The 72,089-nt window shown below is 42.3% G+C and overlaps 1 protein-coding gene across 2 annotated transcripts; it reads left to right on the forward strand.

Annotated features, from left to right (window-relative positions):
* Positions 1 to 24,143: 24,143 nt before the first annotated feature.
* On the forward strand, positions 24,144 to 35,738 carry SC5D (sterol-C5-desaturase). 2 transcript variants are annotated; one of them, XM_047070434.1, is made up of 5 exons: positions 24,144 to 24,217; positions 30,468 to 30,685; positions 31,473 to 31,605; positions 33,727 to 33,827; positions 34,177 to 35,738. In XM_047070434.1, the coding sequence occupies exons 2-5, from the start codon at positions 30,476 to 30,478 to the stop codon at positions 34,630 to 34,632; spliced, it is 900 nt and encodes a 299-aa protein (XP_046926390.1). In that variant the 5' UTR covers positions 24,144 to 24,217; positions 30,468 to 30,475; the 3' UTR covers positions 34,633 to 35,738. The 2 variants fall into 2 exon arrangements, with proteins under 2 accessions (XP_046926390.1, XP_046926391.1); XM_047070435.1 differs by lacking the exon at positions 24,144 to 24,217 and adding an exon at positions 27,741 to 27,756.
* The last annotated feature ends 36,351 nt before the right edge of the window (positions 35,739 to 72,089 follow it).

Genomic DNA, 72,089 nt, shown 5'->3' on the forward strand with positions numbered 1-72,089 from the left:
TCCCACAGTAGACTGGCACACCACACCCCAGCATTCTTTTACAGACACACCAGCTCCAACACATCCTTGGCAGGAGTCCACCCAAAGTGCTGCAACAAGTCTGCCAGCTTTGCCAACAGCCCCACCAGCGAACAGCACCATCCCAAAGTGACTCCTGCTCCAGAGAGGGCAAGATAACCACACACATCAGTCTGACTGTGGTGCTAGCAATGGGCTAGGGGCAAATATCTGGTCCGACTGCAGCCCTCCCCCCCTCCCGCCAACAAAAGCTTCTCAGGAGACAACATAGGGAAAGCGTCCTGTGGTTCAGTGCTACCATAGCTCTGGCAAATGCCTGGTCTGACTCAACTCAAGCCCAGGGTGGTCCCATGCTGGCCCACTAACAACACAGGGACCAGACCCTCCCCACAACAAAGAGAGCCACTGCAGCTGACTAGACTATAGGTAAAAGCAGCTCAGCCACAAGAGTAGTGCCCATGCAACACACATAGGAAATGCCCCTGAAGTGGCAGATTTGGGGGAAGGGGGTACTGCACTACAGGGCACTAGAGGACCTCTTCTTCGTAGACCACCACTTTCAATGTTTTATTTATTTTTGAGACAGAGAGAGACACAGCATGAGCAGGGGAGGGGCAGAGAGAGAGGGAGACACAGAATCCGAAGCAGGCTCCGGGCTCTGAGATTCAGCACAGAGCCCGATGCAGGGCTCGAACTCACGGACCGTGAGATCATGACCTGAGCCGAAGTCGGACGCTCAACCGACTGAGCCACCCAGGCGCCCCATAAGACCACCACTTTCAAGAGCAGAAGACGTTCGTGAGTTTCATAACCCATAGAAACAGACACAGAGAGTTAGACAAAATGAGGAGACAAAAGAATATATCTCAAATGAAAGAACAGGTCAAAATCACAGCAAGAGATAAGCAAATGGAGATAAGCAATATGCCTAATAGAGAATTTAAAGTAATGGTCAAGGGAGCCTGGGTGGCTCAGTCGGATAAGGTCCAACTCTTGATTTCAGCCCAGGTCATGATCTCACAGTGGGAATTCCCATGATCTCACATGGGAATCAAGCCCCATGCTATTAGCACAGAGCCTACTTGGGATTCTCTTCTCTCTCTCTGCCCCTCCCCCTGCTCACACTCTCCCTCTCTCTCTCTAAATAAATAAACATTAAAAAAAATTAAGTAATGGTCATAAAGATACTCGTTGTGCTTGACAAAAGAATGGAGGACCTCAGTGAGACCCTCAACAAAGATACAGAAAGTAAAGAAAAAAAAAACAATCACAGATGAAGAACTCAATAACTGAAATTAAAAATACACTAGATGGACAGATGCCTGGGTGGCTGAATCTGTTAAGCGTCTGACTTCAGCTCAGGTCATGATCTTGCAGTCCGTGAGTTTGAGCCCCGTGTCAGGCTCTGTGCTGACAGTTCAGAGCCTGGAGCCTGCTTCAGATTCTGTGTTGCTCTCTCTCTCTCTCTGCCCCTTTCCCACTCACATTCTGTCTCTGTCTCCCTCTCTCAAAAATAGATAAACATTAAAAAATATATACTAGATGGAATAAATAATAGACTAGAAGAAGCAGGAAAATGGGTCAGCAACCTCAAGGACACAGCAGTGGAAAGCAATCAAGCTGAATGCGAGAGAGAAACAAGAACAACAACAACAAATAGACTTAGGGAACTCAGTGACACAATCAAGCATAGTAACATTTGCAATATATTGCAAATCCTAGAAAGAGGAGAGAGAGAGAGAGAGAGAGAGAGAGAGAGAGAAAATGGGGGGTAGAAAATTTATTTGAACAAAAAATAGCTGAAAACTACCCAAACCTGGGAAAGGAAACAGAAATCAAGACCCAAGAGGCACAAAGAACTCCCAACAAAATCAAACCAAGGAGATATACACCAATATACACAGCAAAAAGTAGTAGTAAAAAGAGAATTTTTAAGCAGCAAAGAGAAAACAGTTACATACAAGAGAAACCCCTTAGGGCTATCAGCTGATTTTTCATCAGAAACTATGCAAGCCGGAAGGGAGTTGCAAGATACATTCAAAGTGATGAATGAAAAGAAAAAAAAAAAAAAAACTCCAACCAAGAGTACTCTATCTGGCAAGGCTACCATTCAGAATGGAAGGAGAGAGAAAGTTTCCCAGACAAAAAGGTTGAAGGACTTCATCACCACTAAACCAGACTTCAGGATATGTTAAAGGGAACTCTTGGAGCTGAAAGGAAAGACTGTAAGTAAGGGTAAGTAAGGAAAACACAAAAGCAGTAAAATTAAGTATATCTATAAAAAATCAGTCAAGGGATTAACAAAATAAAAGGATGTAAAGTATGACACCACATACCTAAAATGTGGGCAGGAGGGGGGAGGAGGAGTAAAAATGTAGTGCTTTTAGAATAGGTTCAAACTTAAGTGACCATCAACTTAATATAGACTGCTATATGCAGAGGTATTAAATATAAACCTAACGGTAAGCACTTATCAAAAACTGCTAACAGATACGCAAAAAAATAAAGAGAAAGGAATCCAAGTATTTCAAGAAAGCCAACTAACTGTGAGACAAAAGAGCAAGAAAGGAAAAGAGAACTACAAAAACAACCATAAAATGAGTAGCAACATGGCAATAAATACATACCTATCGATAATTACTTTGAATGTATTCTGAATGAGTATTCAGAATATTCCAACCTAAAAGAGTAAAATTCACATTGTTTTCCAGGCATCCATGGAATATTCTCCAGAACAGATCACAAAACAAATCTCAACAAATTCAAAAAAACTGAACTCATACTATGCATCTATATATTTATTCTTGGTCAATTCTTATATATATATATATATATGTGTGTGTGTGTGTATATATATATATTTCTTTCTTTTCCTCCTCTTATTTCTTCCCTTCTCTATTCTGGTTGTTGATTTGTTTAGGCAGACATTTTTAATCTATTCTTTTCACACCTCTTCTATATCTCCTTTATTTTCCTCTCTCTCTCTCTCTCTCTCTCTCTCTCTCTCTCTCTCTCTGGATTAAGCCATATAGTTTCTCTGATTCTCTGCCTGATCAATTTTTTTTTCTTTTCTTTTTTCTCCACCCCTGTCATTTCTCTCTTTGTATGAGAGATAAGGCTTCTTCCACCACCACCCCTTTTTAAATTTTTTTCAGGGTTACTTCAATGAACAAATCAAAGCACGTCTGGTAGAAGGTCCAAACCACCACTACGAGCAGGGAGATAAAAGCAACCAGAGCCACAACAACAGACAGCATGCAACACACTCCAAAAACACCTCCTGAAGGGCGAGGCCCTGGACAGTGTATGACCCCTTTTTAATATAGTAGTGCTCACAGGTGCAGGACACATAACAAGCTATTAAAACACATAAAGGGGGCGCCTGGGTGGCGCAGTCGGTTAAGCGTCCGACTTCAGCCAGGTCACGATCTCGCGGTCCGGGAGTTCGAGCCCCGCGTCGGGCTCTGGGCTGATGGCTCGGAGCCTGGAGCCTGTTTCCGATTCTGTGTCTCCCTCTCTCTCTGCCCCTCCCCCTTTCATGCTCTGTCTCTCTCTGTCCCAAAAAAATAAATAAAAACAGTTGAAAAAAAATTTAAAAAAAAAAAAAAAAAAAACCACATAAAGGACAGAAAAGTAGACAAAATGACAAAACGGAAGAATTTTCCTCAAAAGAAATTACAGGAAGAAATGAGAGCTAGAGAACTGCTCAAAACAGATATAAACAATGTATCTGATCAAGAATTTAGAATAATAATCATAAGATTAATGGCTGGGATTGAAAAAAGCATAGAAGACACCAGAGAATCTATTGCTGCAGAGATCAAGGAACTAATAGCCATGACGAATTAAGAAATGCTGTAAATGGGGTGCCAAATAAAGCAGATATAGTGACAGCAAGGAGCAGTCAGGAGATTAAGTGAAATAGAAGATAAAATTATGGAAAATGATGAAGCTGAGAAAAAGAGAAAAAAGAAAATACTAGACATGAGGGAAGAATTAGAGAACTAGGTGATTCAATGAAACATAATAATATCCATATCATGGGCGTTCCAGAAGAAGAGAGACAGAAGGGGGCAGAAGGTTTACTTGAACAATTTATAGCTGAGGACTTCCCTAATCTGGGGAAGGAAGCCGACATCCAAATCCAAGAGGCACACAGAAATCCCTTCAGATTCAACAAGAATAGGCCTTCTACACAGCATATCATAGTGAAACTGGCAAAATACAAAGATAAAGAGAGAATTCTGAAAGCAGCTAGGGACAAATGGTCCTAAGCCTACAAGGGGAGACACATGAGGGCAGTAACAGACCTGTCCACTGAAACTTGGCAGGCCAGAAGGGCCTTTAGTTTAAAATCTCGTTTGTCTGATATAAGTATTCAATGTGCTAAATAGGAAAAATATGCAGCCAAGAATCCAGCAAGGCTGTCATTCAGAATAGAAGGAGACATAAAGGCTTTCTCAGACGAACAAAAACTGAAGGAGTTCATGACCACCAAACCAGGCCTGCAAGAGATCCTAAGGGGGACTCTGTGAGTGGAATGCTGCAAAGACTACAAAGGACCAGAAACATCACCACAAGCATGAAACTTACAGATAACACAATGACACTAAATCCTTATCTTTCAATAATAACTCTGAATGTAAATGGACTAAGTGCCCCAATCAAAAAACATGGAGAACCATCTATCATGCTACTGGAAGTCAAAAGAAAGCTAGGGTAGCCATGCTTATATCAGACAAACTAGATTTTAAACTAAAGGCTGTAGGGGCGCCTCAGTGGCTCAGTTGGTTAAGCTTCCAACTTCAGCTCAGGTCATGATCTCACAGCTCATGGGTTCAAGCCCCGCATCAGGCTCTGTGCTGACAGCTCAGAGCCTGAGGCCTGCTTCAGATTCTGTCTGTCTGTCTGACTCTCTCTCTCTGTCCCTCCCCCACTCACGCTCTGTCTCTCTCAAAAATAAACATTAAAAAAGATGTTAAACTAAAGGCTGTAACAAGATGAAGAAGGACATTATATCATAATTATGGGGTCTATCCATCAAGAAGAGCTAACAATTGTAAATGTATATGCCCCCAACTTGAAGCACCCAAATAAATAAATCAATAAATCACAAACATAAGCAATCTTGCAGGGGACTTTAATACTCCACTAACAACAATGGACAGATCATCTAGACAGAAAATCAATAAAGAAACAATGGCCTTGAATGATATACACTGCACCAGATGGACTTGACAGATATATTCAGAACTTTTCATCCAAAAGCAGAACACACATTCTTCTCGAGTGTACATGGAACATTCTCCGAGATAGATAACATACTGAGTCACAAAACAGCCCCCAATAAATATAAAAGAATTGAAATCATAACATGCATACTTTCAGATCACAATGCTATGAAACTTGAAATCAACCATAAGGAAAAATTTGGAAAGCCTCCAAATGCATGGAGGTTAAAGAACATCCTACTAAAGAATAAGTTAACCAGACGATGAAAAAAGAAATTAAAAATATATGGAAACAAATGAAAACATGCCAGTCCAAACCCTTTGGGATGCAACAAAGTAGTCATAAGAGGAAAATCCACTGCAATCCAGGCCTAGATCAAGAAACAAGAAAAATCCCAGATACAAAACCTAGCCACACACCTAAAGGAAGAACTGGACGCAGAACAGCAAAGAAACCTCAAGTCCAGCAGAAGAAAAATAATAAAGATTAGATCAGAAATAAACAATACAGAATTTTTAAAAAAGTAGAAAAGATCAATGAATCTAACAGCAGGTATTTTGAAAAAATAAACAAAATTGATAAACCCCTAGCCAGACTTCTCAAAAAGAAACGAGAGAGGACCCAACGATAAAATCACAAACGAAAGAGGAGAGATCACAACCAACACCACAGAAATACAATTATTAGAGAATACTATGAAAAATTATATGTCAACAAACTGGACAATCTGGAAGAAATGGACAAATTTCTACACATCCACACACTACCAAAACTCAAATGAGAAGAAATAGAAAATTTGAACAGACCCATAACCAGCAAAGAAACTGAATCAGTTATCAAAAATCTCCCAACAAGCAAGAGTCCTGGGCCACATGGCTTCCCAGGGGAATTCTACCAAACATTTTAAGCACAGTCAATACCTATGCTTCTCAAGATGTTCCAAAAAATAGAAACAGAAGGAAAGCTTCCAGACTCATTCTATGAAGCTAGCATTACCTTGATTCCCAAACCATACAGAGACCTCACTAAAAGAGAGTTACAGGCCAATATCCCTGATGAACATGGATACAAAAATTCTCAAAAGATACTTGCAAATAGAATTCAACAGTGTATTAAAAGAATTATTCATCATGATCAAGTGAGATTCATTCCTGGACTGCAGGGCTGGTTTAACATTTGCAAATCAGTCAAAGTGATACACCACATTAATAGAAGAAAGGGTAAGAACAATATAATCCTGTCAATAGATGTGTGGGGAAATAGGTACTGCTTACATAAATGGGTTAGAAAAAAGCTTAGGGCGGAAAGCCACCACCATGGAGAGAAAGCATCCGATATTAGCTAGTGAGATATTGTAAGGGGATCATTAGTAACTTGTTATATCACCTGTAGGAAATTACTTTCCATCTAACACCAATATACTATTGTACTTTGATCACAAACTCCACTTGCCCCCCAGACCCTTTGCTTCATACACACATAAGTTAATGATTACTATCTAATTGCTTTCTTCATGTTCAACCTGTGTATAAGATCTTGTTTTCTTCATGTTCACACACGTATAAGATCTTGAGTGCTCAATAAATATGGAGACAAAACCCCTGCTCGGGGCTCTTGTCTCCTTCCAGACATTAACCTCTCTTGCATTCAATTCTGGGTCTGCTCTCTTGCTGGACAAGAGACTCCTAGTCTGGGACATAGATGCAGAAAAAGCATTTGACAAACTACAGCACCCATTCTTAATAAAAACCCTCAAGAAAGTTGGGATGGAAGGAACACACCTTACCATCATAAAAACCACATATGAAAAGCCCACAGCTAATATCATCCTCAATGGGGAAAAACTGAGAGCTTTCCCCCTGAGATCAGGAACACGACAGGGATGTCCACTCTCACCACTGTTGTTTAACATAATATTGGAAGTCCTAGTCTCAGCAATCAGACAACAAAAGGAAATCAAAGGCATCAAAATTGGCAAAGAAGTCAAACCTTCACTTCTCACAGATGACATGGTACTCTATATGGAAAACCATAAAGACTCCACCAAAAAGCTACGAGAACTGATACATGAATTCAGCAAAGTTGCAGGATACAAAATCAATGTACAGAAATTGGTTGCATTTCTATACACCAATAATGAAACAACAGAAAGAGAAATCAAGAAATCGATCCCATTTACAATCGCACCAAGAACCATAAAATACATAGGAATAAACCTAACCAAAGATGTAAAATATCTGTATGCTGAAATCCATAGAAAACTTATGAAAGAAATTGAAGAAGACACAAAGAAATGTTAAAACATTCCATGCTCATGGACTGGAAGAATAAATATTGTTAAAATGTTAATACTACCCAAAGCAATCTACACATTCAATGCAATCTCAATCAAAATTGCACTGGCATTCTTCTCAGAGCTAGAACAAACAATCCTAAAATTTGTATGGAACCACAAAAAACTCCGAATAGCCAATGTAATGTTGAAAAAGAGAACCAAAGCGGGAGGCACCACAATCCCAGACTTTAGCCTCCACTACAAAGGTGTAACCATCAAGACAGTGTGGTATTGGCACAAAAACAGACACTCAGATCAAAGGAATAGAGAACCCAGAATTGGACCCACAAATGTACGGCCAACTAATCTTTGACAAATCAGGAAAGAGTATCCAATGGAAAAAAGACAGTCTCTTTAGCAAATGGGGCTGGGAAAACTGGACAGCAAAATGCAGAAGAATGAAACTGGACCACTTTCTTACATCGAATACAAAAATAAACTCAAAATGGATGAAAGACCCAAATGTGAGACAGGAAACCATCAAAACTCTAGAGGAGAAAACAAGCAACAACCTCTTTGACTTGGGCCACAGCAACTTCTTACTTGACACATCTCTGAAGGCAAGGGAAACAAAAGCAAAAATGAACTATTGAGACCTCAACAAGATAAAAAGCTTCTGCACTGTAAAGGATAACATCAACAAAACTAAAAGACAACCGACGGGATGGGAGAAGATATTTGCAAATGATATACTAGATAAAGAGTTAGTATCCAAAATCTATAAAGAACTTACCAAACTCAGCACCCCAAAAACAAATAATCCAGTGAAGAAATGGGCAGAAAACGTGAATAGACACTTTTCCTAAGAAGACATCCAGATGGCCAAAAGACACATCAAAAGATGCTCAACATCACTTATCATCAGGGGAACAGAAATCAAAACCACATTGAGATACCACTTCACACCTGGTAGGATGGCTAGTATAAAAAAGACAAGAAATAACAAGTGTCAGCAAGAATGTGAAGAAAAGAGAATACACCAATAATAAAGCAACAGAAAGAGAAATCAAGGAATCAATTCCATTTACAATTGCACCAAAATCCATAAAATACCTAGGAATAAACCTCACGAGAGAGATGAAAAATGTATACAATGAAAACTATAGAGAGTTTATGAAAGAAATTGAAGAAGACACACAAAAAAATAGAAAAATATTCCATGCTCATGGATTGGAAGAACAAATATTGTTAAAATGTCAATACTACCCAAAGCAATCTACATATTCAACGCAATCCATGTCAAATAACACCAGCATTCTTCACAGAACTAGAACAAACATTCCTAAAATTTGCATGGAACCAGAAAAGACCCCAAATAGCCAAAGCAATCCTGAAAAAGAAAATCAAAGCAGGAGGCATCACAATCCCAGACTTCAAGATGTATGACAAAGCTGTAACCATCAGGACCGTATGGTATTGGCACAAAAACAGACACTCAGATCAATGGAACAGAATAGAGAACCCAGAAATGAACCAACAAACATATGGCCAACTAATCTTTGACAAAGCAGGAAAGAATATCCAATGGAATAAAAACAGTCTCTTCAGCAAACGGTGCTGGGAAAACTGGACAGCAACATGCAGAAGAATGAACCTGGACCACTTTCTTACACCATACACAAAAAATAAACTCAAAATGGATGAAAGACCCAAACATAAGACAGGAAGCCATCAAAAATCCTAGAGGAGAAAGCAGGCAAAAACCTCTCTGACCTTGGCCACAGCAACTTCTTACTTGACACGTCTCCGAAGGCAAGGAAACAAAAAAGCAAAAATGAACTATTGAGACCTCAACAAGATAAAAAGCTTCTGCACAGCGAAGGAAACAATCAGCAAAACTAAAAGGCAACCAATGGGATGGGAGAAGATATTTGCAAATGACATACCAGGTAAAGGGTTAGTATCCAAAATCTATAAAGAACTTACCAAACTTACCCCAAAAACAAATAATCCAGTGAAGAAATGGGCAGAAGACATGAATAGACACTTCTCCAAAGAAGACATCCAGATGGACAACAGACACCTGAAAAGATACTCAATGTCATGCATCATCAGGGAAACACACATCAAAACCATATTGAGATACCACCTCACACCAATCAGAGTGGCTAAAATTAACAACTAAGGAAACAACAGACATTGGTGAGGATGTGGAAAAACAGAACCCTGTTGCACTGTTGGAAGGGAATGCAAACTGGTGCAGCCATTCTAGAAAACAGTGTGGAGGCTCCTTAAAAAATTAAAAATAGAATTACCCTATGACCCAGCAATAACACTATTACGAATTTATCCAAAGGATACAGGAGTGCTGATTCATAGGGGCACATGTACCCCAAAGTTTATAGCAGCTCTTTCAACAATAGCCAAATTATGGAAAGAGTCCAAATGTCCATCAACTGATGAATGAATAAAGAAGATGTGGTTTATACATACAATGGACTACTACTTGACAATGAGAAAGAATGAAATCTTGTCACTTCCAACAACTGGAGGGCATTATGCTAAGTGAAATAAGTCAGTCAGAGAAAGAAAGGTGTCATATGTTTTCACTCATGAGTGGAATTTGAGAAACTTAACAGAAGACCATGGGGGAAGGGAAGGGGGAAAATAGTTTCAAACATAGAGGGAGGCAAACCACAAGAGACTCTTAAACACAGAGAACAAACTGAGGGTTGATGGAGGGGGCAGGAAGAAAGGAGAAAATGGGTGATGGGCACTGAGGAGGGCATCTGTTGGGATGAGCACTGAGTGCTGTATGTAAGCGATGAATCATGGGAATCTACTCCCGAAGCCAAGAGCACACTGTACACACTGTATGTTAGCTAACTGGACAACAAATTATATTTAAAACAATAATAATACACGGAGATAAATGAAAATGAAAACATAATGGCCCCAAATCTTTGGTATGCAGCAAAAGCTATTCTAAGAGGGAAATTTTAGCAATACAGGCCTACTTCAAGAAGCAAAAAAAAAAAAAAAAAAAAAAAAAAAAAAAAAGACAAAAACAAAACCAAACCTCAAACAACCAAACTTACACCTAAAGGAGTTAGAAAAAGAAGAATAAACAAGCCCCAAACCAGTAGAAGGAAATATTGAGATTAGAGCAGAAATAAACAAAATATAAACTAAAAAAATATAGAATAAATCAATGAAGCCATAAGATGGTTCTTTGAAAAGGTCAACAAAATTGATAAACCTCCAGTCAGTCTCATCAAAAAAAGAAAAAGAAAGAGGACCTACATAAACAAAATCAGAAATGAAAGAAGAAAAATCACAACATCACAGAAATACAAAGAAACATAAGAGAGTACTGTATTATGAACAATCACATGCCAACAAATTGAACAACCTAAAAGAAATGGATTTCCCGACACACATAACCTCCCAAACTGAATCAGTAAGAAAGAGAAAATTTGAACAGATCAATTACTAGCAATGAAATTGATTCAGTAATCAAAAAACTCCTAACAAAGTCCAGGACCAGATGGCTTCATAGGTGAATTCTATCAAACATTTAAAGAAGAGTTAATACCTATTCTCCTCTAATTACTCCAAAAAATAGAAAAGGAAGGAAACCTTCCAAATTCATCTTATGAGGCCAGTATTACCCTGATACCAAAGCCAGATAAAGACACTACAAAAAAAAAAAAAAAGAGAACTACAGGCCAATATCTCTGATGAACATAGATGCAAAATCCACAGCCAAATATTAACAAACCAAATCCAACAACACATTAAAAAAATCACTCACCATAATCAAGTGGGATTTATTCCAGGGATGCAAGGATGGATCAATATTTACATATCAATCAACATGATACATCACATCAACAAGAAAAAGGATAAAAACCATATGATCATTTCAGTAGATGCAGAAATGCATCAGAAGTACAGCATCCATTCCTGGTTAAAAAAAAAAAAAACTTAACAAAGTAGGTTTAGAGGGAACATACTTCAACATCATAAAGGCCATATATGAAAAACTCACAGCTAACATCATACTCAATTGGGGAAAACTGAGAGCTTTCCCCTCAAGGTCAGGAACAAGACAAGGATGTCCACTTCTTACTACTTCTAGTCGACATAGTACTGGAAGTCCAAGTCACAGCAATTAAACAACATAAAGAAAGAAAAGTCATCCAAATTTGTAAGGAAAAAGTAAACATTTCACTCTTTGCAGATGACATGATACCGTATGTAGAAAATTCTGAAGACTCCACCAAAAAAACTACTAACACTGATCAATGAATTCAGTATGTTTGCAGGATACAAATCAATATACAGAAATATGTTGCATTTCTATACATTAATGATGACATGAAGAAGGAAACAACCCCATTCACAACTGCACCAAAAATAATAAAATAGCTAGAATTAAACTTAAACATGAAGGTGAAAGACCTGTACTATGAAAACTATAAAACACTGATCAAAGAAATTGAACATGACACAAATAAATGGTAAGATATTACATGGTCATGGATTGGGAGAATATTGTTAAAATGTCCATACTACCCAAAGCAATCTATAGGCTTAATGCAATCCTTATCAAAATACTTAACATCATTTTTTACAGAATTACAATAAATAATCCTAAAATTTGTACAGAAGCACACAAGACCCCCAAATAGCCAAAGCAATCTTGAAAAAGAAGAACAAAACTGAAGTTATCACAATCCCAGATTTCAAGACATAATCCAAAACTGTAGTAACCAAAACAGTATGGTACTGACACAAAAACAGACATATAAATTAAAAGAATAGAGAACCCATAACTATATAGTCAATTAATCTTTGACAAAGGAGGCAAGAATACACAATGGGGAAAACATGATCTCTTCAACATTGCTGGCAAAACTGGACAGCTACATGTAAAGAATGAAACCAGACCACTTTCTCACACCAAACACAAAAATAAACTCAAGATGGGGCGCCTGGGTGGCTCAGTCGGTTAAGCGTCCGACTTTGGCTCAGGTCATGATCTCGCGGTTTGTGAGTTCGAGCCCCGCGTCGGGCTCTGTGCTGACAGCTGAGAGCCTGGACCCTGCTTCAGATTGTGTGTGTGTGTGTGTGTGTGTGTGTGTGTGTGTGTGTGTCTCTGCCCCTCCCCTGCTCACGCTCTGTCTCTATCTTTCAATAATAAATAAATGTTATAAAATTAAAAAAAAATAAAGATGGATTAAAGACCTAAACATAAGGTCTGAAACCATAAAAAGCCTGGAAGAGAACACAGAGAGTAATTTCTCTGACAGTGGCCGCAGCAACTTCTTTCTAGATATATCTCTTGAGGCAAGGGAAATAAAAGCAGAAATAAAGTAGTGGGGCTACATCAAAACAAAAAGCTTCTGAGCAGCAAAGGAAACAATGAAAAAACCAAAAAGACAACCTACTAATGGCAGAAGATATTTGCCAATGACATAGCTAGCTGATAAATGGTCAGTATTCAAGATATACAAAGAACTGATACAACCCAACACTAAAAAATGATCTAGTTAAAAAACAAGAAGAGGGGCGCCTGGGTGGCGCAGTCGGTTAAGCGTCCGACTTCAGCCAGGTCACGATCTTGCGGTCCGTGAGTTCGAGCCCCGCGTCGGGCTCTGGGCTGATGGCTCGGAGCCTGGAGCCTGTTTCCGATTCTGTGTCTCCCTCTCTCTGCCCCTCCCCCGTTCATGCTCTGTCTCTCTCTGTCCCAAAAATAAATAAACGTTGAAAAAAAAAATTTAAAAAAAAAAAAAAAAACAAGAGGATATGAACAGACACTTCTCCAAAGAAGACATCCAGATGGCCAACAGACACATGAGAAGATGCTCAACATCCCTCATCATCAGGGAAATACAAATCAGAAATACAACGAGGTGTCGCCTCACACCTGTCAGAATGGTTAAAATCAAAAACATAAGAAACAACAAGGATTGGCAAGGATGTAGAAAAAAGGGAACCCCCGTGTATTATTGGTGGGAATGCAAAATGGTGCAGCCACTGTTGGGAGACCGTATGGAGGAGGTTCCTCATAAAAATGAAAAATAGAATTACCATACGATCCAGTAATTCCACTACTGGGTATTTACCCAAAGAATATGAATACACCAAATCAAAAAGATATAGGCATACCTATGTTTACTGCATTATTTACTATAGGCAAACTATAGAAGCAGCCCAAGTATCCACTGATAGAGGAGTGGATACAGAAGATGCGGTACACACAGACACCCAGACACACACACACACACACACACACGACTATTATTCAGCCATAAAACAAAGAATGAAATCTTGTCACTTGCAACAACATGGATGGATGTAGAGGGCATAATGCTAAGTGGAGTAAGTCAGAGAGAGACAAATGCCATATAATTTCACTCATGTGAAATTTAACAAAACAACAAAAAAATTAAAAAAGAGACAAACCAAAAAACAGTGTCTTAACTATAGAGAACAAACAGACGGTTACCAGAAGGAAGGTGCATGGGGGAATGGGTGAAATAGGAAAAGTGGATTAGGAGTACACTTACATTGATGAGCACGGAGTAATGTTTAGAATTGTTTTTTGTTTTCTTTTAAAATTTTTAAGTGTTTATTTTTGAGAGAGACAGAGTGTGAGCAGGGGAGGGGCAGAGAGAGGAAGACACAGAATCTGAAGCAGGCTCCAGTGCTGTCGGGCTCAGTGCTGACAGATGTGGGGCCTGAACCCACAAACCGGGAGATCATGACCTGAGCAGAAGTTGGACACTTAACCAAATGAGTCACCCAGGTGCCCCTACATTTAGAATTGTTGAATCACTGTACTGTACACATGAAACCAGCATAACACTGTATGTTAATTATACCGGTATTTTTTTTAAAAAAGGTCAGCAGCCTTAAAAAAAAAACGAGAAGTGTTAAACTAAGGTATATACAATACCTATGATGTGTTGTGAGGAACAGAGGAAGGAGTGACCTAGAAGATAGTTGTTATGAGTTGGGTTGAATTCCACAAAAAGGAACGTTGGAGTCCTAGCTCCCAGTGTTTCCGGAGGTGATCTTATTTGGAAATAGAATTGTTATAGAAATAATCAGTTAATGAAAATGATGTCCTACCGGAGTAGTGCGAACCCTTAATAACTGATGTCCTTACTAAGAACAGAAATTTGCATATACATACAGGGAGAACACCATGTAACTGACAGAGGCAGAGGTTGAGGTGAGGTCACTGCAAGCCAAGGCACTGAGGAAGGAACCTCAAATCAGGAAGAGGCAAGGAAGGATTCTTTCGTAAATTTTTCAGAGACAGCATGTCCCTGCTGGCACCTTGACTTTGGACTTTCAGCCTCCAGAGCCGTCAGACAATAAATTTCTGTTGTTTTAAGCCACCCAGATTGTGGCATTTTGTTATGGTAGCCCTAGAATGTAATAGGTACAGTATGCATTCGTGTCCTGTGTTTCACAGGGGAGGAATGAATCCCCAAAGTCACAAACTTTATGTGTAACAACGCTGGCATTGGACGCAAGCCTTCAAATTTATTGTTCTTGTCACTAACCTAGAGACCAGACTAAATTTGCTCTGGCATTCAAGGCCCATTGGTGATAAGTAGATTGAAAATATTTGCAAAAGTCCAGCTCTCTGTCATTGGATTAGCCATTTCCACGTTCTTTCCTTTACCCAAATTTTATAAAGCAAAGAAATCTGGAAATAGTTTTCTCAGCATATAAGGTGACAGTAAATAAAACGCTAGCCTTTTCAAAAGACGGTTTTCATTCTGTTTCTGATTATTTGGTGACCTAGGTATCTGGATAAACTTCTTCACTAAAAAATTTCCACCCCTGGCTCCAGGGGACTACAGAAGCAAATAAATAAATTCAAATGTTGGTCCTGAGCAAAGGGAGGAAATCACAGACAAGAACTTAGAACTGAGGGGCACCTGGCTGGTTCAGCTGGTGGAGCATGGGACTCCTAAATTTTTTTTTTTTCAACGTTTTTATTTATTTTTGGGACAGAGAGAGACAGAGCATGAACGGGGGAGGGGCAGAGAGAGAGGGAGACACAGAATCGGAAGCAGGCTCCAGGCTCTGAGCCATCAGCCCGGAGCCCGACGCGGGGCTCGAACTCACGGACCGCGAGATCGTGACCTGGCTGAAGTCGGACGCTCAACCGACTGCGCCACCCAGGCGCCCCAAGGAGCATGGGACTCTTGATCTCAAGGTTGTAGGTTTGAGCCCCACGTTGGATGTACACATTACTTAAAAATAAAATCTTAACAAAAACAACAAAACTTTAGAACTGAAAGCCAGCCCACAGGCCAAATTCTTATTGTCTTGGTAGTATTAAAAACCTCAAAGTGAGAATTTTAGAGTGATCTTGGATTAGTGGACTCCCAGGAAACCCAGCAGATTCTCTCATGGAGAAATTCATCCCAAGCTTCAAAGGATGCCAACAAATAGAACCCAATCATCGGTCCATCCTTCTACGTCTCCTTTATGTAGAGGCCACTTTGAGGCAAGCAGGCTTGAGGGAAAGAATGTAGAAAGGGCCCGCAGCAACCACCAGGCTGGGTACAGACAGGCCCATCAGGCGACTCACCTCAAAATGTCCATAGGCCCTAAGGGACCAATGGGATACTTACAACCAAGCATAGTTACCAAAAAGGGAGAATTCCATACTTCGCCACACCTCCTCACCTTCCTTCCTTAAAAACAACCTCCTCCCACTACCTTGTTTCAGATAGCCTCTCTGCTGTCCTGCCCCCCAGGACATATTCAATAAACTTTTCAATAAACTTTTATTGCCTTTGTTCTGACCCAGGCGAATCCTTTCACCTCTTGCACCACCTGCTTCCACCTGATCATTGCCCCACATCTGGGGCCCCATCTGATTGAGAGACACTCCATTTAGACAACACAGTTTATAAGACAATTCTCAACTTGGGTGTTTTTTAAATGTTTATTTATTTATTTATTTAGAGAGACAGACAGAGCGGGAGAGAGGGAATCCCAAGCAGGCTCTGTGCTGACAGCCCAGAGGGCTCAATCCCAAGAACCGTGAAATCATGACCTGAGCCAAAATCAAGGGCCAGAGGCTCAAATGACTGAGCCACCCAGGCACCCCTCAACTTGAGCTTTATAGGGCCATGTTCACATTCCAGAACATGCTGTGGTCTTTTATGCTGTCACCCACAGCACAGACAATTCCCTCCCCCTTCTCGTCCTACCTCTCACCTGACACTGGTGAACTCCCATCTCTCCTTCCAGTCTTAGCTCGACCTGTGAAGCTGCATGGAGTTCCTTAGAGAAAGTCAATACCATCTCTGTGCACTCTTCTATTCCAGAACATACTTTTTATTTATAACTCAAACTTCCTCAGGCACCACGAGCCCACGGTTAGGAATGACAACACCTCAATATTAACAGTTCAAATGTCACAGGACTGCTCCTTTACCCACTGTCTCTTCCTTTGTTATTTTCGGAAACTTACGGGTGTGCGTCATGGGTGCCTGTGAATGATCCTATGTTCTTCTCTGCTATGGAGTCCATCTAAGGGAGTGCTAAAAAGAAACAACAGGCCCAAAGTGGAGTGTCACTTTTATGAAGCCCCACCAACACTTCATACCGAACTGAACTGCAGTCTCGGCCTCCCCCAGGAGTGGAATTTTAAACCAATCAGCCTGGGACTTCCTGGTCAGCATTAGTGAGGTCATCTGTGAGGAAGTCAAGCAATGGAGGATAGTACTGCCTGAGAAACAGGAAACAAATGAATGAGCCCAGTGACCAACCCAGTTTTCTGACCTAAGAGAGTTTCTAGGCTGTGGGACAGGGACAGAACCATGGTGGGGTCCAGTGGACTGCCTGAGTGAAGAGACAGAGTGAGGAGTGTGGAGAGGTTGTGTGCCCTTGGCCAAGTTATTTAAATTCTCTGTGCTTTCAGGGCACCTGGGTGGCTCAGCCGGTTAAGCCGTCGGCTTGGATCAGGTCATCTCACAGTTCATGGGTTTGAGCCCCAGGTCAGGCTCTGTGCTGATAGCTCAGAGCCTGGAGCCTGCTTCAGATTCTGTCTCTCTCTCTCTCTGCCCCTCCCCTGGTCATGCTCTGTCTCTCTCTCTCTCTCTAAAAAATAAATGAAAGTTTAAAAAAAATGTTTTTTTAATTCTCTGTGCTTTCAATTTCTTGGTCTATAAATTGTTCAAAAAAAAATGCATTTACCTCAAAGGGTTGGTTTCAGCATTTTAACAAGATAATACAAATAAAGGACTAAAATTGGTGCTTGACACTTGTTAAAGTGTTAGTTTTTATTATTATCCAACATATTTGGAATTGGTTGGTTAATTGAAAAAGCTTACTGAAGTGTGGAATCATAAAAAAGAAAAATAAATACACTGGAATAGGTTGCTTGTTTCTCAGTCATCTGCTTTCCCTTCTCTCAGAGTAATTAATGACAGCATCTAAAATACAACCTATGAGTCCCTGCCTCCCGGTATTCGTGTTGTGAAATCCACTCCCTTGAATGTGGACTGGGCCTATGACTTGCTTCTAACAAAAGAACATGGCAAAAGTGATAGAATATCACTTCTGAGATTAAGTTACAAAAAGATTCTGGCTTTCATCTCGCTCATTCTCTTGCTTTCTCCCCTTCCTCCTCTGTTCCAGCTTGCATGTTATGAGCTGCCCTCTGAAGAAGCCCACAGGACAAGCAATCAATTCCTCTGGCAATAGCCAACAAGGACTTGATGGCTGCCAATGGCCTCGTGAGTGAGCTTGGAAGTGGATCTTCTGAGGCTGCCGACAGCCAACAGAGTGAGCCCAGAAGCACTCCTCTCCAAATAGAGCCTTGGCCAACACCTAGACTAAGCTGCCTCCAGATTCTTGCTCCACAGAAACTGTGAAGTAAATGTTTCTTGCTTTAAGCCGTTACATTGTGGGGCGATTTGTTACAAAGCAATGGTTAACTGTTACAGTTACAGAAACTCTGATTTTAGCTGAACAAACAGACTTCCAGCCGATTTCTACCAGGCTGTTTCTCAGCCTCCCTAACAGTTAGATGTGGCCAGGTAACAGAGTTATAGCCAACAGAATGTGAGAGATGATGTGTGGAGTTTTCAGACCAAGGCTTCTAAAATGTGGCTATGCAGGTTCCAGTGCCTTGCCCATTCCTCTAGATAAGACACAGAAAGTTATGAAAATAGCAGAACTACAAGATGGAAAAACCTGGATCCCTGAATCACTCTGTAGAGGAGGGCTACCCAGTGACCAGGATCATCCATTTGAACTATCTGTGAGTGATAAATAAATTTCTATTGTGTCGGAGTCATTATAATTTGGAGGTTTGTGGCCGCAGACAGCCATGCTAATTAACACTTTTATGTGAAAGAAAAGAAAAACTTTTCTCTGGAGTAAATCACTATTATTTTGGGTATCTGTCACATGAAGCCTAACCTGTATCCTTATCAATATATATGCCTTAAGAATATTATTTTTGGGGAATGCAAGCTGGTGCGGCCACTCTGGAACACAGTATGGAGGTTCCTCAAAAAACTAAAAATAGAACTACGACCCAGCAATTGCACTAGTAGGCATTCATCCACGGGACACAGGTGTGCTGTTTCGAAGGGACACATGCACCCCCACGTTTATAGAAACACTATCAACAAAAGCCAAAGAATGGAAAGAACCCAAATGTCCATTGATTGATGAATGGATAAAGAAAATGTGGTGTATACACACACACACACACACACACACACACACACACACACACACACACACACAATGGAGTATTACTCGGCAATCAAAAAGAAGGAAATCTTGCCATTTGCAACTACGTGGATGGAACTGGAGGGTATTATGCTAAGTGAAAGTATCAGTCAGAGAAAGACAAAAATCATATGACTTCACTCATATGAGGACTTTAAGAGACAAAACAGATGAACATAAGGGAAGGGAAACAAAAATATAAAAACAGGGAGGGGGACAAAACAGAAGAGACTCTTAAATATGGAGAACAAACTGAGGGTTATGGGAGGGATTGTGGGAGGGGAGATGGGCTAAATGGGTAAGGGGCACTAAGGAATCTACTCCTGAAATCATTGCTGCACTATATGCTAACTAATTTGGATGTAAATATAAAAAATAAAATTAAAGGAAAAAAAACAAAACCTTGGAATTCTAACTTAGGGAAAAAAAGAATATTATTTTTACCTAGATATGTACTCCCTTGTCATTCTCCAAGGCCTTTCTCTTGAGTATGGTCCGTCTGATTGGAGTTCTTGCACAAACTATATGCCTAGTGCTTTACATTTGACTTTGTTTCATTTTGTTCAAAGTAGAGACAAGTCAAAGACTCTTGCAAATCAAATCGAATGCAGAATCCTACCAGACCTGGGGCTTTAAAAAGTCTTTCTAGGGGGCTTGTTGGTGGCTCAGTCAGTTGAGTGTCTGACTCTTGGTTTCGGCTCGGGTCATGATCTCACAGTTTGTGAGTTTGAGCCACGCATTGGGGCCTACTTGGAATTCTCTCTCTCTCCTTCCCTCTCTGCCTCTCCCCTACCATGGTTTCACTCTCTCTCAAAATAAGTGAAAAAACTTAGAAAAAAAAAGTCTTTCTAGTTGCTCATAACCACTTTGCCTACACCCAATTCAATAGTTTTTTTTTTTTTTTAAGTTTTAAGCAATTTATTTAAACATTTGTTAATGATGAGAGGGAGAAGAAATGATCGTTGTGGACAAGATATAAAAACAGACATTTATACAATTAGTGTCTTTACATCTTAATTGCACAGTATTAAATTTTGAACATCTTTGCCTTTTGATGGAACTATCTTTGCAGTTAAAATGACCCACGTTGAAAAAATACAATCTAAAGCCTTACACAACACAAAAGGTAGAAAATAACATGAATAGCTATTTTTTATTAGCATTCATCTTTATCCCGTCTTTCCAAAGCATTCTTGGTTTTCTTTTTTACATTTTATTTCTTTTTGATAGACAGAGACAGAGCACAAGTGGGGGAGGGGCAGAGAGAGCCGGAGACACAGAATCCGAAGCAGGCTCCAGGCTCCCGACACGGGGCTCAAACTCACAAACCGCGACATCATGACCTGAGCTGAAGTCGGACGCTTAACCAACTGAGCCACCCAGGCACCCCGACCTTCTTGGTTTTCTTAGAAACAGTTCTTTTTCTTTGCAGTCTCAAATTTTATCAATTTGTGTAATTTAGCTACATAATTATGAGTATGATGGAAATAGATTGGTAACAAACATAACCAACTCTTGCTAAGCATTCTTCTCAACTGAGGGACGCAGATACACAGGAGTGAACCAAAGTGAAGGCTACTAGCTGTGTAGTGCTTTCTTTAGTACTTCCCAGGGATCAGCTGCATATTTCAGAAAGAATATTAAAAACGTTAAGTGGACAGTGTTTAGGAAGAGCTTCTACTATACACAATGTGTACTTTTAGGGGAACAGAGACCATAGATTTCATCTACTTTTCAGAGGGAGCTCTGATCTCTAAAATATTAAGTACTATACTAAAAGTTAAAACCTAATCCATGGCACCAAGCTGAGGCCTAAACATCTTCTCTTCCTATATCTGATTTTGGATACTGTGCATCTACCTTTTTCTTGAATACTCCTTTTCCTCTAAAAACTAAATTCATACAGGGGTACCTGGGTGGCTCAGTTGGTTAAGCATCCAACTCTTGGTTTCAGCTCAGGTCATGATCTCATGGTTCGTGAGGGTTCCGTGCTAACACTGTGAAGCCTGCTTGGGATTCTCTCTCCCCCTTCTCTCTCTGCTCCTCCCTTGCTCGCTCTGTCTCTCTCAAAAAAAAAAATTTCTTTTTTTAAACTAAATGCATACAAATAGATGTTTGAGAGCCGGTGACCCTAACTGTTCACCAAAAACATTCAGACCCTAGGGGAGCCTGGGTGGCTGAGTCGGTTAAGCATTCTACCTCTGATCTCGGATCAAGTCATGATCTCACGGTTCATGAGTTCAAGCCCTGCACGAGGCTCTGCACTGACAATGTGGAGTCTGCTTCGGATTCTCTATCTCTCCTCTCTCTCTGCCCCACCCCACTTGCACGCTCTCGCTCTCTCTCAAAATAACTTTAAAAAAAAAAAAAAAAGCCATTCAGACTCTGACTCTCAGTTCAGAACCTTTCAACTAAATGGGGCCCCCTAACTCTGCTGTGGTCAAATGTTCCCCACCCAGAGAGACTCTGAGCATGCTGTCTAAAGGAATAGCCCTCATCAATTTTGATCCTTTCACCCTTTTGTTTTCTTCGTAGCACTTATGACTGTCTGTTTTACTATCCAGTACATATTCAATGAAAAAATTCAAACTATTCAGGATATTATTTTTGACATTTGTTTATAATTTCAATATCAGATTTCCCAGTCTTTCACAATAGTCTGTCTTTTTTTTTTTAATGTGAAATTACTTAAGTGAAGGAGAAAAATACACTGGACTAAACAAACCACACAAGGAGCCTACGGCAGCTGCAAATTTGGAAACTTTGTACTAGGTCGATGCCTTTTAAATCTGTATCAACACAAGGAAATCTCACTAAAATGAAGCTGAGAGGTCAGCAGCCGGTGCTTTCACACCCTAGCACTCCTAGTCCATTGCGGACACAACAGGAAGAGCCTACCTTGCAAGTCCATTTACTTTTGCTATTACTTGACTACCCCAGTAGGAGAAAGGTTTTCCTCTGCCCAGGCAACAGCTCAGCCAATGAAAACCACCATGCTTCCAACTCCCAGTGCATTCCGATGGACTTCCAATTTATAAAAGCCGTCCCCCGTTCCCCTTTTCCTCTATACACTGGCAATCCTTTCTTTTGCTCTGTGGATTTGCCTGTGATTTTCCCATTGCTTGCTTGTCCCCCAGTGTAATTCTCTGCTATTCTCAAACAAACCCCCCTTTTTTTGTGTTTGCTGGCAAAGTAACTAGCTGTTTATTTTTAAGGTTAACAAGCTGCATGTTTATGTTCCCCAGAAACGAAACCAAAAAAATCTTAATTTCAAAAATTAAAAGATGAAATGAGAACAGTAACAAAAGAAACAAAGGAGAAGAGATGCGATTTAGAAAGTAGGAGGCGGGGCGCCCAGGTGGCTCAGTTGGTTGGTTAAGCATTTGCCTTGGGCTCAGGTCATGATCCCCCGGTGTGTGAGTTGGAGCCCCACATCCGGGTCTCTGCTGTCAGCGCAGAGCCTGCTTTCGATCCTCTGTGCCCCTCTCAGCCCCTGCCCCACTCTCTCTTAAAAATAAATAAATAAACTAAAAAAAAAAAAAAAGTAGCAGGCAATTGCACAAATCATGATGTTGTATACCTGAAACAAACATACTGTTATCAAGTCATTATGTTGCACACCTGCAGCTAAGATACTGTTACAGCTAATTAAAAAAAGAAAATAGGAGACAAGCCACAGATATTTAAAGCAGTATTCACACAACAGGTGTTTATGATCGGAGTTTAATAATTTCTCCCCTTACATTGTTGCACTTCTGACGGTCCTATAAGGAAACAGAAATGATTTCCCAAACTTTGTCATCTCCTACTTTCCAGCATTTTTTTTTTCTATGTATCCCCCTGGAGGGAGCAAAACTGAAGGCCAGATTTTCTTCTGATTGGTCAAACTCATTAGAGCAGTGGTTCTCTACCAAACATTAGACTCACTCACGGTTTATTAAAAGATTCCTGCCCGCCCTCCCCCCGCCCCGGGGGAGATTCTGATCCAGTAAGTCTGAAATTTGTATTTCCCCCACATTTGTATTTCCAAGAAACTCCCTGATGATGCTGACACTGCTGGTTGGACTGTGGGAAGCACTACACTGAGGCGCGCAGGAAATTTACAAGGGTGACCACCGCAATTTACGTCTAGAAAAGCAAACTTCGCAAAAAAAAAAAAAGTCAATCCAACAAACAAAAACCCCGACACACTCCCAGACAACAGCAAAGCTCTAGGAAGCCACACATATTCCCGTTCAGTCTGCACAGATTTGCTTTATCGGTTCTATGAAAAGCTTCGTGTCAGTTAAAACACCTACCTAAACTGGTTCAGCCAAACTCCCGCCATTCAATGCTATATAAAAGGGCAGGCTCCCGGCTAAGAAATATCAGCAATCGTCTTACGGATAATCGAGCCTCCTTCACCTGGGTCGAAAAATGCACCGCCCGCCCCCCGCCCCCCGCCCCCCTCCCCGACCCGACATTCACCTCAAAGGAAATATCTATTTCCCTCAACGTAGAGCATCGGTTTTAGGGATGTTTCCATTAATACAGGAAACCCGATTCGGGCAGGATCTGAGCTACACACGTCAGTGACAGTGAAAAAAGACAAAAACAAAACCTGAAACTCCACCCGCCGCCGCTACGGTACCTGAACCAGGGTCCCGCCCTCTCTTCCACGGGGAGGACGAAGGGGGCAGGGCCGAGTGCGCGGCGCCCACGTGACCGCCAAGCGCCGCGCGCAGCCAAGTCGCGCGATCTGCCGTCATATCAGCTTATGCCGCCGGCCCCTGATTGGCTGGCGGCTCCGGCCGCTAGGAGCGTGTGTCTGGCTACGCCCCTCCCTGCCCGGCCCGCTGGCTGAACGCTGCTGGGCTCACTTTGGCCCAAGGCAACCTGCGACGTCGGCGGCGGTGGAACCTTCGGAAGGTAGGGATGCCAGCAGGGCAGGCGGCGGCGGCGGAATACCTCCGGAGAGGGATGGGCGAGGAGAGGAAGGGAAGTGGAGGGAGAGAAATCCGCAGGATGGGTCCCAGGTGGGGAAGTTGGGAGCGCGCCAGACGCTTTCTTTCAGGACCGGCTGCGGGGTGTCAGGCTCCGGGCGGGCGCTGGGGCTCCAGCGGTGACCCACGGCAGGGATTGGCAGGCAGCCGGGCATCCTGACAGCGTGCGCAGGCCGTGAGGCGTCGAGTGCGGGCGCAGGGGGCGCTCACTGGCGCTCGCTGGCGGGGATGGGGAGAGGGGCGACCGGAGACCTGCGGTGTCTGGGGGCTGTAGCCTGGCCCGAGGACGTTTCGGGGCGCTAAGGAGGCCCGCACATGAAAGCAACACACACGGCGAGGGACGTGAGGAAAACGACAAGTTGGCTACTGCGGATCGCTCATCCCAGGGAAGTCTGTCCAGTGAACGCTAATGCTTGGCTTTGAGACAGACTTCCCTATGTTTTGGAGGGATTTTTCCCTTTTTTGTTTTTTAAAGGGGCAAAGAAATTAGGCTGTGACCTCCTGACAATTGCAGTGCAAACCCCAGTTACTGCAACGTAATTAGGATGGAGGGACAACAGTCCGCGGTTTGTAAAGACTAAAAGGGAAGGGAAATAATGTATCGAGTTAGCGTCGAAAAAGGAAGAAGTCCTGTCTCTTGGCATCCCTGTGTAATAGCAGAATAAATTTGGAGGTGGTGTATATAGATAAAGTTCTAAATGTCAGTACGTAAAGTTTCCAAACTGGAAAGCTTGCGGTAGGCAGATATTTTTTAACCAAAACCTTCCAGCAGGTTACCTGTCTTTATATCACCGTTGGTGCGTGCGTGCGTGCGTATTTAGGTTTCTAATGATAAGCATCTAAAAAATAATAAGTGCATGATCCTTGATCACTTACAGAATGCTTTCCCATTCATTATGTAATGTAATTAGCGTGGAATACTCAGAATGCCGCATCCGTATGAGTACAACTTGAGAGATAATATAATGTAGAAGCTGGGAGAACAGACTCTAGACTATACATCCCAGTTGTTACTTGTTACTTAAGTTATTTAAACACTCCTGCCCTCAGTTTCCCTTTCTCTAAAGTGAAGGTTACAGAATTATCTACCTCCTCGGATTGTGATAATTAAGCCAAGTGATACAGAAAAAATGTTTTTAAATAATACCTGATTCTCAACAAAGGTTAGCCGTTACTGTCTATACTTTTAAAATAAAGCAAAAGTAAGAGTAGACTCCGATATTCTAAGCCTAATTGTGTTTTATTAAAAACTGTTTTGGGGCGCCTGGGTGGCGCAGTCGGTTAAGCGTCCGACTTCAGCCAGGTCACGCGATCTCGCCGTCCGTGAGTTCGAGCCCCGCGTCAGGCTCTGGGCTGATGGCTCAGAGCCTGGAGCCTGTTTCCGATTCTGTGTCTCCCTCTCTCTCTGCCCCTCCCCCGTTCATGCTCTGTCTCTCTCTGTCCCAAAAATAAATAAAAACGTTGAAAAAAAAATTAAAAAAAAAAACCTGTTTTATTTTTATAAAGTTTCTTTGTTTCTGTAAATGTAAAATAGTGCCAGCTTTGTTTCAGTCATGGGTAGTTAACTTAGGGTCTGTGAAGACCCTGACTTCAGTGGGGTATAAACCCCTTAAAATCGTATGCAAAATTATGTGAATTTGTAGTCACTGAGAATTGTAAACATTAAGGAGCTGAAGAGTTGAGATAGTGATGAAGAGGCAGTGGAACTTGGTGCGAGTTTAAGAAGTTTGACTTTGTGGGGTGCCTGGGTGGCCCAGTCAGTTGAGCGTCCAGCTCTTGATTTGGGCTCAGGTCATGATCTCACAGTTCGTGGGTTTGAGCCCTGTATCAGGTTCTGCACTGCCATTGTGGAGCCTGCTTGGGATTCTCTCTGCCCCTCCCTTACTCCCGCTTGCTCTTTCTCTCTCAACAACTAAACATTAAAAAAAAAAAAAAAAGAAAGAAAAAAAAATAGAACTTGGACTTTGCAGCCAGACTGCATGTGTTTGAGTTCCAGCTCCAGCATTTGTTACTTGATGATCCCAAGCAGATTACTAGTATTTCCTGTGCCCAGCTACTTGATCCATAAGATAATACTAGTACCTAACTCATGGGGTTTCTTGAAAGGGTTAAATGAGCTAATATTTACACTGCCTAGTGTACAGTAAATATTGATACTAGATATTATCAGTTATTTTTCAAAGAAAAACCAAATGACCTCTTTCTCCCTTAGGTTAAAGTAATTTTGACTCAGCTTTGGCTCCCGTAGCAACAGTAATAATAGCTCCTGTTTCTTGAATAACTTCTCTGTGTCAGTGCCAAAAGACTAGAAACTTAGTGCCTAAACCTTAAGAACAATTCTATAATGAAGATACGTTATCTCATTTTACAGATGTGGGTTTGAATATAAACTTCCAAGTTGAACTGCAATTTTGAGATTATATTACTGATTTCGAAAGATTTCTTTGTTAGATGTCACAAAGTACGGCAACGTATTTAGGAATACTTAATTTCTACATTCAACAAATAAAATTAATTGAAGCCAAAATTCTAAAAACACTTAAAATAGGTTTCATTTCACAGTATCTAAACCGCCTCCCTTTCCGGCACTGGCTTGTCGTTGCAGCAATTATGCACAGGGAATGTACAAATGAACACAACTAGCATGGTCCTCAGATAAAAGCAAAACTGAAGTTAGGGACTGAGATCTTGTGAAAGTTATTACTCACGTCTGATATTGAAGGTTGATTAAAGTAGATTTCTGGTTACTGTTTGAATTGTTTTTGGCTGCACTGTACTTACTGTATTGTCTTAGGGCTACGGGACTCTATAGGTAACATGTAGATTAGTCTGGAAACTCTTAACCAACCTTTAGTGGTGTCACAATATCTAGTTGCTGGGTTGTTTCTAAATGTTTATGTTTCCTGGTATGACTTAGTGTACTTCCTTTGCTACATTATTTCCCTTAGCAGTCTCTACTCCTTATGGCTTCAGCTTCAACCAGTACAAGCTCACTGTTGAACTTCCGATTCATATTTGCATGTAATCTACTGCTTTATGTCTAAGAAGAAGCATAGAGTTAAAGCTTATTAGTCTATGCTAATTAGATTTAAGACCCAAACTGACTCCATCATTCCTTGCACACCCTGCGTGTCCCAAATATATATATTTGTCCCTGCGGCACCAAATATAACAGCTCTCCCAGAATTCCCTCTTTTGATTATGATGACATCATCATCCACATGAGCCAGCTTAAATCTCATAGTCATCCTGCATTTCTCCCTCTTTCATATTCCCGTATTTAATTGGTTGTCACACCCTGTGGGTTTTATGGGTTTTTTTTGTTTTTTGTTTGTTTAAGCAGGCTCCACCCCCCAGTGCTGAGGCCAACATGGGGCTTGAACTCATGACCCCGGGATCAAGACGTGAGCTGAGATCAAGAGTCAGATGCTTAACCAGCTGAGCCACCCAGGCATCCCAAGCCCTGTGGGTTTTTTACTTGCTCAATCTCTGATGAATGTGTGTGTTCTTAGAGCTGGGCTAGTCTATCACAGGAACGACCAAATTAGTCTATCTCTGGCTCTGGCTCTTTGTCTTTTTCTCATCAATACTCATATTCCTAATGGAATGGGTTCTATGAAGTACGGGTCTGATTATAATCTCTTCCCTGCTCAGCGACCTTTTGGTATCTCCCCGTCGTGTATGAGGGAAAGTTGGATTCCCTAGCAGGGCAACAGAGCCCTTCCCAGTGTGACACCACTTTCCTTTCATAAGGTTTATCCTCAAACATTTTTTTCCCCTCTGTTTTACCCGTCACACTGTTTGGCACCCACCAGTGACACCCATTGAGTCACGAATGTGGCATGACTTTTTTCCATGCCTTTGCAAGTTGTTACTTTTATTTGAAATGCCCCTCTCTAAACTTTTCTTTCTGATAATGTCCTTTAACGCCTGAATCAGATATGTGTATACCTTTGTTATAGCACTTGCATTGATGTAATTATTTCTAAAATTGCCTTGTCTTGAAGATGGATTTTGACTGTATCTTTTCAGTCTTTATAGGCTCATTATCTAGTGTAGAGCTTGATGCTTAATTGTTATTTGAATGAATTAACAGTGTATGATGAAGGATATATGTCAATATCTGGCATTTGGCATTAGTTAACTAAAACTAAGCACCGGGGTGGCTTGGTCAGTTAAGCATCCGACTCTTGATTTCAGCTCAGGTCATGATCTCACAGTTCGTGAGTTCGAGCCCCGCATCAGGCTCTGTGCCAACAATGCGGAGCCTGCTCGGGATTCTCTCTCTCCCTCTCTCTCTGACCCTCCCCTGCTTGCTCTCTGTATCTCTCTCAAAATAAATAAAAATAAACTTAAAAAAAAAAACTTTCCATGCCAAAGTGAGAAAAAAATGTTTGCAACGCCTATCACAGAAAAGGAGCTAAACACTCTTAATAAATAAGAACTTCTAGAATTTGATTTTAAGAAACTGACAACTCAGTGGGAAAATGGGCAAGGGATAAAGACATTACTTCACAGAAAAAAATATAAATTATTCTAAATATGTGGAGTCATGCTCAACCTCACTCATAATAAGAAAAAGGTAAATATACACGGAGATATCATTTTTGTTGCTATCAGATTAGCAAACATCTTAAAGTTCGATGATACTGTCTGTTAAGGTTGTAGAGATATAGGCACTGTGGCCTTGCAAAGTGGTACAGTTCCTGTGCAGAGCAATTGGGCAGTGTCTACCAGAGTGACCAGTGCAGTTCAACTCTGTCCTAGCTTTTCTGCTTGTAGAAATTTACACAAAGTAGGGTTAATCGTTGTAGCATTGTTTTAAATCACCTAAGATTAGAATCTATCCAAATCCTTGTACGTGAGTTAGATAAACAGCAGCGAAGTCACACAAAGGAAACATATGTCCATAGTCCCTTAGCCACACTTTCAAAGTCCGAAAAGCCCTGAAAAACCAGAAGTTTTTTTGTTTTTTAAAGGTGGGCACTCAAACTCATTTGGTGGCAAGGGCTTACTCCCACTGACTGAGGTGCCCATTTTGTGTTGGTGTACCTGTCAGGTACCCCCACCCCTTGCAATTTGCTGGGACTGTTTTTGTTACTGTGGGTTTAATTGCATATGGCAACATTAAAAAAAAAAAAAAAAAAGAGGTAATGAAAGCCCATATGAATAACAGAATGAATGGAAGCACCTGTCATTGGTAATAGCACAGAACACGGAGTTATATATTGTAGGAACTTGTGCGTCGTGTGTCTGTGAGGCCTCCTGCTAAAGAAGACGGTGTGGGCACTACCACCATGTGACTTAAAGACTAGAAGAACAGGGGCGCCTGGGTGGCGCAGTCGGTTAAGCGTCCGACTTCAGCCAGGTCACGATCTCGCGGTCCGTGAGTTCGAGCCCCGCGTCAGGCTCTGGGCTGATGGCTCAGAGCCTGGAGCCTGTTTCCGATTCTGTGTCTCCCTCTCTCTCTGCCCCTCCCCCGTTCATGCTCTCTCTCTATCCCAAAAATAAATAAACGTTTAAAAAAAAAAAATTTTTTAAAAAAAAAAAAAGACTAGAAGAACAGATTGCCAAAGTTTTACACTAGTGGTGAGGACCAAGAGAGAACTAACGAAAACCAGGAAACCACCGCCCAGGACAGAAAACAAAGATCCTAACCATGTTCTGATTAAGTGGTTGTGACAACAAGAACATAAATAAATGCCACCGGTTGCTTCTTGGATCTTGAAACAAGCTGGAATATATCAGGAAGAACTACTACTGAAGAAGAATGTTAGTATTAAGAAGAGAGGAATCAAGTTTAGGGAGCAGGGTAATGAAAAATATCTGAAAGTATGGTGAAAATTACTCTGCTGGTCAGGAAACAGCTACACCTAACCCTGGTGAATTGGCTAAGGTAATACCCGATGGAAACGTGAGTGCTGAATACATTTGCAGTGGTGGCGGAATATTGTGGTAACATATTGTTAAATTGCTCTGCACAGGAACTGTATCACTTTGCAAGGCCATAGCAATGTAGGGTCGTGTCTGTTGCCCTACAACCTTACCGGCAGAGAATGTCCTCAAACTTCAGGACATTCGTTAAGCAGGAACTTCATATATAGTTTTTCTAAAAATGTTTCGCATTAAAAAATATCAACATGGGTAAATAATTGTTGCACATGCTTATCCTTCAGGGACTAAGATGGATCTTGTACTCAGTGCTGCAGATTATTATTTTTTTACGCCGTACATCTACCCAGCCTCGTGGCCCGAAGACGACATCTTCCGACAAACTATTAGTCTCCTAATTGTAACAAATCTTGGCGCTTATATCCTTTATTTCTTCTTTGCAACACTGAGCTATTATTTTGTCTTTGATCATTCATTAATGAAGCATCCACAGTTTTTAAAGGTAAGTGATTTTCTTACCTACTTTTTAACTGTGTTTACCATAAAAATAATACGTATTTGTGTGTGAGATTTTCAGGTTAAACTGGTTATAACCATTAAGAAAAATTTCTGCAACCAGCATTAGATGGGTTAGATAGTTTTGGTAGGGCTAATCCCCTCTCTTAATGGAAACAAATAAATGAACCCAACTTCTTTTTTTTTCTTTTTTAATTATAAGCCTGGTGTCTTGCTAGATATATAGAATTTCTTTGCTAACAGTGATGAATAAATAAATGCACACATTTGTGTATTTGCTTTAATGTTTGACTTTCACAAACTGAAGTATGTTTTTACTACGTGTGTGTGTGTGTGTGTGTGTATATATATATATATCTTTTGACACGATAGGAGATTGTAAACTTATTTACAATCATTTTCTATTTCAGTTATTTATATTTATCAGTTCCTCCAAGGACTAAAAAAAGAAAAAATCAAGAGAGGTTTGGGGATGGAAGTTATTTATGAAAGAAAGGCTCATTTTATAAATAGACGTGTAGAATGCGGATTTTGTGAGAAAAAGAGTAAGATCAAGAATTCAAGGTACTTAGCGTATTTGCTTTTTAAAAAAGAAGTGTCTTTCTTACACATGCATTCCCACGTATTAACATTTTAACGGAAACAGTTTAGCAGTAAGCTCCTTCACATAAAAGAGGTTGAAAAATCCATTCCAAGACAATTTCATCAATTTCATGCTGGTTTTGTTTACCATAGACTTTGTGGTTTTTAAGTATTGGAAATTTCATTTTCAGAATCAAGTCTATAGAGAGATTACGTTTACTGTGCAGTCATTGCCGTGGATTAGTATTCCCACTGTTGCATTGTTCCTGCTAGAGTTGAGAGGTTACAGCAAATTATATGATGACGTAGGAGAGTTTCCAAGTGGTAAGTAAATAATATGAACATGAGGCACAGAGTGGTTTCTCTCAAGAACCAAATCTGCCTCTTTTTCTTCTTTTAAAATAATTACAGATTGTTTGTGGGTTTTTTTTTTCAGTTAAAAATTTTTGATGTTGGTTAAATTTTTTTTAATGTTTCTTTATTTTGAGAAAAAGAGACAGAGTGCAAGCAGGGGAGGGGCAGAGAGAGGGGGAGACAGAATCCGAAGCAGGCTCCAGGCTCTGAGCTGTCAGCGCAGAGCCTGATGTGGGCTCAGTCCCATGACCCCGGGATGATGATCTGAGCCAAAATCAAGAGCTGGACGCTCAACCACCTGAGCCCCCCAGGCTCCCCATTTAATTGTTTTTAATGCTTTGTTTTTATGCATTCATGTCTTGCCACATAATGCACGTTTCCTAATCTATCAATTTTAAAGCTGGTCGTGGATGGAATTATGCTTAGGGGAAGACGGATAGATCAGAGATAGAGCTTTGCATTCATTTACTATTCTCTTTATTGAATTCAGACTCCCTCAAAAGCTCAAATGGTACATAATTATAGAAAATCAGAAAATACAGATTTTAAATCCACTGTCCTGCTACCTAGAAACTACCTCTTTTGACATACATCCTCCAGTTTTCTTTTCTTTTTTTTTTTTTTTTAACGTTTATTTATTTTTTGGGGGGGACAGAGAGAGACAGAGCATGGATGGTGGAGGGGCAGAGAGAGAGGGAGACACAGAATCGGAAACAGGCTCCAGGCTCTGAGCCATCAGCCCAGAGCCTGACGCGGGGCTCAAACTCACGGACCACGAGATCGTGACCTGGCTGAAGTCGGACGCTTAACCGACTGCGCCACCCAGGCACCCCGCATCCTCCAGTTTTCTATGCATGTATACTTCATCATTTATGCTACAAAAATGAAACCCTACTACACATACTGGTTTGGACTTCGCTTTTTTTTCTTAGTAGTGTATATATATGTGGCTATCTTTTCATTCAGTAAATATTGACCTTATATAGTGTATGAGTTACAGTATCACATTATGTAGATATCCATAGTTTATTTAAATGATCCCCGATTTTTAGGCCTTTAGATTATTCCTTTTTTTCTCTTGTAGCCAGTCCTGCAATGACTAAATTTTTGTGAAATTCTGAAATTATGTAATGAAGAGACATTTCTGGTGTCTAGTATTAGAAAGCGAGAATAGTAGTTAACATTTATTGAGTGTTAATATGTACCAGCTACTTCTAAGCTTTCCACACGTATCAATCCATTTTATTCTATATCGGTTCTACGACATAGGTCCTGTTATTACGTTCCTCTTATAGGTGAGTAAATTAATGCACAGAGAGTGTCAGTAACTTGCCCATTCAGCAAATAAGTGGTCATTCAGCAAATAAGTGGTCTATCTGGGACTGGCCCTCAGGTTCGCTTGCACCCACACAGCTGCTGTCCAAGTAAGAGGTTAGATATTTAAAAGAAGGAACAAGAATTATACAGTAGGGTGATGAATTGACTAGGCCTTGAAAAGTGGATAGGACTCTGAGTAAATATAAAAGGAGAAAGTGCATTCTAGATACATGGAACAGAATGAGTAAAGGTACAGAGGTGAGACTTTCAAGATGTTGGGAGGACACTGGGTAAACCAGCCCGGTTAGTACAGGAATGGGTCAGGCAGGAAAGATCAGAAAAAGTTGGGTTGTGGAGGAAATGCTAGGTTTTAGGTATTTAGCGGGAAATAAAGTTCTAAGCAGGAAAATAGTGTGTAAAGATATGTTTTATGAGGATTAAGATGAAGGAAAAATAAACAGTGTTATTTATGCCCAGAGATTTAAATAAGAAAGATGCCTTAAGCATGTGTTTTTTTCTGTCTCATAAATGTCTTCATAATTTAATATTTGAGGTGGGGGCACTTTAAGGTTTTATGAGAGGCAAATGAGAAAATGAGCAGATACCAGAGAGATTAGGAAGATTAATTTATAATGTATTGAATTAGCCAAAACAGTTGATAGTGTTAGGTCTAGGATCATATTTGGTCCACTGAGATGGACAAGTCAAGTACAAAGTAAATTCTGATCCTGGAAGCCGGATCTTGGTTCTGATCTATCGTGTTGTCTCTTCTAGGCTGGTTTCGGCTCATTGTTAGTATACTGTCCTTCCTCTTTTTCACTGACATGCTGATCTACTGGATTCACAGAGGCCTTCATCATAGACTTGTGTATAAGGTAGAGTGAAATTTAGGGGAAAGAGAAAAACTATATCCATTTCAGCAGTGTATGGTTACAAGTTCTGTTTTCTGTCTCCCAGAATTTCCTGTAACTTACTAAATACCTAAGTAGCCACAGCATGACAGATACCAGGTTCATTTTGTTTGTGTTCTTTATGGGTCTGGAGGGGCTATGTTACAATGTTACTGTTTCAGGTAAAGGAGGGCATTTTATAACATGAGTGATTTTGCTGAATTTATAGAGATTTTTTAGTTAGGTCATTGGAAATGACATGCTCATGACATGGGCATGGAAAGCTAAGTTGAAAAGTGAAGGTGGTTATTAACTGTGTTCTTTCCTTCTGTAGCGCATACACAAACCTCATCATCTCTGGAAGATTCCTACTCCATTTGCCAGTCATGCTTTTCACCCCGTGGATGGCTTCCTTCAGAGTCTACCTTACCATATATACCCTTTTATCTTTCCACTACACAAGGTGGTTTACTTAGGCTTGTACATCCTGGTCAATATCTGGACGATTTCCATTCATGATGGTGATTTCCGTGTTCCCCACATTTTAAGGCCATTTATTAATGGCTCAGCCCATCATACAGACCACCACATGTTCTTTGACTATAACTATGGACAGTATTTCACCTTGTGGGATAGAATTGGAGGCTCATTCAAAAATCCTTCCTCCTTTGAAGGGAAGGGACCACTTAGTTACGTGAAGAAGATGACAGAAGAAAAATGGAACAGCCACGCAGAAAACGGTTGTAAAAATGGAAAATTATTCAGTGGAGAGCTTACAAAGACTGAGTAGTAGATTTTTGCCCTGTTATTGAATATGACAAAATATTTTTAGTTAAGGAAAAATAATCTACATACATACAACCAAGAGACATAGCAAGTAAATGGTATTTGAAAGTCCACGTTGTGGGTTCTGCTCATCATGATGGTAGGTCAAGGAAAGATGCTGTCTGTGAACACCAAGATTTTCAACCTCGTGCTTACAATACTAAGTGTTGGTCTAAAGGGCAAGTTATGTCTTTCTAGCCAGCGTATCTATAATTTGTATAGCCTCAGCGGTTTTTGTAAGGATAGAGAATAAATTATCGAGGGGACTAGGTTATGTCCTTTTGCCTTAATCCACCCATACTGATTAAGAAAAATATGTTATGCTTGATAATACCAACACTAAGCATCATAACAAAGAAATACTAATAGGAATAGGGTTCCTTATTTCAGGAATGGTTAAGTCTTCAGTGTTGGTATGGTAATGACTACCCACAGTGTTTGTTCAAGTGGAAACATCAGTGTGAAAAAAAACTCTGATAAAACATTAGCAGCCAAGTAAATGACCTAATTAATACCAGGTATAAGAAGATTATCATCTTCCTACATGTAGGAAGCTTCTCTGTAGACATTGTCAAATAATTGCATTTTACTGATGAAAACATAAACTAGAATTTTTAAGAAAATATTCATACTACCATGATTTAATCCAAACCTGGGACTATTTTAAGATTTTGATGGTTATTGTTTTAAACCATTGTTTAATAAGTATTATGTGAACCTGAGTATATTTAGAAAGGGAAATTTGATGCCCAAGTAATATATTTGACATTACTGCTTTTTTAATTAAAAGGATGCACTGCACTTTTGATACGTTTCAAAGTTACAATCCTGTAATTTCCTATGAAAGGAAGTAATTGCCAAAAATTTAGGCCTATCACTGAAGATTAGCTTTGAAATCTTATTTTCTCTCCTCTCCCTTCACTTTCCCCCACATTCTGTGCAAGAAGATTTAACAAATACTTTCGTAAAGAAATGTCGTGTGTTGTAACAAATATGTTGGAAAAACATGATTTGGAAAGGCATTCTATAAGCTATTTATGTAAAATCAATAAAAGTTGATTATCACTATTATTAAACTGTATCAGTTAAATATTGTAACCGCACAAAGTATTCTTTGTACACATTTTGTGTCAACTTGAAGCCACAGACATGATGTGGATCGTTGAAACTTTTAAATGTTCCCAAATGCTCCAAGTCAAGAGAGAAAGAAGGGGGTAGCACATTCTTTTTATACTCACATTCTTACTAGACGTGAGTGTTTTAGCAAGAGACCCGTCATAAAACTTAATGCTTGGTGTCCTGAAGAAAGTATTTTTTTCTGAGTTACTGTTGACAGGGTCCTACTACTTAAACATACTAGCGTGCCAGCTGGTGTTCTGTAACTGACAAATGCAGACAAGTGATGTTCACTAACCCCCCTGGCTCCAGTGCTCCACTTTGACCCCCCAAAATTAGGAAATTAAGCAAACTTTGTTTCCTCTGATAATGACAGCTAATATTCAAGTTTTCTATTTCTGTTTCAGTTTTGGTAGTTTATCTGTTTCTAGGAATTTACCCGTTTCTTCCAGGTTGTCCAATTTGTTGGCATATCATTTTTCATAATATTCTCTTGTAATAGTTTGTATTTCTGTGGTGTTGGTTGTTATTTCTCTTCTCTCATTTGTGATTTTATTGATTTGGGTCCTCCCTCTTTTCTTTTGGGTAAGTCTGGCTAGACGTTTATCAATTTTACTAACTTTTTTCTCAGGACGTGCCCCTGGTTTCATTGATCTGTTCTATTGTTTTTTTAGTTTCTATATCATTTATTTCTGCTCTAATCTTTATTATTTCCTTCATTCTGCTGGTGTTAGACTTTGTTGTTCTTTTTCTAGCTTCTTTACGTGTAAGGGTGGGTGGTTTATTTGAGATTTTTTTTTGCTTCTGAGGGCAGGCCTGTATCGCTGTATAGTTCCCTCTTAGGATCGCTTTTGCTGCATCCCAAAAGTTTTGGACTCTTGTGGATGACAGCTAGTGTTTATTGAGTTTCACTCCTGATCAGGCACTATTAGAAGTCCTTGACATGAGGAAATTGGAATGCAGTTGTATGACTTTTCCAAGGTTATTTCTCTCATGTAAAGCCCAGTGTGGATGTTTCTGGTCAGTGGGCAGCTCTCCCCAGTCATTCTGAGACCCAGGCTCCTTCCATCTTGGGACTACCTATCTCTAGTTTACAGTCTTCCTTGTTGAAGAAGCCCACAGAGGAAGAGGGAAAGGTACCCATGGAAAATGTTTGTGGGTCAGGCCTAAAAGTCATGCATATCCCTTGCCATGTTCCTTTGGACAGCACTTAGTTGTATGGCCAATCACACTGAAAGAGATTCTGGAAAACGTGTCCAATTGTGCCTGGAAGGATGGGGCAACTGCTTTCTGGAACAGCTAGCCAGTTTGCCATGCGCACATAATTTATTCTTTTCGGGGGTCCCAGTAAAAGGCATTGAAGTGATGAATGAGCCCCCAGAGTATTTCAAGTTATCCATCCACTGGATGTCTTTGTGCCCTTAATTAACTGTGTGTTAGTTTCCTCTAGGTTCTTACTACTGTGTCGCTAATAGAAAAGAAAGGACATGGGGCGCCTGGGTGGCTTGGTCGGTTAAGCATCCGACTTCAGCCAGGTCACGATCTCGCGGTCCGTGAGTTCGAGCCCCGCGTCGGGCTCTGGGCTGATGGCTCAGAGCCTGGAGCCTGTTTCCGATTCTGTGTCTCCCTCTCTCTCTGCCCCTCCCCTGTTCATGCTCTGTCTCTCTCTATCTCAAAAATAAATAAACGTTAAAAAAAAAAATTTAAGAAAGGACAGAATTTATAGGGAGAGGAAAGCTTCCCAAAAACGTTAGTAATAATCAAGCTGGTCTGTACTCTCCCATCTTTTTTTTTTTCTTTTTTTCCGCCTTTTTAAAAAAATTCTAATCTTATTAAGCGGTATGATGTTTAGAGGTCTGCCATTATTTTCTATACTACTACTGCATCGGCCAATCTCCTTTAGAGGAATTCAGACAATATTCGTGGAAGTGAGGATCTAAATTCCCTCTCACAGGAACATCAAGTGAAAGGTTTTCCCCCTTGACTTTGAAACCTTTTGTAGTTAAAGAACCGAAAGGGACAGTCAACATTGTCCACTTTTATGATAGAAATTGAGGGGCGCCTGGGTGGCGCAGTCGGTTAAGCGTCCGACTTCAGCCAGGTCACGATCTCGCGGTCCGTGAGTTCGAGCCCCGCGTCGGGCTCTGGGCTGATGGCTCAGAGCCTGGAGCCTGCTTCCGATTCTGTGTCTCCCTCTCTCTCTGCCCCTCCCCCATTCATGCTGTGTCTCTCTCTGTCCCCAAAATAAATAAACATTAAAAAAAAAAAAAGAAATTGGGAAATGGATGGAGATGGTACAAGAACACATTTCAAAAACCCAGAGACTTTTATCAGGTGCTGTCCCTGTTCTTTGCTGTCTCTGGTTCTTTGTGCTGTGTCTCTCTGTGCTGTGAATTTCCTACTTCTCATTTCTCTGTCCCATGTTTCTTTCTCTTCCCATCTTAAAAGAAGTCAGGGACAGATCCAGCAAAGAATTGTGAGTTCAGGTTTTGGTACATGGGGTCTGCAGTGCTAGCAGACTATTTAAATAGGGATGATGTCTGGGAGGAAGAAGGAAAGTAGGAAGACCAATCAGAACAAAGATTTGAGATTAATTCAGAGAAGAAAAAGTTTAAGGCCATGAGATTGCCAAGAGAGCATGAAAAAAGCTATCCAAAGAAACAAACCAACTTAAGGGATAAAGAACTTCCTTTCCTGGTCTTCCCAACTTCTTCAGTGTCAAAAACCTTGACTGGCAGTCTTCTATCAGCAGTTACTGCTTTCTGCCCTGTATCGTTGTTAAGTGCACCCAATTTATTCTAGACCCCGGAATCCTTCAAAGTAGAGACCGGGTGTGAATCATCACTGTATTAAAGTATGTGTCCTTGAAGGACATGGTTGAGGTTAGGGGCACCTGGGTGGCTCAGTCAAACATCTGACTTCGGCTCCGGTCATGATCTCACGGTCTGTGAATTTGAGCCCCGTGTCAGGCTTTGTGCCAACAGCCCCCATCTCCCCCCCCCCCCCCCGCTAAAATATGGTTGGGGTTTGATAAATACTTTGCTGAATGAATTAATGAAGTGGTGGAAATGCCCTTCCCTTCAATAAACATTTAAGGAACCCCCTACCAGGGGTCACACACTGCACCAGATGCTGCAAATATTTATGCTGTAGATTCTTTTTTTTTTTTTTAACGTTTATTTTTGAGACAGAGAGAGACAGAGCATGAACAGGGGAGGGTGACACAGAATCTGAAACAGGCTCCAGGCTGTCAGCACAGAGCCCGACACGGGGCTCGAACTCACAGACCACGAAATCATGACCTGAGCCGAAGTCGGCCGCTTAACCCACTGAGCCACCCAAGCGCCCGAATGCTGTAGATTCTTAAGCACTGTCTTTTTAGCCAACAATTCAGGTCTTATTCATTAGCTGACCTTTGCTGAGTGCCTGGGAAGAGTCAAAGGGAAAGTAAAGAGGATTCAGATGGGTCCTAATCAAGGATGGACTGTCCTTTTTTTTTTTTTCTTTCCATTCAAAGTTCACTAGGAATGAAGGAACAAAACTTGCCAGTACCCTGGATTCTGACCATATAGGAATCAGTAGTAAGAGAACCGATCAGGGAGTTGAATGCGTCTGCGTGGAGTTACTACATAACAGTGTTCCGGATACAAAAAAAAAAAAAACTTCAAAATTATTGGTTGATTACACCAAGAAATGACGAACCTGGGAGGACAATCTATAACTTCAGCTGGAGTATAATTCATCTCAGAGGAATTACAGACACTAATTGCTTTAGAGTTAAATAGTTTTGAGTCCTGGCTCTGCCCCTTGCAAATTGCATGACCTTGGTTTCTCTATCTGCAAACTGATGAAAATACTGCCTACCTAATAAGATTAAACGGGTTAGAAACACTCAATTAAATGTCAACCGAGGCTATAATTCATGTAAATTGTGAGCCTCTGCTTTCTAGGCTCAGTGATTATTGTCATTACACCTGGGATAGCCCCTCAATGGAAATCAACTACTGGGAGAAAAAAAACGCCCCTGGGTACTTTGGCCTTAACATGGGAGGGTGAAAGACACAGGGTGAACAAGAAATAGGGAGCACAGAGGAAAATCCTAAGAAAAGCCAAAGTTAACACATATACTGTAAATTTTCTTTGTAGCAATTGTAAGATATCTAAATTATTGCTAAATTATTTTAAAAATGCATTGCTGGGGCACCTGGGTGACTCAGTCGGTTAAGCGTCTGACTCTTGGTTTCAGCTCAGGTCATGATCTCACCGTTCGTGGGGTCAGGCTCTGAGCTTACAGTACGGAGCCTACTTGGAATTCTATGTCTCTCTCTGCCCTTCCCCCCGCCACCAGAATAAATAAATAAATAAATAAATAAACTTCAAAAAAATAAAATATTTGTACTATAGACTTTCATCCACTCCTTATATCATTTTATCTATTTTAAAATTATAATTTTACACACTAAGCCATTTCCTTGTATGAAAATGTGGCCTCCTGACATGTTCTACCAAACAAACAAATAGGAACCTGGACACTTAGTGCACATTCTGATATTTGAGAGCACTTGCTGTGGTGAGTTTTGTCCAGTGCTTCATCAAGATTTTTTTCTTTTAATTAACTTAATGGAGGTATCATTTAAATACAGTAAAATGTACTCATTGTATGGTTCAATGAGCTTTTATAAATACGTACACCATCCAAGCAGCACCCAGTGAAGATATAGAACATTTTCAGGGTGCCTGGGTGGTGTAGTCAGTTAAGCGTCCCATTCTCGATCTCAGCTCAAGTCATGATCTCACGGGTTCGTGAGTTCAAGCCCTGCATCAGGCTGTGCGCTGATGCCGTGGACCCTGTCTCTCTTTCTCTCTGCCCCTCCCCCACTTGTTCTCTTTCTCTCTCTCAAATAAACTTTAAAAATATTAAAATTAAAAAAAAAAGATACAGAACATTTTCTTTACCAGAAAAAAATTTATCTTCCTTCACAATCTCTCCACATCCCTTAGGTAACCACCAATCCACTTTCTGTTATTGGAGATGAATTTTGCTTGTTCTAGAATTTCTTACAGATTGAATCAGTATGTACACTTGTGTCTAGTTTTTTTAGCTTACATGTTTTGAAATTCAGGCTATTGCATATGTCTGTAGTTTGTTCCTTTTTGTCTCTGTTCCATTGCGGTATATTACAATTTGTTTATCTGTGTGTCTACCGATGGATTTCTGGTCTATTTCTAGGTGAGGTTATTATGAATAAAGCCGCTACAAACAAATGTACAAGTCTTTGTATGGATCTATGTTTCCCTTTCTTTCTGGTAAATACCTGTTCGTATAATGCCTCAGTACCAGGGTAGATATGTGTTTAATTTTACAAGAAACGATCAAACTCTTCTCCAAAGTGTACCATTTTACATTCCGACTACAAATGATGAGAATTCCATTTCCTCCACATCCTCACAAACAGTATTGTCAGTCCTTATTTTTAGCCATGCTAGTGGGTGTGGAGTAGTGTCTCATTGTACTTGATTTGTATTTTCCTATGACTAATTATGTTAAACACGTTTTTTTTTTTCATGCTTTTTGGCTGTTTTACACTTCTTTTCTGAAGTATCTGTTCAAGTCGTTTGGCCACATTTTAGATCAAGTTGTTTTTCTATTAGTGATTTATAAGAATTTTTATATATTGGCACAAATCCTTTGTCAGATATATGTGTTACAAATGTTTACTCCAATCTGTAGCTTGCCTTTTCATTTCCTTAATTGTATTTTTAAAGTCAAAAACAGGAAAGTTATTTAATTTTGATTAAGACCAATTTATCAATTTACATCTTTGATAATTATTGCATCTTATGTCCCATTTAAGAAGTCTTTGCCTATCTCAAAGCAAGCTCGGACTTCTTTTTGGGGGAAGATTTTTGATAATGCATTCAAATTCGTAATAGAAGACTTTTCATATTTTTATTTCTCCATTTGTCAGTTTTGATACACTGGTTTTTAAGAAATTTGTTTATTTCGTTTTAAGTTTTCAGATTTTTTGCCATAAAGTTGTAACATTCCCCTATTACACTTTTATTTTTTTTAATGTTTATTTATTTTTGAGCGGGGGACAGGGCAGAGAGTGGAAGACTTAGGATCTGAAGCAGGCTACACAAGGACAAGGACAGTAGAGAACCCGATTCGGGGCTTGAACTCATGACCCAAGAGATCGTGGCCTGAGCCACCCAGGGGCCCCTCCCTCTTACACGTTCAAAGCTTACAGGATCTGTAGTGATGTTTCCTTTTTTTTTTTTTAGAAGATCTTTTTTTTTTTTGATGTTCCTTTTTAAAATTCCTGATACTGATCATTTGTTTTCTTCCTTTTCTTGATCAGTAGAGCTGAGCGAATATACATTTAGTTGATCTTTTTTAAAGAATCTACTTTTCGCTCTGTTGATTTTTCTCCATTGCTTGTCTTCGGTTTTGTTACTTTCTGCTTTTTCCTTTTATTTTTTTGGGGTTACATTGATCTCTGTGTCTCTCTCCCTTTCTCCCTTTCTATGTCTTCTCTTTAACTTCTCAAGACAGAAGCTCAGATCAGTGATTTTTTTTTCTTTATAAATATAAACATTTAAAGCCACCGAATTTCCTGTAAGGTCTGCGGTGACTGCATGCCACACATTGTGATACGCTGTGTCTTCATTGCTATTTAGTTGCAAGTATTTTCTATTTTTCAGAGCGATCTCTTCTGTGACCAGTGGTACGATGGCCTTGTACTGGGTCAGCTTAGCCGAGCCAGAATGGTGTTTCCCGAAATTACTCTCCTACAGGGTTGTGGGTTAGCACGGCTGCCCAAGTCGTTTTGTGTCAGATTTAGAAGGTGGAAATGGAGCGGCAACCATGTTACTTTTCACGCTTGGAAAGATGAGGCGGTCTAGGAATCACTGTTGCCGATTCAGTCAAGTTGTAACTTCGCAGTTGGCTCGCGAATGCAATCGGCCCAATGCAGCATCTGGGCCTGCAGCAGCCGTGACTCCACTCTGCTCCCCTTCAGCTTCTCCCAGTTCTGGGCCTGATGTGTGTTTAAGCCTCTGCCGCCCTCCATCTCAAAGGGGTGGTGAGGGGTTGACAAAGGCACCGGTCCACCGTCCTGAGTTGCACAGTCTCCCAAGTGCTAGTCCATCCTCGTCGCCCCCTCGTGCCCACCTCACATTTGCCTTTCCTTCCTGACTTCCTCCTCCACAGACTTCAGATCCCAACACCAGACGGAAACGATCACCTCCTATGAACCGTAACCAGCCTTCACAGTTAGCTGTGGTCAAATCCTCGCTTCTCTGATGGAATGCTGATAAAGAACCTGCCACTGAAAGTGATCCCAGGGGTCAGAATCTTAAGAATCAGACCTCTGTTGGGGCACCTGGGGGGGGGGGGGCTCAGTCGGTTGAGCATCCAACTTCAGTTCAGGTCATGATCCCACAGTTCATGGGTTGGAGCCCTGAGTCAGGCTCTGTGCTGACAGCTCGGAGCCTCGAGCCTGTTTCAGATTCTGTGTCTCCCTCTGTCTCTGCCCCTCCCCCCCTAACACTCTGTCTCTCTCTCTCTCTCAAAAATAAATAAACATTAAACACAATTTTTTTAAAAGAATCAGATCTCTGCAGACTTTTCAAGTCACTATGTTTGGATACCTGACACTAGCATAACATTGTGTATTTCAATTAAAAAATTTAAAAAACAATCAGTTCTCTGAACTGGTCTTGTGTTATCTGCAAGCGATTCTCTGATTCAGTTAGCTTTAAAGTCACCAGTGACCCTGTTTCCAAAATTAAAGGGGATGTTGGAAGTCCGTGATCTTGCAATAGCAAAACAGTTACTTAAATAATCACTTGGAGACACCTGTAATCAAGTGCATGTGGAAGACAAGGCTTGGGAGGAACAAGTGTTTGAGGCATAGAACATTCTAGTGGAAACGGAGTGTAAAAAGCTTATGCAGAGCTTCTAAGTGTGCTGAGAAACTTAGACAAAGATGATGAGTTTATGACTTTAAATTCCCAGTTCGGCACCCAACTAAGGAGCCCAAACGCCCTAAATGAGAATTGCCCTAAATGAGAATATGCCCTAAAATAAACTCTTACCTCTGCAGTTGTAGAGCCAAATTTCTGAAAGCCACGTCAAAGTTTCATTGTGCTGGCAGCAAATTAAATTCCTGATCTTATTGACTTTTATATGTTAAAGGTATGGCATTGATGGGGAACGAGTAGGACTCTGAAAATGAGATAAAGGTATTAAAAGAATTCTGCACCCCAACTCCAGTGTGTGTGTGTGTGTGTGTGTGTGTTGGGGAGGGAGGGATTCATACCACCAAGCAATTCTCTGACCCCAGCTGGGTGAACTGCCTTTCAACTCCACTCTGACTCTACTCAGAGATCGCATCAGATTTCACAGGGTAAGGGCTCAGTCCCACAAGACTGGCCACTTCAGATGCCAGCTGTTACCTGTACTTGCTTCTGACCCACAGGCTATAACCCAGAGGTTTTCACAACCGCCTCCTTGAGTTTGAATAATTTGCTGGAGTGGCTCACAGGACTCAGGAAACCTGTTTACTCGCTAGATTACTGGCTTATTACAGAGGATATTAAAGGATACGAATCAGCAGCCAGGTGGAGACTTAGTAGGGTGGGGTCCTGAACAAAGGAGCTTCCCTCCTTGTGGAGTCCGGGGCTTGGCCTGGTGCCACGCAGAAAGGTTCCAGTTCCCAAACCTATACACTCTGAAGCCCCCCCCCCTTTTTTTTATGGAGGCTTCATTATAGAGGCATGATTGATGAAGTCATTGGCCATTCGTGATTGATTCAACCTCCAGTCCCTCACCCCTCCCAGGAAATAAGAGAACTGAAAATTCTATCCCTCTAGTCACATGGTTGTCTCTCCTAGCAATCAGTGCCCATCCTTCAGTGTGGTCCAAAAGTTAGCCCATTAACATAACAAATGACACTTTTATTACTCTCCTCACTTAAGAAATCCCAAGAGTTTTAGGAGCTGTGTGTGCCAGAAACTGGATGAAGACCAAATATATATATTTTTATTATAGATCACAATATCACAGGTAGATAGGCAGATTTGATGCAACTAGGGACCTTGAGCCCATAAATTCTACTGAGCCTCCTCGGGCAGTAGAAGAGAAAATTGTGTGGTAGGCAAAGTATTGTGACAGCACTATTTAGCAGAAAGATATATGGCATAAAAGTAATATGCATTCAGATACTGGTTCTGAGCTTATATAGTTTCTTCTATTGATAGGGAAAAATCTGTTATAAGATGGCTGACAGGACTGATGGGGGATTCCAGTCCCTGTCCGAAGACCCCCCTTCCGGGTTTTTCTTCTTACCCAAAAGACTTGCCACACTCCAAAAGACTATAAATTGTCCCCACTGCTGATGCTCTGGGCTCAGACCTCTGGAGAATGATCTCCTCTGCACCCACCTGTGTAAAATAAATCTCTTGCCTTCCAAGATCTCCCAGTGGAGAGCCACCCAGGCGCCCCGAATAATATTTTGTGTAATACCTTGTGCGGAGCCCATTACATGCATTATCTTATTTAATCTTTCCCAAAAACCTATGAGGCACATTCTATACTTTACATATGAAGAAATTTGAGACTGCGAAGGTGAATCTGTGCAAAATCACAGAGCAAACTTATGGGGAAGTCAGGATTTGAACTCAGGATTTAAACGTAGTTCTGTTTAGAGGCACCTGGGTGACTCAGTCAGTTGAGCATCCAACTTCGGCTCAGGTCATGATCTCGAAGTTCGTGAGTTCAAGCCCCACATCAAGCTCTGTGCTGACAGCTCAGAGCCTGGAGCCTGCTTCAGATTCTGTGTCTCCCTCTCTCTCTGCCCCTTCCCCGCTCATACTCTGTCTCTCTCTGTCTTTAAAAAAAATGAATAAACGTTGAAAAAAAATTCAAACATAGTTCTGTTTCAATTCACAACCTTTGGTTATGCGCTAGGATAACACTGCTGTAATGTAAAGATAAACTGACTTAACCCTTACAGAGTACCTAGATCAAAGGGCCTCATGGTTAGCACTCGGTAATTGTTATTATTCATTCTACACCAGCTAACCAAAGCCCTTTGACCAGTTTTACTTCCCTTCAACTCTCGCTATCACCCTCTTTCTCTAGGTTAAAGCCCGGTGATTAATTCATTCACAGGGGTGAATGATTAACATCGTAACCCTTCTTCTAGAACCTTTTATGCAATTGCAAAATGTCAAACCTGTGGAGGACACTAAGGATCATGAGTTCAACCCTTTATTTACAGAAGGAACAAGTCCAAAGAGATACGCGGAATTAGTCAGCGTCACATTGTGAGTTTGTAGGCAGGATGGTAACTCTGTGGAGAAGGTTAAGAGAAAAACAAACTAAAGCAGGTGTTCAAATTCCCTCTAAAGCAACTATGCTAATGATATCATGTAGGGCAGCTCCCACTGTAAACTTTTTGGAGGGGCCGGCGTTGCAGAAAAAGTAGTCTCTCTCGATGAGTGTGAAATCACTTAGTGGGTAGTTGTGGGTAATCCTTGCAGATCCTATTGTTCGAAGTACCATCCTGTAGGAAATTGAGGAATCTGTTTATCAGACTTTTGGATTAAGAGCTGGCGTGGGAAGTTCCCACTCCCTTTGAGATGCCAGGCTTCCAGCTACTTGAGTAGTAATTAGAAATTCGGTGCCTATGGACAGAGAAAGGCTTATGTTAGACTCAATCTTAGACTTTAGTTAGCACCCAGCACGAGGGCTCAAAGGGATAGGGAAATGTTTCCTTGCTTCCTCTTTCTCCTTCTGTTCAGTAATTCACACCTGAAGCCACTAGGTGGTGTCAAACAAGGACGATTCCTCTCAGTGACCGTCTGGCACAGGAGCTGGACCCCTCGCAGGCTGAGGGAGGCTTTGGGCTTCATGCGACGTTCGGTATATGCCCTACCCTTGAGAATAAATAAAAGTTTTCAAGTACATTTAATTAATGTTTTTAAAAAAAATGAAGTGGGGGGGGCGCCTGGGTGGTTCAGTCGGTCAAGCGTCCAACTTCGACTCAGGTCACGGTCTCACGGTCCGTGGGTTCAAGCCCCATGTCAGGCTCAGTGCTGACAGCTCAGAGCCTGGAGCCTGCTTGGGATTCTGTGTCTGCCTTTCTCTCTCTCTCTCTCTGCCCCTCCCCTGCTCACTCTCTGTCTCTCTCTCAAAAATAAATAAACGTTGGAAAAAATTTTTAAAAAATGAACTCCCACGGTGCTGCTTCATAAGCAGAGCAGAGAGCCGCCCGAATGAAAAGAGAGCGAGCCGCGTGGGCATCTGCGAAAGAAACATTCAGGGCAGGTCTTTGGGGTGTTTGAGAAAGAACAACGAGGTCGCCGTGACCTGGGCCTGGTAAGATCTGGAAAGTTATGGAACTATGAGGAAGTGTAGAAGTTACACACGGAGGTAAGGAGAGTGGGAAGGCCGGAAGGTGCGCTCAGGTTGCCTGGAGTCTCGAGGAGTGAGCACCAGGACCTGTGAGTCGAAGGAGAAAGGATTTGAGGCGTAACGTTTAATGAAAATGCTGCAATGTTGCGTCAGTCTCAAAAGCGTGGAGATAAATCTGCACGACCTGGCTTTTTGGTAGTCAGACGCTTGGGTCTTGACTTGGGGCAGCTGACTTACCCCTCCAGGCTTCTGTCCCCCCCCCCCCCCTCGTCAAAGAAAGAGCCAAATTTCCTATCTCTTCCTTCTCCCGTGCCACCGTCTTACATATTAGACGTTTAAATATACGAATGAAGACTGATAACGGGACAACACACGGGCATTAAAATTACAATCGCTTTGAAAGGCTGAAGTAAAAGCACATGTAATGGGCGGCGGGGGGCGGGGGGTGTTCTTGGTTATAGACTGACATTACATTCCTTCCAGTGGGTTTTTTTTTTCCTCTCCCCAATTTTGTTTGTTTTGTTCTGTTTTTCCCTGCTGAGGCTGAGTAGTTTCCAGGATCAGACTGTAGGTGGGGCAGTTACACTTTTCCCCACGTGCTAGCAATAAAAGCTAGCTCATCCACACTTCTTGTCTAGACAGAGGACGTGCACAGAATCATAAAACCTGCAGACCGGAGGGCTCTGGAAAGGTCATCTGCTCCCTCCCTTGTCTATAGAAAATCTCACCCCTCGACCAGCCCGGCGCTGATGCATCCATTCTCCCTGCTGGGTTCCTTTTGGCTGAGTTTAAATCTCCACCGTTCCAGGCCTGGCCGTTTATTTTAGGCGCAACAACAAAATACGCAAACCGAATAAAATCCAGTATGTGCATGTGCCCACATCCCCTCCCCGTGGGGCAGCATAGCACTCTTGGTGCGACAGGCTATCGGAGTGATTTTCCACATTCTGATGGTTTAGTAAATGTCATCTGCGGGCTCTCACAAAGCATCGTGGTTGTCTTAGGTTATTTCCCAGTATTTTGGGTCCTGATAGAGAGAGAGAAAACACCAGCAAATATATTTACAAAATGGCAGGACTAAAAATCAGCAGGGCAAGATTTAGACAGATGAACATCCCCACTGGCCCCGGGAAGATGCTTATGTCAATAATGTGTGTCTCGCCCAGAAGGAGGTGTATGAAAAGATTTTTTTTTTCAATTATATGCAACTAGTATGCTCCTGAAATTTTTTCTGTGAAGCTCTACTGTCTGCATATTTAATCCTGTTTTTCCATTAGAAATCACAGCGTTAGGGCACCAAGGTGACTCAGTTGGTTAAGAGTCTGACTCGATTTCGGCTCAGGTCATGATCTCACGGTTCGTGGGTTCCAGCCCCTCGTCGGGCTCTGTGCTGACAACACAGAGCCTGCTTGGGATTCTCTCTGCCTCTCTCTCTGGTCTCCCCCACAAAATAAATAAATAAACCGAAGGAAGGAAGGAAGGAAGGAAGGAAGGAAGGAAGGAAGGAAGGAAGAAATCACAGTGTTTCCCCCTTCTTTGGAAAAACCTAGGCCTAAGAGTTAATAAAGCCACATTTAGGGGTATAGTAATTTTTAACTGTTTAAAGGACAATGTTTTCATGGTCAACCACTAATCATACTACTCAAAGCAGGTTGCAGAGTATGTGTGCAAATTAGCCAGCAAGCCTAAAGGGAATAAAAGCCGTGAGTTATTTAAATCAGATGTTAGACGCCTTTGCAGTTACACTCGCGCCCAGTTTTCTACAACAGGAGAGGACACGGCTGTCTTTTTGTGTTGCAACCTTTTCCTCCCCAAGTTTATAAAAGAGCCTAGTTATTTTCAAATGAACAGGTTGGTTTGGAATTAGCAGTTGATTAGCAAATGGGAAAATGCACAGGGACCACCTTCTGGAAGGAATGGGAAAATCCTCGCATATGAACGTTCAGATAATGTTGTTATTATCATTTAGGTAAATTTGTTCATTCAACTAGCAGTTGTGAGAATCTAGTGTATATTGGACATTAGATAGGAGGTGGGATAGAGCTGTGAACAGTTAAATGGGAAATATCAATAAATAAAAAATAGTGAATATTTTCATAGGAAATATACAGAAGTGCTATGGGGTCCCAAGGCAGTAGGACCTAACTTAGCCTGGGGTTGAAGGTGGGGGGGAAGGAAAGATCTCCAAAAATGTTGGACCGTTAATCACAGATCTGAAGGTGACACGTGGAAGGGCCAGTAGAAGAAGGTTCCAGGTAGAAAGAACTGGATGGAAGGAAGTCGAGAGTTGGAAGAACATGGACCATCAAAGACCAGGAAGGAGGTCTAGCACGGTGGGAATATGGAATCCTAGAAAGACTGGTATGCAAGGTGAGGATGTTCGGTTTTACCCCAAGAGTGACGGGACGATACTGAAGAATGTATTCAGGGAAGTAACAGGTTGAGACCTGTGTCTGAGGAATACCACACTGCCTGCTGGGTGAATGGATGGGTGGCAGGGGGATATAGATTTGGAAGTTAGCAGCATATAGATGTTAATAAGAGCCCTGAGAGAGGTGGCCCAGGGAGTATGTGTTGAGTGAAACAAGGGCCAAGGACAGAAACCTGAATAATACTGGAAGGTCAAGCAGAAGAAGAGAAACCAGTAAAGAAACTTGGAAGGAGCCCACCCAATGAGGTTAACCAGGAGAATGGTGCTTTGCAGGAACCAAGACAAGAGACTGCTTCAAAATGGAAGCAACCATCAGCGGTAACACATGTGGCCAAGTAGCCAAGCAAACTCAGGACTGAGGAGCTTCTAGTGTATTTAACACAGGGAGGTCTAGGGTGAGCTCGGCTCAAGCCGTGTCAGTAGGGTGAGAGGAGCAGAGCTAGCCTGGGGTGGGTGTGCAGTGACTGGTTAGTGAAGACGTGAAGATAGATGGCTCTTCAAGAAGTCCAGCAGCAAATGCAGAGCAAAGATGGAGCCAGGGGTGGATGGTGGGGCATTGGGTCAAGGTGGGAGATGTTTTATAAATGCGAGAAAATTGGAGGATATTTAAGTACTGAAGGAAGTGACGGATTGAGCGGAGGGAGTTGCAGAAAGTCTGTGAGGAGGTCACTGGAGGCTGGAGAGGCTGAGATTCAGGATACAGGAAGAGCAGCGACTTTGGAAAGAAGGAGGAATGTGCTTCTGCTGTCAAGGGAGGGAAGGAGGAGAAATTGGGTGTGGAGATTGAGACATTTGTGAGTTTAGTGGCGAATATTTGAGATTGTTCCTGTCCGGTGACTCTCATTTTCTCTGTGAGGGAGAAAGGGTCTGAGGGGGACCTTTTTCAACATACCCATTAAGAAGTTTTAAAATTCTTGTTGATCATTAGAGAACAGAATAGAGAACCCAGAAATGGACCCACAAATGTATGGCCAGCTAATCTTTGACAAAGCTGGAAAGGATATCCAATGGGATAAAGACAGTCTCTTCAGCAAGTGGTGCTGGGAAAACTGGACAGCGACATGCAGAAGAACGAACCTGGACCACTTTCTTACACCAGACACAAAAAGAAACTCAAAGTGGATGAAAGACCTAAACATAAGACAGGAAGCATTCAACATCCTAGAGGAGAAAGCAGGCAAAAACCTCTTTGACCTCGGCCACAGCAACTTCCTATTCAACACGTCTCTGGAGACAAGGGAAACAAAAGCAGAAATGAACTATTGGGACCTTATCAAGATAAAAAGCTTCTGCACAGAAAAGGAAACCATCAGCAAAACTAAAAGGCGACCGACGAAAGGGAGCAGATATTTGCCAATGACATATCAGATAAAGGGTTAGTATCCAAAATCTATGAAGAACTTAATCAAACTCAACACCCAAAAAACAAATAATCCAGTGGAGACATGAATAGATTCTATTCCAAAGAAGACATCCAGATGGCTAACAGACACATGAAAAAAATGCTCCACATCACTCATCATCAGGGAAATACAAATCAAAACCACAATGAGATACCACCAGTCAGAATGGCTAACATGAACAACTCAGGCAACAATAGCTGTTGGCGAGGATGTGGAGAAAGAGGATCCCTTTCGCACTGCTGGTGGGAATGCAAGCTGGTGCAGTCACTTTGGAAAACAGTATGGAGGTTCCTCAAAAAGTTAAAAATAGAACTACCCTACAGTCCAGCAATTTCACTACTAGGTATTTATCCAAGGGATACAGGTGTGCTGTTTCGAAGGGGCACATGCACCCCCATGTTTATAGCGGTGCTATCAACAATAGCCAAAGTATGGAAAGAGCCCAAATGTCCATTGACAAATGAGTGGATAAAGAAGATGCGGTATATATATATACAATGGAGTATTAATCGGCAAACAAAAAGAATGAAATCTTGCCATTTGCAACTACATGGATGGAACTAAAGGGTATTATGCTAAGCGAAATTAGTCAGAGAAAGACAAATATCATATGACTTAATTCATATATGGAATTTAAGATACAAAACAGAGGAACATAAGGGAAGGGGAGCAAAAATAATATAATAACAAAGAGGGGGGAAACATAAGAGACTGTTAAATACAGAGAACAAAGTGAGGGTTGCTGGAGGGGTTTTGGGTGGGGGAATGGGCTAAACGGGTAAGGGGCATTAAGGAGGACACTTGTTGGGATGAGCACTGGGTGTTATACATAAAGGTTGAATCACTGGAATCTACTCCTGAAATCATTGTTGAACTATATGCTAACTAACTTGGATGTAAATTAAAAAATAAACAAATAGGGGCGCCTGGGTGGCTCAGTCGGTTAAGCCGCTGACTTCGGCTCAGGTCATGATCTCGCGGTCCGTGAGTTCAAGCCCCGCGTCGGGCTCTGTGCTGACAGCTCAGAGCCTGGAGCCTGTTTCAGATTCTGTGTCTCCCTCTCTCTGACCCTCCCCCGTTCATGCTCTGTCTCTCTCTGTCTCAAAAATAAATAAACGTTCAAAAAAAAAAAATTAAAAATAAATAAAAAATAAATAAAAAATAAACAAATAAATAAAATAAAATCCTTGTTAAGAGGAAGTGTCTAAAAAGCTTTCATGAACTTGACGTGAAGAGAAAATTCTTAAAATGTTGTATTTTTAAAAACAGATTTCTATAGGGGCGCCTGGGTGGCTCAGTCGGTTAAGCGTCTCACTTTGGCTCAGGTCATGATCTCATGGTTTGTGGGTTCCCTGCATCAGGCCCTGTGCTGACAGCTTGGAACCTGGACCCTGCTTTGGATTCTGTGTCTCCCTCTCTCTCTGCCCTTCCCCCCGCTTGCACTCTGTCTCTCTCTCTCTCAAAAATAAACATTTTTAAAAATTAAAAAAAACCAGATTTAGATAAATGTAATTCACGGTCAAGACAGAGTATGAAGATAAGAGACTCATGAAAATTCTGTCCTTAAGCAGTTGATGGTGGGCTCACTAAAGATATTAATTCAAGGGGCGCCTGGGTGGCGCAGTCGGTTAAGCGTCCGACTTCAGCCAGGTCACGATCTCGTGGTCCGTGAGTTCGAGCCCCGCGTCAGGCTCTGGGCTGATGGCTCAGAGCCTGGAGCCTGTTTCCGATTCTGTGTCTCCCTCTCTCTCTGCCCCTCCCCCGTTCATGCTCTGTCTCTCTCTGTCCCAAAAATAAATAAACGTTGAAAAAGAATTAAAAAAAAAAATAAATTACACTTCTAAAAAAAAAAAGATATTAATTCAAACTCAAGTTGTACATCTTACCCTAACAAACATTTTATGAACAAATCTAATGGTTAGCTGAATTAAAACAATTTACCTTACACATCCAGATTTAATGTTTTTTTTTTCTCCTCCGAACAGTTGGATGAATACATAATCACTAATTGCAGTAGAATTATATTAAACTTTATGGAACTGGATGATAATTAACCCGGTAACCTGAACTTGATTAGATGCTTGTGTTAAATGCTGGCAATAAGCAAGTGCTTTCTTTGATATCCACCTCAAGTGCATACTAAATATCACAGCATGGTCCAATAAGGATATACGCAAACAGAGTCAATGAAGTTTGAAGAAATTAGACAGAATAAATGAATCACACTTTCATTCACATGGAGCCCACCCTGGGGGAGGGAGGGAAGGAGAGCACAGGGAGGTAGCACAAACTGGTTGTTTCCTTGTCTTAAGATCATGCAGAATCCAATGTTCCAAACCATAAAGAGTTAATCCTCCTGGCTGAAGCTGAGATCTTTTCCATGGTATCGTTTTTTGAGAGGAGGAAGCACCTGTCTTCCAGAAAGGACCCATAAAGCGTCAGGAGGACTACTCAGCAACAGGAACCAAAGTTCCCTTTGTTAGAACTCGAGCTACAATTTTCCCTATTTTCAAGCCAGGTCCGTAGGCAGGAACGTTCTCCAAGTAATCATTATGATAGTCCTTCAGATCTTAGCTCTTTGGAAGTCTGCTCTGCACAAAGTCCCTCATATTAATTGTTCTCTACAGCAAGCTTGGAAGATTAACGTGGAAGCCACAGTTAACCCACAAGGGCACAGAAGCTCCTTCACCTCATTCTAAATATAAACTCTAATGACTTTGGCTTTGGTGGCGCAGTCCTGGAAGCCATACTCACATGGGTCCTACTCTAATGAAAATGCCAGCCACTACTGACATCCGCCCCGTGTCCCTTTGTCGCACTGGAGCAACTCATTCACGACAGCAAAGAGGAAAGAAGGCTTACTCTTTTCCTGAAGGTCATTACCCTGCTTCCCCAAGACTCTCACAGCCAGTGTTGGCTATACTAAGACATGCAATATCCTAACCATCCTCCTCATCCTTCCTGGCTCTATTTCAGGCCATGACCAAAAAGCCGTACAGCTAATGGTGTTGGAGGGGCCAAAAGTGACCACCACAGAGGCCACCCTCCTCTAGCTTCCTTCCTCCGTCCCTCTTTCTCCTCTCGTTAAAATCTAGTGAACTACATTCACCTTTTGAAAGGCTTCCCAATCAGCCTACCTACCCCTCGTATCTCATTTTCTTGTCCTTCATACATTTACTTACTCAGAAACGTCAGGCTTGCCTTTGCTGGGTGCATTTTGGGGATGTTTTGTGTATGTCGTGATGACATAATCCAAGGAAAGGTAACGTAGACAGCTTTCTTTTTCTTCAACTTGTGTCCTAGGATGCTTGTTGCTGCTTCCGTGTGATGCAGACTGAGATACCTGGGCAAAGCTGGACTGTTTGTTAGAGGGCTGAGCATATGAGTTTTGGCATCGGACAAATCTGGCTTCGGATCTGGCCCCTTGTCACTCACTAAGTTTGGAGACTGGGGAAGGTTACTGAATTTCTAATTGGCCTCATTTTCATCATGAGTAAAATGAGAATTGGTATGCCAAGGACTCTGTAGCATTATTCCAGTACCTGACACACAGTGGATTCTCAATCCAACTGCTATTAAGAGTCTGAGATGTGATCTTTACCTTTCACAGTTTTATAAGGAAAGGAAAGGGACAAGTTTTTGTGCCCATGTTGTGTAAGATATTGGCTCTATATATGAAGGGCCGAAAGTGAGGGCATCCTCGTTTCTTTTAAATGGTAAGAAAACACTGTCTCAATGACTCAAATGGAGATGAGCCTTAAATCAAACTGTATTTAGTAAGACCTTTTTATTGAATTATAATTGCTTTGAATACAATATTATATTAGGAGTGGCTTGATATTTTTATACATTACATAATGACCAACATGATTGGTCTAGTTACGATCTGTCACCATACAAAGTTATTACAATATTAGTGCCTATATTCATTATGCTGTACATTACATCCCTGAGACTTATTTTATAACTGGAGTTTTTTACTTCTTAATCCCCTTCACCTATTTTAGCCATCCTTCTACTCGCTTCCCCTCTGACAACCACCAGTTTGTCTCTGTATCTACGAGTGCGTTTCTGTTCTTTTTTTTTTCTTTTTTTTTTTTTTCGATTCCACATATAAATGAAATCATACAGTATGTGTTGTCTTTCTCTGGTCTGACTTAATTCACTTAGCATAATATACTCTAGGTCCACCGATATTATCACAAATGGCAAGATTTCTTTTTTTAATGGCTGAGTAATATTCCCGTGTGTGTGTGTGTGTGTGTGTGTGTGTGTATACACATATATACCACATCTTCTTTATCCATTCATCTATCAGTGGACAGTTAGGTTGCTTCCATATCTTGGCTATTATGAACAGTGCTGCAATAAACATAAGGGTGCATATATCTTTTCAAATTAGTGTTTTCATTTTCTTTGGATAAATACCCAGAAGTGGAATTGCTGGATCATGGGTGGTTCTATTTTTAATTTTTTGAGGAACCTCCATCCTGTTTTCCACAGTGGATGCACCAATTTGCATTCCCGTCAACAGTACATGAAGGTTCCTTTTTTTCCCACATCTTCACCAACACTTGTTATTTCTTGTCTTTTTGATATTAATCATTCTGACAGATGTGGGTGGTATCTCACTGTGGGTTTTGATTTGCATTTCCCTGATGATGAATGATGGTGAGCATTTTTTCATGTGCCTGTTGGCCATCTGTATGTCTTCTTAGGAAGAATGTCTATTCAGATCCCCTGCCCATTTTTTTAATTAAGTCATTTTAATTAGGATTTTTTTTTGTTATTAAGTTGTATGAGTTCTTTATGTTTTAGGTATCAACCCCTCATTGGATATATTGTTTGCAAGTATCTTCACCCATTCTGTAGGTTGCCTTTCACTGATGGTTTTCTTCACTGTGCAAAATGTTTTTAGTTTGATGCAGTCCTATTTGTTTATTTTTGCTTCTGTTGCAAATATATACATACATATATATATATATATATATATATATATATATATGACTGATGTCATTGAGTAGTACATTTTGCTTCTGTTGCAAATATACATGTATATATGCATGATGATATATATATTTGATATGATGTCAGTGAGTAATATATTTTTGCTTCTGTTGCAAAGATATATATATATGTGTGTGTGTGTGTGTGTGTGTGTGTGTATGACTCATGTCATTAAGCAATACATTTTGACAATCTTATTCTGGGCCTTAAATAACCCAAGGTCAAATGCTACCCATTTCAGCTAAATAAGTTGCATGAATTTCCTACAGAGATCTAAGAACAGAGCCAAGAAAGGGCTCATGCTTTAGTATATTTTCTATAAGTAGGTGATAAATTAAAGGAAATATTGAACTTTTATTTCTCTCATTTAACCAGTATTTATTGGGGGCGCCTGGGTGGCGCAGTCGGTTAAGCGTCCGACTTCAGCCAGGTCACGATCTCGCGGTCTGTGAGTTCGAGCCCCGCGTCAGGCTCTGGGCTGATGGCTCGGAGCCTGGAGCCTGTTTCCGGTTCTGTGTCTCCCTCTCTCTCTGCCCCTCCCCCGTTCATGCTCTGTCTCTCTCTGTCCCAAAAATAAATAAACGTTGAAAAAAAATTTTTTGAAAAAAAAAACAAACCAGTATTTATTGGACTTCCACTAGATCACAGCCTCTGTGCTAGATGCTAAAGCTGTAATGAGAAATAAAGCAGGTGTGGATCCTGTCCATCTGCCCTCACGAACCTTAGAGTCTAGTAGGGAGAGCCCATTGACAAGGAAACAAACAAAGGAAATACACTGATGTGTGCTATGAAACACCACCAGCACACTGCAAGCTGGAGTCATGGCGGGGGGGATCCGCTTTAGATGGCATAGTCATTAAAGGTCTCTTAAGGGATGATATTTAATCCTGAACTTAATGGATAAGAAACCAACAGCCAAGAGAATGGGAGAAGAAGACATTGTCACAAGAAGAGGAAACTTCAAGAAGGAGGGGCCGAGTTGAGAAGGTCCTGGGTGTGGCTGTAGGAGCTGGGTTGGGAGCTGGGCGGTGAGTGCGAGTGGCACTTTCTAATAAACATGATTCTGTTCCTCCTGTTGTCTCCCTGAGTGTTCCAGAAACCCATTCAAACACGCTCTCAGAAAACAGCTACCTTCATACTTCAGTCTAAAAGTTGACACGTTATTAAAGCAAATTGGGAGTTTCAATAGAGCATAACAATTCATAGAGGGACATTTCAGGCTCGGTAACCTGAACTGGTAACTGGAATTGCATTATTATTTTCAAATGACCCATCTCCACCTTTTAGTGTAGAAAACGATTATGCCTAAGATCTCAATGTGCACCTTTAATATGTAGCAGGCTTTCTCTTTTGTGACGAATTTTAATACATTTGTAGTCGCCAAAATTTTCTCTTGCTCAGTCTTCTTTAATGTTTTTGAAAATCATCATTGTAATTAAAAAAATTTTTTTTTACAATTAAAAAAACTGTGGGCTAAATTAAAATGTTTGCGGAGCACTTCGACAACATTATTAATGCCACTGTTAGGCTCAAATCAAACTTCTTATTTGGCTAGGTCAGGGTGACCTGCTGTGGCTTTTTTGCACCTTAAAATCCTATACCTCTCCTTCCAGGTCACTTGCACTTCTGGAGAGATGTGTACTCACAACCCACAGAAATTGAGCGACACTGCCCCCAAAGGTCTATGGATCCCCCTTGTCACTCCCCTTCCACTCAGTGCACGACTGTCCTGGGGAGGGTCAGCCTGCTGCTTCAGGCTGGAGAAATGAACAGTGCCCAGCCTTGTTTACGTGGTAAGGACTGGCTCCCACCCTCGGGGTGATGGGCCAGCTTCTCCTACACACTGCTGCTTTAACCCGTTTCTCTTTGAGCCCATTTCACCCCTTCTCTTGAGCAGAATAAACATCAACCACTCACACTGACCTTATAGAAGCACCTCATTGACTTTAACAGATCCTTTGAGGGCAGAGAACTCAATCACTTTTCTTCACAGGGCTTTAAAACATGATCACCGTAATGATGATGAAAACACCAAGCTCTCTCACCATTTCCTATGAAATGAATTAGTATCTGTAAACTTCTTCTTGAGGCCTGACCTATATTAAATGTTAGCTACCGTTAAAATCATCATTATCATCTATTAAGCACAGGCTAAGTTTCAGGGCACTATGCTGAACTCTTTCCATACATAATCTCATTTAATCAGTCCAAGAACTCCATAGGGTAGCAGATAATTTACACCCATTTTACAGATGAGGAAACGAAGAGTGTAAGAAGCCGAGAGCCCCAAGTCCCACAGCTATACATTTTGGAGCTGGGATTCAAATACAGTCTCCCCAGCCTTCGTCGTCTGTCCTCTAAATCAACTGTATTTATGTTCAAATGGAAATGCTTTAGGGATAGTCTTTTGCAAATGTTTGGGGGATCACCAAGCTGGAAGATTCTCTCGCGCTTGAAATTTCTCTAATGAAGGTTTGGATGGTTTCTTAAACATGAAATGCATTTAGGTGGGCTAAGGGAGAGAAATAGAAGAAAGGAAGAAGAGAAGCATTTACTGAGCATATACACTTATTATTTATACGCACACGTAAGCTTATAAAGTCGTCCGGGCTTTACAAGAATCCCACTTTTGGAGGTTAACTTGCCCAAGGTCATCCAGTTCACTAGCGGTCGATTCAAAATTCAAGCCCACGTTGGTCTGGCCTCAGAGCCCAGCCTCCCTCCCAGGGCTCCAGCCTGTTCCTTCGTCCTCCTATGCCTTCACTCTATGCATTGCAAGTGCTTCAATGATAATTTCATATTTTCCGCTAAGGTACTAAAACATCTTATCCAAGGAGGTCAGGGAAATAGCTTCCTTAGAGAACAGTCAGAGAAAAGACTGGACAGTTGCCTTTGGGGGATGGTTTTCCGATACAGAACTGCCCACAGGTGTGAAGATAGATGAGCTGACCTCTCAGGTCCCTCCCAGGCCCAGGGCTCCAGGGTTTATTTGCCAATGAAAATGTCAGGCTTTTTCTTCCATAAAATGATGTATGATGGTCTGAGTACATTCTCCACTCCCACCCCCACCTCCTTTCATCTGATTAAAAAGCAAGGATTAAATCAGCAGAAGCTGCAGAAAGGAAGAATTTCTCCAGGAATGATGAGGTTTTCCCGAGACAAGGCAACGAACGGAACAGGTAGAGGGAGGCAGAGGGAAACCTAGTGGTCTGGCAGGGACGACTGAGCCAGGCAGAGTGGGTGGATGGGACAAAGGACAGATGCGGCTGAGCTACGAGGCCTGTCACCCCGCATTAGTCAACAGGCATGAGGTGTAGACCAGTCTCTACTTCTGAAAAGCATAGACTCTAATTACACAAACCGAATTAATGGATGGGAAACAATTGGAGAACCATCCATTTTTAACCAGGAGATAAGAGGTCAGACTTGAATCAGAAATCATTCATTCAACTCAATATTCATTGAGTACCCTCTCTGTGCCCGACGCCGTTCTGGGCGTGAGGGATGTGGAAATGAACCAGACGGTTCTAAATTGTGCCCTGCTGGGGGAGGCAGAGAATAAACAGGGTAAGAAAGTGAAACGTGTAGTATTTTGGTCGGCGTTGAGTGCTAAGTAGAGAAATAAAGCAGGAGACGGATGCCACTGTCAGGGGCAGGGGTCGGAAGCTATAATGTCTGATGGGGGTGGCGGGGGTGGGGGTGGGTGGGCGTGGCACAGGGGTTATGCCTCACTGAGAAGGACATGCCTGAGTCAGAAGAGCTGAGGGAGCAAAGGAGAGAGAGAGATAATGAAATCTGGAGGAGGGGAATTCCAGGCAAGGGAAGGTCAATGCAAGGTCCTGAGGTAAGAGGGGCCTTGGTGTCTTAAAAAATAGTGAGGGCATCAATGTGGCTGAGTAGAAGGTGGAGTCGAGGGCCAGATCGTGTAGAACATTTGAAAGGATTTTGGCTTTCACCAGCACGCGGCAGCAGCCATTGGGGCCATTGAGTCACTGAAGGACTTCATCTGACCTACAGTGTAATTGGATGTCTCTGGTGTGGTGTGGGGAATGCTCTGTCCCCTGGGAAGGATAAAGCAGAGAGACCAGCTAGGACGCTGTGGCAACAATCCAGGCCAGAGATGGGCTAGTAGCCGTAGTATGGGTGGGGAAAAGTAGTCAGTTTCTGGATACATGTAAATACTAGAACTTCAGATGTGAAAAGGAAGACAAGTCTTAGGGGAAGGAAGGAATGCTTTACTAATGATCTGTCCCTCAATCCTTCTGCCACAGCTTGTCTTCTCAGCAAAAGAACAGTGAGGCTGCGTCGAGGCTGATTGTGTGATGGTCCAACTTACGCTCTTAGTTGGTTTCCACGGAGAGTCGTGCCACAGGGTCAAGTTTTCCATATTTGCAGGTGACTGACCCGAGCACCGTGCTCGGCACTTGGTCTGGAGACGTAAAGACACATAGGGCAGAGTTCCCGGTCTCCAAGAGCTCTTAGTCTAGTGAGAGAGACAGGTGTATAGGCCACAAATTCAATGTGATGGAGTAAGGGAAGAGCCCAGGGTACGATGAGGAGCACCTAGTAGTGTCTTGGGTCAGTCTCTGGAAAGAAAGGCATTTGGGGGGCTGTGAAAGACGTAGGAATTAGCCAGGAGGTAACCATGGGGTGAATCCCGTAGGCAGAAGAAGAGCGGGTACGGTAGCACAGAGCTGTGAACTGGCCAGCTGTGAACTGGCCATGCACCAATGTGGGCTGGGTGGGCCGAATAGCCAGGTAAAGCCAAGACTCACCTTGATGTAAACATCACATCAGTGAGCCTTTTGGAGGCACCCCACTCAGGGTCACGAGCAGAGAAGGAAAGATTCATCCTCATTCTTAGAAAAATTAACCCAACGTGTCTATGTTTATTCCTGACTTGAATCCTCCATGTTTTTAAATATCAGATCGTGGGGCGCCTGGGTGGCGCAGTCGGTTAAGCGGCCGACTTCAGCCAGGTCACGATCTCGCGGTCCGTGAGTTTGAGCCCCGCGTCAGGCTCTGGGCTGATGGCTCGGAGCCTGGAGCCTGTTTCCGATTCTGTGTCTCCCTCTCTCTCTGCCCCTCCCCCGTTCATGCTCTGTCGCTCTCTGTCCCAAAAATAAAATAAACGTTGAAAAAAATAAATAAATATCAGATCGTATGTGTATGAAGCCTGGAGACCAAAAATATACTTTGAAGCCTGCCTTTGCTGCTTGTCTGACCTTGAGTAAGTCACTCCTTCTGCGAGTCTCGCTTTGTCTCTGCAGAACAGGAACATAATAACAGAGGCCTCGTAGCGCTGCTATGAAAACCGAATGAAATATGTCTGCAAAAACATTTCCCCAAATGTAAAGAGCCGTTCAAACATTAGTTACTGGTTTAGAACCTTGTAACTGAACGAAACCACCACCTACTGATGACCTCTTCTGTTTACATTGTTTTCTCATGCCCTCAGTGCCGCCTCTCGAGTTTCATAGACCACTGAGTTCCTCACTCTTGCCATTTCCAGGCCGTGTTCGGGGAAGCGCCTGTCTCCTCTGACCAGGCTGGCTCCAGCCTAGATCCCCGGGTCCTCGGTTAGAGTCCCCTCTCCCATTCTGCCTGGTGTTCAGGACAAGCCTCCAATCTTTTCTCAAGTCCCAAGGCCATGTCAGCACGTGGCCTTGCCTCCTATTTCACCAAAAACACTGAGGCCACTGGCCTGAACTTCTACTGCTGTCCTTTTCTCCAGCCGTCACCAAAAACTGCTTCAACAAGGAGACAATGCCTGTCCCATTTGCAAACACCCTTCCTTGTTCTTCAGGGTCTCTGGGAAGAAGGCATCTCCTCTTCAAGATAACTTCTTCTCTTCAAGGGGCCACCCCCTCCTCCCTGCCTCTCACCCTCTACCCCCTCCCCCCATGTCAGCTTTTAATTCATTATCTCCTGTCCTCTTTGGGACCTTGCTCAGTCCATAATCCCCTTTCTTCTATAAATTCCCTTTCTTGCCCTCTGCCCTCCCTCAAGATTCACTTTCAGAGGAGAAAGTCTCTCTTGACGTCCCCTTGGCTTCTCAGCCGAGCGTCTTGAAAACAGCCCCTCTGAATGGGGTCTTCACTCCTCACCGTACCTGGCGTCTGACCATACCGCTCAATCCAAACCACTTCCAAAGGCATCACCTCCACATTGCCACTGGACACCCCCAGTCTTAGTCTAACTGGGCCTCTCTGCTGTGTTCGACGCAATTTCTCCTTCGGTTCTTTCTGAAATTCTCCACTTGTTTGACATCTCTCATGATTCTCCCCCTGCGTGTCTGATCATTTCTTTCTGTCCTATTTCATGGGGGTCTTCCTCCTCTGTCAACTTCCTAAATGTCTGCATTCCCCAAAGGGCTCCCTTCTGGCCCCATGTTCTATTTCCCATACTATCCCACACAATCATGATTATAATGCTCCCTTGGAAGCTGATGGCTTCCATATTTAAATCTTCCATAGTGACGTACATCACTGCTGGACTTGAGACCCTTCCTGACCGTAGGCTTCAAGACATCTCACCTGGAGATCCCAAACATAAAAATCAGCATGGCCCAAACTACATGCATCATTGCCTCACTTCCCCCGACCAGATTGTTTTCCTATTTCCTTTCTTGGTAACTGACATTATATATTTTTTTAACGTTTATTTATTCTTGAGAGAGAGGGAGAGATAGAGTGTGAACGTAGGAGGGGCAGAGAGAGAGGGAGACACAGAATGGGAAGCAGGCTCCAGGCTCTGAGCTGTCAGCACAGTGCCCAATAGGGGGCTCGAACTCACAAACTATGAGATCATGACCCGAGCTGAAGTCAGACGCTTAACTGACTGAGCCAACCAGGCGCCCTGGTAACTGACATTATAATCCACTCAGTTACTGAAGTCAGGAAACGGGGACTGATCCCAGACTATTCTAATGCATTCCACCACACATGGCCAATACTCAAATGTCACCCATATGGTCTCCTAGCATCTACTGGATCATGCCCTCCTCTGTGCTTTGTCCCCTGAAGCAGCTCAGGCCTCGCCTTCCTCCACACATACTGCTGCAGTCACTTACAGATTGGTCTCCCTGCCTTTGATTTTGTTTCTGTAATTCCCCCCAACATCCATGTTCTACACTGTTGCCAGAGCAAACAACTGTAGAATGTAGTTCTGAGAGGGATACTACCCACCTTAAAACCAATCAGAGGGATCCAACCCATGGCCTTCGAGACAAAGGACCTGGCTCTTCCAAATCTGTTGAAACTCATCTGCTGCCCTTCACACTACACACCTTACATCCCCATTGTGTGTGTTCTAGAAGGCCCATCTAGCACCTCTCTTCCCTGCTGGAGTTCTGAATCAATTAAGTATAGGAGATCGCATGCGAAAGACCAACATACATACCCCCTTTATTACAGATAAAATCCACACTGAAGAAAGTGACTCTTATTTGCAGTGGAGTGGGCTTCCTCGTTGTAGACCCCAGAAGGAGACAAACGTGAGCTCCCTGTAAATGGCTCACTCCCATTGGGAAAACAAGAGAGCTGAATCAGGCACATGGAAATTATTCTTCTCAGATTCACTAATCAGAAGCCACTCTGATTAGTCAAGGGAGAGAGAGGGTGGGAATTGATAATGGAGCTTCCTCCTCATGGAGATAAGCCACCGGAACGCAGAAGGTGCATCTCCTCTCTGTCACCTCACATCGTGTGCCCTTTCTCATGCTGCTTTGACTCCCTAGCGTGTCCTCCCCAGATTTTCCACCTGCCTGACTTCTACTCCTCCTCCAGGACTCAGGTCAGATCGGACCTCCTTCAGAAGCTCTCCATGAATTGCCAGGCTGTGCCCCTCCTCTGTGCCCCTACGTCTCTCCCAGAGCATTCACCTTCATGCCGTTAATGTCTATTAACTGGCATGTTTCCCTTAAGGGAAATATCATGCCATTCAATCGTGTGGTCCCAGTGCCCGGCTGGTACATAGTAGGCACTTAACAAAAGCTTGATGGACTGGGCTGAGGTCATCTAAACAAGCCTCTTCGTTTGCTAAACGACCTTTAAAATCCCCATTTTGTTAGGCGCCTGGGTGGCTCCGTCGGTTGAGCGTCCAACTTCAGCTCGGGTCATGATCTCACAGTTCGTGGGTTCAAGCCCCGCACTGGGCTCTGCGCTGACAGTGCGGAGCCTGCTTGAGATTCTCTCTCTCTTCCTCTCTCTCTGTTCCTCCCCCACTTGTGTTCTCTCTCTCTCTCAAAAGAGATAACTAAAATCTTAATAAAAATTTATTTAAATAAAAGTAAAAAATTAGTTTATAAAGGCTTGATTGTTCAGATACTTAGCTGTGTATGGTCCTTTCAAAAAAAGGCGGGGGGGTGCGCAAAGCACACACACAAGGAGATCCCATGGTTCTGGGATGCTCTCCTCTCTCTGTGGTCAGTGGTAGGCAGGGGCAGGGCTGGTGGGTAGCACTTTCTCTGTGGCTTCTCCTCACCCCTGCCCCAGAGGCATCCATTCATGCAGGGGCACCCCCAGACCAGGCGTTGATGGCTCCTCTGCCAGCCACGGGACAGCCTGAGAAATGTTCCTCTCCCTCTCTTTTGGACTGGTGCCTGGAGCGGTGACCAGCTCCTTTGGAGGGCGGGGAAGGAGGCGTGAGTGATGGGAGCTGAGGACACGGGGCTGTTTGTCAGAATCAGGCTGCCCATCAGAAACGGAGGAGACTGGGGGCGCCTGGGTGGCTCAGCCGGTTAAGCGTCCGACTTCGGCTCAGGTCATGATCTCGCGGTTCATGGGTTCGAGCCCCGTGTCGGTCTCTGTGCTGACAGCTCAGAGCCGGGAGCCTGCTTCGGATTCTGTGTCTCCCCCGTCCCTCCCGTGCTTGTGCATGCATGCTCTCTCTCTAAGATGAATAAATAAACATTTAAAAGAAAGCTCCATTTTCTATATTGAAGGTATTTGTAGCAAAAACAGAGTAAGACTTGGAGTCAGGCAGATTTGGCTTCTGAACCATGTGACTTTACTCAAATTACTTGTCTTTTGCTAAATCCCAGCTTCCTCATCTGCAAAATGAGGCTAATATTACCTTTCTCCCCAGTATGGTATGGTAATTAAATAAGATAAAATAAATAAATCACACTGAATAAATGAGATCATTTTATTGCTACTCTTACTAACAAATCATATTTTACTTGAAGAATATTTAATTGAATAAACTCAGCAATAAATAAAGGTGTAATTCCCCCTTCAAGGAACTTTGAGTCCCGAGAAGGGGCTCAACGTGGGGATTCTGGATTTCCAGGATTCTACAGAGGATTGTGTATTTCGAGATTTACTAGTCAGGTTCTTCAGAGAAACAGAATATATATTTATAAATATATATATTAATATATATGTAAATATATATTAATATATGTAAATATATTTATATGTAATATATAAATATGTTAATATATGTAAATATATCTATATATATGTAAATATTAATATATATGTAACTATATATTAATATATATGTAACTATATATTATATAAATATAAATATATATATTGAGATTCATTTAAAAATTTTTTTAACGCTTATTTTTGAGGGAAAGAGAGAGAGACAGAGCATGAGCGGTGGAGGGGGCAGAGAGAGAGGAGGAGACACAGAATCTGAAGCAAGCTCTAGGCTCTGAGCTGTCAGCACAGAGCCCAACGCGGTGGTCGACCGCATGAGCTGTGAGACCACGAGTCAAAGTCGGAAGCTTAACCGACTAAGCCACCCGGGCGCCCCTATATTGAGATTTATTATGAGGGTTTGGCCCACATAATTATGGAAGCTGAGAAGTCTCCTGATCCGCCGTCTGCAAGGTGGACACCGATGGGGACAGAGAGAAACTTAAATGCATGTTACTAAGTGAAAGAAGCCAACCTGAAAAGGCTCCACCCTGTATGACTCCCAGCTTATTACATTCTGGCAAAGACAAAACTATGGAGGCAGTAAAAAGATCGGTGGTTGCCAGGGATGAGAGGGGAGGACGGGATGAACAGACAGAGCACAGAGGATCGTAAGGACAGTGACACTATTATGACACCACAATGGTGAATACGTGCCATTATACGTTCATCCAAACCCGTAGAATGTGCAACAGCAAGAGTGAACTGTAACGTAAATTATGGAGCTTGGATAACAACGATGTTGTCGATGTAGATTCACGGGTTGTAACAAATGTTGGGAAGTCCATGCATGTATAGGGGCAGGGGGTGTATGGGAACTTCCTGTACTCTCGGCTCAATTTTGCCCTGAACTTAAAATTGCTCTAAAAAAATAGTGTTTTATTTTTTAAAAAAAAGGTAAAAGGATAACCAGTTTGCTCTGGAATTGCACTCTTTCACTGTGCCACAAGCGGAAATGCAGATATACTTATGGCCCTCTTTTGGTCGCACAATGACATCATCTCATTAGGTGGCAGATGAAGAACATTCTGGAAACTGGCTTCCCAAAGGAGCTCCTGGGGCAGAATCCCCTGCTCACCTGCCAGCCTGCACCACTCAGGTCAGGGGATGTATATAAGAAAGAAAGGGGCTACACTTTAGTCATAGCAGCTTACCCTTTACCTAACGCATAGAATAAATAAATGAACAGATGAATAGATACCGCACTTTGGCATCTAAGGTGGATTACAATCATTTGTGAGGTGAACAAGGATACAAAACCACATAAAGACAGACCAAGTAAATAAGACGTTGTGTACCAGGCACAAGGGCAGTATGCAAGGGGTCCAGGATCAAATAGTCACAGCATTTAAGCAGTGTTTGATGAGTTTAATTCACAAATTCCTGGAAGTTAGGGAGAAACACACGTTCTAAACCGTGTCTGATGAAAAGAGTTACACGTTTTCCTCTATATTTGATCCCAGAAAATTCTGAGATTCTGTATTTCCAGGGACTATGGATTTATCACCACAGGATCCTACAATTACTGGGGGTGAGGGGTGGGGAGGAAGGTAGGAAGTAGGAAATTTTCAAGCAGTAAAAGAAATATTGGGCAGATTATAAGCACCTCAAACATAGAGGCTATAGTTTTTCCCTTTTCTGGATGTCTCTTCCTGCCCTCTCCTATCTCCCCTGCCCCCACCTCCCCTCCTGTGCTCTGCTTAGCACCTGTCTCTCCGTATAAAATGCAACTCTGGGGTTCCTCCCTGGGGATTGGGCTCGACTGCTGTTCCCTGGAGAGGAGAGATGGTAATGAGGGCAGCACTTTGGGGAATGAGAACTGACGCCCGTAAATCTGTGAGGAAATTCTGTTAATCATTGAATTATAACTTCTCAGTAGAGAAAGTCACTTGATCTTTTCAGCCAACCCTGGGAAAAGCAACACATCTATTTAATGCTGACCTTAGATCACCTCTTCATTCAGTAAGATCATTCCTCACCTTCCCAAAGAGATCGGCTGGCTTGGGGAAAACCTCTAAGATTGTTTAGGAACTTTGTGGGTTTTTCTGTATCCTCTCCACTCTGGTTCTTCAAGTAAAAAATAAACATTACAACTCTGGGGGAAGGAAAGAGGCCACATAACTAAGATGTCTCCGCCTGATGAAAAGGGCTCTGGAAATAAGGTAATGTTTGCCAAATTACTAGAATACCAGGTTTCAAAGTATTTGAGATCTGGTAATAATTTTAATAAAAAACGTTTCCAACTCATGCACATTATAAAGTGTTTGCAAAATGCAGACACACTCAAAAAAGGAAACCTTCTCACCCTCCCTGTGATGATCGCTGTTAATATTTCAGGGTTTAGTCTTTGCCTGAGTCTCCCCACCTCTGTGATGGTCTCTGGATCTCTCACTGTCCCTCTCTACCTCTTTCCCTGTCTTGCTCCCTCTCATGCAAAACTGGGATCGTAAAGTACAGAATGTTCTGTAACTGGCTTATTTTGTTTAATCACATGTAAGAAATACTTCCCCCATTTTTAAACCCACACAGCCTCGAGAGGATGATTCAGCTCAAGGCTCTTAACTGAGGGCATGTTTACGCGTAGCTGTGGTTCTTCCATTCTCAAAAGCTCGCTGGGTGCCCCTTCGGTACCAGGCTCTGTGCTGGGCTTTAATGTGATGAGAGAGTCTTGATCTTGGGGAGCTGGTAGTCCAACAGGGAGGATGGATGCATAAGGAATTACCAGTGGGGCGAACGTTACATAAAAAGAAACACAAGGGTTCTTGGAGGATCCATAACAAGGGCCAGGTTAGGGAAGAAAAGTGACAGCTCAGAACTGTTTACGTGAAGAGGAAATTCCCAGATCTCACTGGTATTGTCTCAAAGCCAATTCACCTTCTTGGCAAATCCCTCCACGGGTGGGTGAGAAGCACCTGGGCCAGTCAGGCTGTGCGTATGCATGTATTTATTTTATTATAATTATAATTATAATTATTATTTTTTTTAACTTTATTTATTTTGAGAGAGAGAGAAAGCACTAGTGGCTGAAGGGCAGAGAGAGAGAGAAGAGAGAATTCCACACAGGCTCTGCACTGTCATCACAGAGCCTGATGCGGGGCTTGAACTCACGAACTGTGAGGTCATGACCTGAGCCAAAGTCAGACACTCAACCAACTGAGGCGCCCCCCAGGCGCCCCCAGGCTGTTTACCACTATAGCCCTGCTCACCAAAGTGACACTATCACCCAAGTTCCGTGTTAAAGGAAATGGACCTTCTCCCACACTGCTGTTAGAATTTAAACAGGTACACTCCTAGGAAAACACTTTGGTAATATATGTTCCAAATAAAAAGTGAAGATGTGCCTAAGCTTTGATCTAGTAGTTCTTTACCACGAGTCGAGCCTAAGAAACTGATGAGAAACTTAGACACACTTTTATTGTATTGTATTGTATTGTATTGTATTGTATTGTATTTTTACTTGAGTATAGTTGATAAAATCATTTCAGGTGTATGACACAGTGACAAACACAACTTTATATATAAATATTTCTTGACACAATTGTTTATAATAGTGGGGGAAAGGTAGCAACCTAAATGTTCACCAGGGGCGCCTGGGTGGCTCAGTGGGTTGAGCGCCCGACTTCAGCTCAGGTCACGAACTCGTGGTCCGTGAGTTCGAGCCCCGCGTCAGGCTCTGGGCTGATGGCCTGCTTCCGATTCTGTGTCTCCCTCTCTCTCTGCCCCTCCCCTGCTCATGCTCTGTCTCTCTCTGTCTCAGAAATAAATAAGCACACAAAAAAATTAAATGTTCATCAAAATCAGAAAGTCAGATAAATTACGGTGTACTCATTTGGTGGAATACTGTGTCATAAATAATAATAGCCACTATGTGTTAAACATTTACTATGTCCCAGAACCTGTTGAAAGCTTTTAAAATATTACCTTCAAAAACTGCCTAATTCTATGGAAAATGCTTGTCATATAAAGTTGAGAGGAAAATGGGAATCAAGATTTGACTTATAGACTAATTTGTATTGTGTTGTGTGTTTATATGCACATACAATGAAAAAGACGGAATGCTAATGATGGTAAGATCACAAGTGACTGGTAATTTCTGCTCTTACTTTTTTTTTTTAAGTTTATGTATTTATTACTATTTTGAGAGGGAGAGGGCAGCACAAGTGAGGGAAGGAGAGAGAGAAGAGAGAGAGAGAGAATCCCAAGCAGGCTCCACGCTGTCAGCACACAGAGCCCAACGCGGAGCTCGATCTCACAAACAGCAAGATCATGACTGAGCCACAGTCAAGGGTCGGACGCTTAACCGACTGAGCCACCCAGGCACCTGTTCTTCTCTTACTTTTTTATATTTCTATATTTCTAAATTTTCTGTGATAAAGTACCTCAAACACATTGATCTACTTTAAGACATTATCTTAAAAACACAATTCAGATGCTATTACCGACTCCTCTTGATGAAATAATTATTAATGTTGGGGGAAAAAAATCAAAAGCCAGAGTATATCAGATGGTTGTCCATAACACTGCCAGTGGTAGGGGGGTCTGGGTGGCTCAGTCATTGAGCATTTAACTGTGGCTCGGGTCATGATCTCAAGGGTCAGTTCGTGAGTTTCAGCCCTACATCGGAGTCCGCAGCGACAGCGTTGAGCCTGCTTCAGATCCTCTGTCCCCTTCTCTCTGCTCCCTGCCCCGCCTTGCATGCTCTCTTTCACTCTCTCAAAAAAAGAAATAAATATTAAAAAAACAGAAAAGGCAAATACATAAAATTGCCAGTGGTCCTACTTCCCAACAAACGTCGAGTTTGCTGGGTGGTACCAGATTCTCTGCTCCGCTGGTCAGATTCTACACGGGTTGCCCTAGACAATTCGGAATTGCTCTGGAGAGGATCTGGGCTTGAGTCCTGGTCCTGTCACCTGATGGGTAGACCCAAGGCAGCAGCTCGCTTCGCCTCTCAGATGCTCGGTTTCTTTGTCCGCAAAATGGGAAGAGTAACAGTGGCCTCACAGGGTTGCCGCGCAGGTCAAATAATACCCAGAATGAGAAACTGTCTCTGCAAAATGACCGCACCTGCTGGCTTAGTGCTGGCTCTGAATCGGCAGCTGGGGGGCTGCTTGCTGAAGGTCCCCCCAACTGCCCTGTTTGCTCCCGAGACACACACAGGGTTTGCACTTTCTGCCTGTGGGCTGGATTATGGTTAGCTGTGAGTTCCTCGGGGAGGGTTCCAGGCCAAGGACAACAGCTGTGGTAAAAGAGGGGATGATCTTCGATCTCCTCCATTTCTTTCTCTCTCTCTCTCTCTTTTTAATGATCATTTATTTTTGAGACAGAGAGAACGTGAGCGGGGGAGGGGCAGAGAGAGAATCCAAAGCAGGCTCCAGGCTCTGAGCCGTCAGCACAGTGCCCGACGCGGGGCTCGAACCCAGGAACCGCGAGATCATGACCTGAGCCGAAGTCGGACGCTTAACCGGCTGAGCCACCCAGGCGCCCCCAGTCTCCTCCGTTTCTGATGGGCAGCCTGATTCTGACAAACAGCCCCGTGTCCTCAGCTCCCATCACTCACGCCTCCTTCCCCGCCCTCCAAAGGAGCTGGTCACCGCTCCAGGCACCAGTCCAAAAGAGAGGGAGAGGAACATTTCTCAGGCTGTCCCGTGGCTGGCAGAGGAGCCATCGACGCCTGGTTTGGGGGTGCCCCTGCATGAATGGATGCCTCTGGGGCAGGGGTGAGGGGAAGCCACAGAGAAAGTGCTACCCACCAGCCCACCAGCCCTGCCCCTGCCTACCACTGACCACAGAGAGAGGAGAGCATCCCAGAACCATGAGATCTTCTTGTGTGTGTGCTTTGCGCACCCCCACCTCCCACCTTTTTTTGAAAGGACCATACACAGCTAAGTATCTGAACAATCAAGCCTTTATAAACTAATTTTTGACTCTTATTCAAAAAAATTTTTTATTGAGTTTGTAGTCATTTCTTGAGAGAGAGCGAGAGAACACAAGTGGGGGAGGAAGAGGGAGAGAATCCCAAGCAGGCTCTGCACTGTCAATGCAGAGCCCGACGCAGAGCTCAAACCCATGAGCCGTGAGATCGTGACCGAAGCAGAAATCAAGAGCTGGATGCTTAACCGACTGCGCCACCCAGGCGCCCCCCTAACTTTTATTTTAAAAGAAATCCCTGGGAAATAATTGTTCTGAGACTTGTAGAGAGACCAAATGAGAAATGTAACTGTGTGGCACTCACCGGTAAAAGAGTAAAGATATTCCCTCGGGGCTGGCCTTAAATAAAATCTCCTTTGAAGTGTTGTAAGATATACTGGGTCCTGGGGCGCCCGGGTGGCTCAGTCGGTTGAGCGTCTGACTTCGGCTCAGGTCATGATCTCGCGGTCTGTGAGTTCGAGCCCCGCGTCGGGCGCTGTGCTGACAGCTCAGAGCCTGGAGCCTGTTTCAGATTCTGTGTCTGCCTCTCTCTGACCCTCCCCCGTTCATGTTCTGTCTCTCTCTGTCTCAAAAATAAATGAACTTTAAGAGGAAAAAAAATAAATTAGAAAAAAGATATACTGGGTCCCTACTTTGTGTGACGTTGCTTCTTTGGGGGGTTAACTGGACTGAGCATAAGGGACAGAC

Source organism: Lynx rufus, unplaced genomic scaffold (assembly GCF_022079265.1).
Source record: "Lynx rufus isolate CCGP_SWC_20201006 ecotype Redwood Valley unplaced genomic scaffold, mLynRuf1.p SCAF_9, whole genome shotgun sequence".
Taxonomy (NCBI): domain Eukaryota; kingdom Metazoa; phylum Chordata; class Mammalia; order Carnivora; family Felidae; genus Lynx; species Lynx rufus.

Excerpts from the sequence above, each read along its gene's own strand:
- SC5D (XM_047070434.1), top strand. The coding sequence starts at position 30,476 with ATGGATCTTGTACTCAGTGCTGCAGATTATTATTTTTTTACGCCGTAC. Across the intron at positions 30,686-31,472 it reads AGCATCCACAGTTTTTAAAG|AATCAAGTCTATAGAGAGAT; the intron begins GTAAGTGATTTT and ends TTTCATTTTCAG. Across the intron at positions 31,606-33,726 it reads CGTAGGAGAGTTTCCAAGTG|GCTGGTTTCGGCTCATTGTT; the intron begins GTAAGTAAATAA and ends TGTCTCTTCTAG.